The sequence below is a fragment of the Apium graveolens genome, chromosome 6 (assembly GCF_009905375.1).
Source record: "Apium graveolens cultivar Ventura chromosome 6, ASM990537v1, whole genome shotgun sequence".
Taxonomy (NCBI): domain Eukaryota; kingdom Viridiplantae; phylum Streptophyta; class Magnoliopsida; order Apiales; family Apiaceae; genus Apium; species Apium graveolens.
The window spans coordinates 248,606,260-248,661,437 of NC_133652.1; the positions used below are offsets into that span (position 1 = coordinate 248,606,260).

The following is a 55,178-nucleotide window of genomic DNA, read 5'->3' on the forward strand; positions in this document are numbered from 1 at the left end:
TTCTGATTACTAGGAAATCACCTTGTGTTTTACCACCTTTCCTGTACAATAGGATCTGTAGTTACAAACAACAATGGTGTTGTGGTTATATGTTTTACCTTTTTCCACCTGCCTGCTATTTCTCCCCCTTAGTTGAGGAATCCTCCAAACTATTACTTAAGCTTTTATCCCCCCCCCCCCCGAGAGAAGGAATGAATGACGTTGTCTGAAGGAGTTCTCATATTTTACTTTGTTGGAAAAGAAATAACAAGTCATAGTCTGATCAATCATATCCCTTTAAATGCTACAAGTATGACTTCACTGTTGATCATCATGTTCACCAATCTTCCAAACAACTCCTTATACCTCCCAACTGTGAGATCAATAATTGTTACCAATTGTTAGCTCCCAACTGGTTAGGTCCCGAATTATTCTAATTCAATCTGTAAATATTAGGTCCCTAAGAGTTAAGTTTCAATCATAAAAAGATTCGAGACCCGAAGTATCAAGAACCATGTTTAGGGATAGGGAATGGGATATTGTGTTTCTCTTTCTTCCTCACTGTGAGTGTGATTCTGTTTCATGTACCTCACAAGTGTTTCACTCTTCTCTCCACTTGTGTTTACACTCATTCTCACAAGTGTATCACTCATCTCATAGCTCCAAAATCCAGCTGTACCTGCAAGGAAAATCACATTAGCCATCCTTAAGGAAGTCACAGGTGGTGCAATGGGAGTTCGCAAATCCCCATCCTCGTTAGACTCGTCAGATGAATCTGAGTCATAATATAAAAGTTACTATTTTCCCTTTGAGGGTACCAGATTTGAACTCTGGGAAGGTAAACAATGATCCAAAGAATTTAGCATAAAGATCAAAGTTTGCTTCTAATGTCTGTGAAGACATCTCCTTGTGACTCATCAGGTAAATTAAAATTATCGTCAACAAGTTGCCGATTTGCACCTATATCAGATCCACTATTCACATATACATCCAGGAGATTTAAGCCTGGGGAGGTAGACACTGACCACTGACATATGGCTATTGGATCAGTATCCTCTCCTAACACCTGTAAAGGCAATTGGTCCATTAAAGAACCTTGAACAATCGAATCTGACCTTAAAATGGTCGAAACTCTTATTTACGTCAACTCTTCTTTTGTGTGTGTAACATATCCTTGTGCATCAAGAATTGTTTATGTTTGAGGTGGTGACACTACATCGGATACCCTGGCCGACAGGCAAATTTCAATAGACGCACCATGTTGAGAGGATGAATCTAGTAACTGTTTTTGTGCCTTTTCAGCCATTACATCTTTTTGAGAAGATGTATGGGGGATAGCAGTTGTCTCGGTTTAAATACTACTCATCTTTGTAGGAGACAAAGTTGTTGGGTTGACGTCAGAACTTTCCTTATGTGGTACACTAAGGCACTTTCTCCCTCACGCTCATTCATACTTCATTTTAGTGGTAAGAGAGTGTTGGTTGGTTCTGTTTCTGTGTTTGTCTTTACAGTCTGGGATATAAGTTGTGGGTTTTCAACCTCATGACTATCAATGAAAGAAGGCCATTGGAAGTTGAACCTGTATCACATAATATATGGCAATATAGAGATAAAATGCATTTAAGATCTATAATGAATGAAAATTTTGCATTTAATCTTTTGAGAGAAATGATGTACAATAGTGATTTCAAAATATTTTAATGAAATAAGCAATCACCACTGTAGAAAGAAGTTTGATTTTCTCATAAAATTGTTCTAGTGCACAAGTCTGTTTTTATGCTTAAAAAGATAAATGATTTAATAAGACACAGACTGATGACCTAGCAGTATTAAGAAGAGAAAGAAAATTTTTATCTTTCAATATGAATAGTTTTTGTAAAAGAATTGATCACTTAGGGTAAAGTCTAAGCAATTCTCATTCATGTCAAAAGCTCCACAATCTATCTTTATAAGATTATAATCAACAGAATTGTTTATTGATAAATATTCTTAATACGATTGACTATGCTGTTAATTTCAAATTATAGTGAATCTGTCAGATATAGCAACTCATATAAATTCACTAGAACTTAAAATCTCACAATTATCTGTAACAAAATATTAACAATATATCATTGACTGATACTTGTCAAGTACTTTGAATACCAATAATTATATTGCATCTTATTTTAATATTAAAATAAGATATCAATGAATTAAATACCAATTATCTATCAAATAGACATTAGCATTCAATTTCATATATCATACAATTGTTAACTCCTAACAACTGTAATATCTCAAACAATATTGGTTTGATAAATAAATCAACATTAACCAACATTGACTTGTTTGCAATCTTAGAAAACTATTATAAGTTTCATATACTTTGATCCATTGAGTATTGCATCTATTATCAAAGTGTTTAGGAATTTGCAAATAAGTATAAAAATTAGTCTAGGTGGACAACATATGGTTACTTATAATAAAGCCAAATCCTCATTGTCCATAGTTGTACTTCAAGAGATAATCTTACACTTTTCATATTAGTATAAGTGACTGACGATAAACATTGATTACTTAGAGGAGTTCTAAGTAAGGTCACAAATAATAATACTTCACAATTAGTTCATAGTTAAACTCTTCATATTAGTATAAGTGACTGACGATAAACATTGATGTATATATACTTGTTCATCACACACATATATATTATTTTAATTTAATGTAAAGTAAAGTGTGAAATTAATTTATGAAAAACTATAATTTTTTTCATTGTTAACAAAATTTATTAAATACTTATATAATAATTTTAATATATATTTTATATTTTTAAAATTATTAATAAACTAATATAATAATAAAATTAGTTAAATTCATTATAATATATAAACATAATATTTTTAACTAATTCTTCTGATGTTTATATTATTAGAATAATACCTTAAATATGTTTTAATTAATTTAATATTTAAGTTTTACTTGTATTCACTAAAAAAATAATTAGTTTATTATTAATAATTTCTTCTCAACTATATATGTTAAAAATAATTATTTAATATAGTTGTTGATATTTGAAAATAATAATAAAAACTTTTTTGAAATATAACTAATCATTTTAGCTAATACCCTTTAAAGTAAAATTGTTTACGGATTCAACAAATTTTACATAATATCTATTTTATACTATTTTAACTAATGAATATACCTAATAGTCTTGGAAATGCTCTTATATCATAAATACAAGGCTTTTTTTGTATGAAGATAATAATTTGATTATATTTGTTAAATGCTTATTCATAATATTTTGGGAAGGAATAAAAAGATAAATTTTGAAAGATAGAATCCTAGTAAAATATACTCCTCCGTCACGCTGATAGTTTACTGTTTGCACGTATTTCAAGACTTCAATAAAATATAGTTTCATAATGTTTTTTTTTAAAAAAAAAATTTTAATAAAAGTTTAAATGAAACTTTTTTTCAAAATTTTTCTTTTTAAAAAAAATATTATAAAAATATATTTTAAACGATTATTAAAAAAATGCCTAAAATAACTAAACAATTAAGAGAAAGTGTTTCATCGCCTTTTCTAAATAATTAGGCTTATCAAGTATGGTCTGGACGAGAATTGGAACGAGTTCGCTTAATACAGTAATTAAATGACTTTTTCAATTAAAAGGAAGGCCAGCAGTGCCAAAAAAAAAAGTGGTCACATTCCGTCGTGGAACTCACAATTCTTCAACTTATATCAATGTTACACTTTAATGCAACCCCGTTATCGATTAGGTCCTGATAACCTTTGAATTTGTATCAAATCAGTACATCCGAAAGATAATTCAAGATTGGGCAGGGGACAAAATCGTATGGCACTGAAAGAATTTCTTCCACAAAAGTCGTTTTAACATTGTATGATGTTTCAAGTGTTTGTTTGAAATTTGATGTCGCGATCAACCATGGGGGATGCAGAGAATTGGTTAGAAAGATCAATGTACGGGCTAAAGAAAATGAAAGTAACAAAAGGGACAATAATTGAGAATGGATTTGGCTTCGTGTTATCATCTTCATTTGATGTTTTTGCTAGTTTTTCAATTCAGAAATATGATGGTTTATTGGAGGAAAAATTATCTACATTGATTTGGATGTTTCCGTTTGGCTTAGAGAGCCAACTAAACTTGTATCACCTTCATCTTTACGTTGCATGGCATGGTTTTTGTGAAAAATAAATAAATAAAATCTCTCCTCCATGAGAAAAATGTCCCTAAATACGTATTTAGGGAAGTTATATGAATACGTATTATATAAATCTCAACTATCCCTAAGTACGTACTTAACATGAGTACTTAGTGTATTAATCTCAACTATAAAAGACTTGCTTTAGTTCAAAGGTTATCAATTCTCGGCACTACATCAGCCAAGGCTAGTTCTCTTATGGTAATTTATTAAGTAGTATAGTATTACGCTCTCAAAAACAAGTGAAAGTAGAAATTCTAGTAAATTCTGAGAAAAGCCTGTCAGAAGGCTTATGGACAGTATTTGCAGTACACAAGAAGGAAGAGAAAAAATGAACCAACAGTTCCACTGATAATAAAGTGGCGGCAGCTGCAACAGTGTATTCAGGGTTAATTTTGTGGAAATTGCGTGAAAATGAGGGATTGAGATGCTTTACTTGAAGCACTGGGGAGGATTTCAAAAGGTATTTGTTGCTTTGAAAGACTACTGAGTTGTTAAAATGAATGGATCAAAATTCAAAGAAGCTGAATTGTTATTAATCATCAGCTGAGTTGAGGTATCTCAAGAAGTCATATTATGTAATTTAACTACTTTAATAAGTTGTCAAAAGTTGGCAAAAGTACTAGGCAAACTTGCAACTTCGATTAGTTGGCAAGAATCCAGTGCTACATCTACATCTATATACTTCTACAAACAACACAATAAGAAGAAATTTGTGGGTATGAAAAAGGAAAAAACATCAGGTTTTATCTAGTTGGTACTCGAGACTTGCAGCCCTCAGCAGGAGCAACAAACCACACACATTGCGTAGTTTAATTTTAATGTCTCCAGATTACTTGCAGAGAACAAAACAGCAGAATGTAATGTGATCTTAGACAGTTAACATAGACTTAATGAGCAGACGGCTGCAATTATCCTTTAATTATCCTTTAAATTATCCTTTACAGCCACATTATCATGGAAAATAACGAATTACTGGACCAATACAGCTACAGCCTAGCAGGCAATAAACTTTCTCCATTTAAATACCACAGTAGTAATGTAGTATGGAAGTACTAGGCATTAAACCAAAAATTATATACCTCCTATCAAACTTGTATTTTGTTTTGGTTAATTCTAGAAGTTGTAGCGATAATATCACCTCTATCCAATATAGATTCTGGTAAAAAGACTCTGAAAACAGCATAGTGGTGATTTAAGCTTTTCTCTCCTTGCAGTCTGTGCAAACTTTCCAGTGCCCCAGCATAGGGATTAGGAAAAGCGTAAAATATACGCTTAATCCGTTGATGAACAAGTGCCATAGCACACCTATCAGATATAACTACAAAGAATCAGAACTCCGAAGATTATTAAAAGAGAGCTAGGGCGGGAAACACAGCTGCAACAACAAACAGAACTTAAAATACGTCATTGATGATATCATGATGCCAGTATACCACTAAGGTATTCATAATGGCTAAAAAGAAACAGTATGTCAGGTTGCCATGAAAGCATTATGTACTTTGGCTGCTCATAAGACATATTAATCTAGATATACAACTGTATGTTTGGAACATGAAATAATAAAAAAAAAACTCGAGAAGGAAGGCGTGATAGAATTGGGAATGTTAGTGTAACATGCGTCCTACAGCAAAGATAAGCCTTTCTTTCAGTAAAAACTTGATCAAAGTATTAGACACACACTCATACATACCCTGTTTGTAATAAAGAGATAACAAATTATCAAAAAACTTACATTATGCACGGTTCCCAAACAAGGTATATGTCATAACCAGTACATAAGTAGGGTCTTGCTGTTTCACCATTTTCTATTCCAGAATCCTCTACCTGAAAAGTCAACTTCAGCAGGGTGAGCCTTTGCATATTGGATTGGACATTTAACTAGTTAATTATGCAAAATAACTTCGCTCCTATATAGTTGTTTCATGGGACAAACAAATTTGGTCAAATTTATCAAATTTTGACCTTAAAATTTTATAATATTTTCTCACTAGTAGATTATAAAATCATATACACATGGACTATATTCGTCAACTTGAATGAAGACAACTAAACTTTCTTAATCTAACCATAATTACCCCTTTTCCTCAAAACTGATGTGAGAAAAATAATTCATTTCATAATATATACCAGATATAAAATTATTAGGGTCAATGTTAGAGATATGAGTTTTACTTTTCTTACATGGCCTCTTATAGTAACATTGGAAATTTGCTTCACCCGTTATCTTTTTTAATAATAGAGTTTAAATTGATGTTCGTTCAACAAAGACAAAATATGAAACGCCAGATTCATGCATAAGAGTTGGCTCCCTTCATTCTGAGAGGATCCAAATTTGATACTGTCTATACACATCATATAAATTACAATGAGAGAGGACATAATAGAGCTTACATATGTATTGGTTGTTTGCCTTTTTGTTGGAACAATTGTCAAAGGGGAATCCCCAAAATCAGCCTGACACCATTTGTCACCTACATCTTTACTGGCAGGGAAGAGATATCTATCTCTGGAAGCATAATTCTCGATAGCAACCATAGCAGCATGGTGCAAAGGGTGGCGAAAACAACTTGCCTGAGACTGTTGTTCAGTCCACTGCCAAGGATGTAAACAAGAAACATCACTATATGGCCTCTTCTGTTTATTGAAGGAAGAGTTCGAAGTTGAACTTGTGTGGGTTTGCAGTCCACTTATGATGGAAGGAGAAGATGTGGTTTCACATGGTTCTAGGTACCCTGCTCCAATATTTTTCCTTGTTGAAGTATTCTTCTGAGAGAAAACTTGATCACATGATCTTGCCACCACTTGATTAGACGTTGGATTCACAATAACAGCAGCATTTACAATCTGCAAGGCAGAAGCAGATCACATGTGAGAAACAACAAACTGTCCACTGTCAAATGATAATAGTACCTTTTTTTTGCTAAATTTGTTTATAATAGAAAGAAAAGGAGAATATACAAGGGGTGAACCCTAAGATCTATGACAAGCCATAGACGAGACTATGTATAACCAATCTAGAAAAGATTGGAGATAGAAAGCAAAAGCTAAACAGAAACACAAAGAAACCTAAGCAACAAACTAGGCAACAAGACTGTGTAAATCAGGCCTAACTATTTTATCAAACCAAGAAGAACCACTAAGGCGGGCCTTAACATCCAGAAAAATTCCATGCAGAATTTTTTAGGGCCGAAAACCCCTTTCTCATGTGCACGGGCGTTACGCTCTCTCCAAATATGATAACAAAAAACCTGAGCAAAACAGAGAGCAACCACCCTCTCGACCTTGTCTTCGATAGCCATCAAAGAAGAGAGAAATTGAGACCAGGAGCCAGACCTAACAGTGATGTTGAGAGACGAAAAGAGATGCCTAAGAATCCAGCTGCTATAAGTGCAATTCACAAAGATATGGTTATCTGTCTCTCTGCCCTGGATGCATAATTAACACTGTTGATGAGTAATGATCCCAAACCTGTGAAGACGAGCAAGAGTATTCAATCTACCATGGCAAGTCAGCCACTGATGGTGAGCATGCCTGTTTATGCGCAGTTTGTGCCAGACTGCTAGGTACCAGCCAACTGCAGGGGCCCTGTGTCTAATCGAGTCCCAAATGTGCCAAGTCTTGATTTTAGAAGCATCATTACCATCCCAAAGAATCAAATCATGGCTGCCGGAGTTTATAGCAGGAAAATCAAAAGAGGAAATCCAGTGAATAAGCAAAGGGTCCAGGTGGTGATGTCTAGAGTTGATAATAGGAAGCCTCCAAGAGACAGATGTGATGATACTACTCAGTTTAGCATTCTTGTTGTTGTTGGAGCCACATTGGGTGATTATAGGGCTGGACTCTGAACTAGCCAAACAAGAATTTCTCCACCAAGGATCGAACCATAGAGATATACCATCACCATTCGCAACTTGGTATGATATGAATTGAAGAGCCGTAGCACGAAGTCTCAATAATTTCTTCCGTATCCAAGAAGAGTCCGTAGGCAGCTTTAAGGTCCAAAACTGCTGGTTTTTAAGAACCGTACTGTTGACCCATAAAGGCTATGCAAGGGATCTCGGTCGATTTTTTTTCATGCACAATTCAAATTATAAGGACATAAAATTTTTAATATTGTTTGCATGAAAACGGAACTTCTATAATATTGATAAAGCTGACTTGGCGTAAATTGCAACTGTGTAATAAAAGAAATTGCTTGTGTATGTCTAATCATCTTTATATTTCCATTTAGCTAGGTACTCTTCCTTTTTATCCATTGGTTCATAATCAAGAGTACAAAACCCTGTTTATCCATTTTATCATTATTAAGAGTATGAAATTGACAAGGGAGCTTTTTCCTAATAAAGAACAAAAATATATTAAAATTCTGGGTCAAGACAAGAACCACAATTTCCAGCTAAATGCAACATTGGGACCTAAGAATCTTTTAGAGAGGTAAAGTTCGCGATAAATGTAGATATTTACCTGACCATCAACAGATTTTGCCAAATCAACAGCGAATTTCATGAACTCCAAAACCGATAGTAAACTTTCTTCACTAAATCCAGTAATGCCATCTATATTGCTATGTATATAGATAAAAAATTAATATAACAATCAATCAGGCTAAGACTTAGACCACACATGATCCTTTTGAGAATTAAAAGTCAATTCAACTCATGTTCAAGCTTAAATTGATTACAGATCATTAACTTTCTTAGCAAAAGCCGTATTTAGCAAATCTAACTGTATTAGTCAAAGAATGTATAAAACATGCCTGCAAACAAGAAAACTGGGTAGAGTAAAACAAAAGTGAAATAATACACACATGACATGAATGATATGTTCATTACTGATTTATTATGCAACCAGACATCCATTTAATCAACACAAAACATGACTAACAAAGTGCTTGCTATGTCCGTAAGCTATTTAAATCAAAACATGTGCCTGGTTTATTAGATAACAATTTCACGATTAAAGGTTTGAGAGTTAAAGTTGCAGAACCTAACTGGCACTACAGTCCAATTGAAAGGATAAAATTTGATATAATACTGATGCAGGGCAAGGAAGTAAGAAATTGTTAATATTTTGATTTAAGTACATAGTATTATAGTTAATTGTAATTTATTATAATAATTAATTATTAGATAAGTATTGTTTTAGGAAATTCTAAAATATTATTGAGAATAATAGAATAATTTGTTTTCTTCAAGCTACCGGGGTAGAAGACTAATGATGGAAAGCAAATATAAATAGGGATTAGATTCTTACAAATTACAATTAGAAATTTACTTGGCTTCCAAGTGATAGGATTTCAATTAAAACATTGTAAATTGTAATCTTCATTATTAGAAAGAGAATAAGTTCATCAGTAATTGATTTTTATCGGATAAATTAGAGATGTTTTTTGTCCTTCTACTGACTCCCTGCGAAAATAGACTTGTATCCCTTGTTTCAACCCTTTTCTAGACTATGTCCTACATACCCTGTTCAAAACCTAAATTTTTTTATATCTTGAACAGAAATAAAATTTAGGTTACCAACATGAATGATGCGTGGTAAGAATCCTCTTGATAGAAACTATAAAAATCGGTTATCTCTTCAAAGAGATCTGTGGATAAATCCTACAAAAATTCTAGTTTAAATCAACAAGGAGGCCAGAAACTTCACAGAGGAAAATATTTGAATATTTAGCTAAAGTGATACTTGTGATTTATAAGGAAAATTAGCAAGGCAGAAAAAAGTTATAAGAACAACTTAGCTAATATGATAAAACACTTACTAGGTTGGTGGATGATATGAAGTAGGCCACAGCTTGCACTGTTCTTCCCACTCTACTTTTGATGTAGCTGGGTACTTGGATACCTAATAAGTTTTGGCAGAAACAGATATATTACCAGTAATTACCAGAATAAACTGCTAATACAATATAAATGTGGAATAAATACTAAAAAAATTAACAAGTTATGACAGGAAAAAATAAACCACTAATTACCAGAATAAACTGTTGATACAACAGAAATGTGTAATAAATACTAGAAAAATGGAGAGTAAGAAAACCTAATTTTCAAGGTCATGTAGATGCAACATTAATCAGACAACATAAGGAAAAGTCTCCGAGAAGTACATCGGTAACTATTGAAAAATAAAGTATAACTAAGCTAATTCTCGAGCCGTCAACCAAATAAATTCCCACGGATGGTGCAAGATAATTACATGAATCACATATATTAGGTAAAACTATAAGAGACTAGAAAAAAATCGAAAAGATCAGGGTGATCTGACCACAGAAGAATCACAACTCTTGAGGTTATGCAACAGAGAGAGAGGGAGGGGGAGACAGAATGAGAGGGGGGGGGAGAGAGAGAGAGAGAGAGAGAGACTAGGCTGATCATCACAACTCTTGAGGTTGAGAGAGAGTAGAAAAAAAACCTGAAAGAACAGGGTGATCTGATCAAAGAAAAATACGACTCTTAAGGTTATACAACAAAGAGAAAGAGAATTTGAAGTGATAAAGCTAGTCAATAATTGAACTTTTCTAAAACCAATGAATACATTCTATCTGAAAACAAAAACAAAAGAAGGAAAAACGTTGATATCTAAAGGAACAAACTTTACTTGTAATATAATGGATCACAACACTTGAATTTTGAAAAAATTGGACATTTAATTACACTAACAGATACATCTCTAAAAAAAACAATTATGAAGTTAACTCAGTGTAAGATTTGGCCTACTTTAGTGATAAATGTGCTCAATTGGTATGAATCTATAAGCTCAGCTATATCACCGGGCATGGCTTCCAACTGGCCACTATCATGAGAAGCCAGACATAATATCATCAATAACTGAACGTTTCCTGTAGAAAATGTTAATTAATCACTGTGTTCCTATAGATAATAATAAATATTTGCTTGATAACGGGTATATACTATATTAAAGAATAAAAATATTAAGCTCATATATCCTCCTTTTTTAATCTGTTCAGTCATTTTGTAGAATGTCGCAATATTTTATTATTTGACATTCATGAGAAAGCAAGCTTCATCGATACTGAAATAAAAAGTGAAAAGTTCCAAAATCAGCCAGCAAACTGATCTCCTAAAGCATAAACAGATCCTAACTTCAACATTTCACTATTATAAACCCACAACAAACCAGGTATATGATACTACATATTTGTGTATCTGAGTTGAAGCACAGACCTTCAACACACCTTTTTCGTATGCGCTTCACATGACGAAGATCTTCGAGCGGCGAAATCTTATTCAACTTCCTAATATCATTGAATTTGTTTCACATGTAAAGTTATGACAATCCATAATTAAAAAGAATAAGCACATTTTCTAGGTAAATGTAACTTTGACAGTGCTAGTTGGAATCAAATTTCAAATATGGGCATAGACACTAGTTTCTATTCAAATTACATTCACGTACCTTATGAGCGTGTTAGCATGTTTCGGATTAATTACCGAAGCGTGGGCATTTACTGGACCAATACAACAACAAAGAATTATAACAACATACTGGAGAGAGAACTTGATACACATACACGCAAAAGAAAACTACTATACATATTAGAAGTCATAGTGTCAGGCCCAACTTTCAATCTGTATTACTCCAATCATCTCGACCGGAATGGTGAAACTAAAACTTACCCTTGGAATTGTTATGATTATTTACAATGGGGATGGACACACACATGCACAAACTTTAAGATGTATTTTACTTGATAATGTTTACCTGTGGGTTGTAAATGTGGTGGAATAGGTGGCTCATCTGGAACGTGAACAATTTTCCAATACTCATTCTCAATATTGCAATTGGTACTTGGCATTTTCTGTATTCAATACATAATCATGTCTTAGTTATTTGAGGAGAAGTACTCTACACAAACTAAGTTCTGCAAAATGAAAAACAACATACGGCTATAGAAAATAATCTGGTCAAATCCGAATATTAAATAAGTCCGAAGCAACGACCCAAATGCAACCAACTTCCTTTAAATAATAATCACTTCATCTTCATCGAAAAACAGCACCAAAAAGATAAAGAGATTTGGGATTATAGAGCAATTCATACTTTTGGTGATTCCACGCCAATTTTTTTTTGTAAATATAGCTTCGGTTCAAAATACAAGAAGGGTGATAATATTTGACATTATTCTACCTGTTGTCACTTTCTAGGCAACAAATGTGATGGCAAACAAGAAAAATTCACCAAGTATCTGCAGTTAAAACATATGTGATGATCAAGCATATTAGTTAAACATATGATTTCTCCATCTCAAACACACTCCATATCATTTCCAATTTCTAGAATATGAATGGCAGTTAATATAAGAGAAGAGAATGGAGAAACTAACATATTCACTAGCAGAATACACATCTAAACATGGAGAGTGCAACAATATAATCATCAAGAAAATAAAGATTCATCATTCATGTTTGACACAAAACTGAAAATGACAAAATTTGTCCAATAGAGCATAATATACTAGCTTATATCCTTTGCTATGCACGGTTTACTTTTGATATCAGTAATCTTATTATTTATTTTTAATTTATAATTGGTTTTATTTTAGAAATCTGTTTAAATTAGAATAGTTATGTGTATTTAAATTGGAATAAGTTTTTAAAGTAATTAGCCCATTGGAATAAGTTTTTAAAGTAATTAGCCCAGTTAAAATAGGTTTTAAAAATAAGTAGGTCCTTCAAATGTTTTTAATTAGAAACACACATAACTAGAAATATAGTGGAGCTACCGCCATAGTTTCAACAGAACTAGAAATTTCAAGACATAACAAGAATAAAGTAAAATTAATAATCCAGCTCACTAACTTCTGAACTATAATAAATGATGTAATCCCCACATATTATCTTAGACTCGGTTATTAAGATATTATCGAATATTTAATTGGGTCTCCTCTTTGGATGGGTTGCAATTCATCTTAATTTTTCCCTTTTGCATTGATCCACCCAAGCTAATCTTACTCTTGTTTATGTTTCATAAATTGTTAATTTAAAAAGATTTCCTACATCACTTAATCACCGTAATGTTTCAAGATATACTAAATAAATAGCAAAATCTAGTGAAGACATTAAAACATTGGAACATTTACTTAAAAAAAAACTTTTAGAGATATGAAAGACCCCTAAATCAACTGTGGGATTTAGGTCCTGTTTAATTGGACGGAGCCATACTTTTAAAAACTATGTGATAAGTGTGTGGAGACTACAGGACAGTGTCACATCGTCACAATTCACAAATACAACTAAATAAGGACAACTAAATAATTAATCAAGAATGTATGTAGGTTACTGGAGATTCAGCTTACTAAACTGACATATACATATACAAATAGATAAAGATGACATAAACAACACACTTCTTCTTCTTTTTTACGTAATACTAGCACAACATATGGACAACTAAATGATTTGAATAAACAATCATGTAATCAAAAGCTGTAATCAAAATTAGTATCTAATCGGCCCTTAAGAAAGCAAGTTGCTAAATAAGTAACAGCTTAAGCAAATCAACACGCACACAGGGAAATTAATATCACATAGACGAAATGTATCTTCTTATTCTAATCCTATTACAAGGACATACAGCAAATAATTTGAATTTCAAATTCAAATAATAGTGTTCTTACATCCGAAATCAGTCAAGTCTATAGACAAAACATATCATGTTCGTTTCCTACTAGGAAAATAATCAAATTATTTAAATAATCAGTTCATGTTCCTGAAAGTATAATTACTAAGTATAACTAGTACGAGCAACACAAACATTTATACTACACATTTTTATAAACCACCAGAAAATAAATACAGAACATAGTATGCTTACAGCCACAGGTAGGCCTGTTATATCCAAAAGCCCTGGAATGCCAAACACTAACACCAATTAGAGATTACAAACTTAAATAACACAAATCTCATTCTACGCGATCAATTCATGTTCCTGGGCTGAAAGCACAAATATATCATAAGCCGGATGTTTTCGTTTTTAGCAAACCCCGTTCAAGCCAACCCAAACCAACCCAACCCTTAAACGGGCGGATCAAATCGAATCATCCAAACCCATGGTTAGATTTTCGTTGGGCCGATTATATTGAGTTGGTTCGAATTTTAACTTTTTAAAACTCTAACCAACCCAATTCAACCCGGTCTAATTGTTAAGTCCCAACTCATTTCCATTATATTTTACCCACTCCCAACGTATTTTGATTTCGGATACAACCTGATACATTTACTTTTACCCATACTTGACTATGCACCAGGCAGTACACAAATGAACTAATAACAATAATATATTTTAAATTTAATCATAATTTTGGACTAAATTTTTTAAATTGAATTGAACGCGGGTAATATGAAACGGACAATGAGCTACACTACACTAAGGTACTTTCACAAACTATTATATTAAACCAATCTGATTGGTAATAGTATTATGCTTATCATATATTTATGCAGAGTTAAAGTAAATTTTGATAGGTGGTGAAATTAAGAATTTATGTTTTTTGAATCAAGATCGTATCTTTAACTTTCCACTTATTAGTCTGAGAGTTGTGTTTATCTTTAACTTTATATTTGCGGTATAAATATCGTTATACTTATTTTAATATACATATAATAATTTGAACGATCATTTATTTTTTGTATGTAGCATTTTTTTTATTTTCTATTATTATTATTCTTATTCAAGTCATTCAACCCAACCCTACGAGACTCAACTCATCCCTCATTTGGGTTGGTTATAATTTTTTTTTGATATTAATGGATTAAAAAATTTCAAACCCGAACAAAATGGGTTTGGTCAGTAAATTGTCGAAACCGACCCAAACCAGCTCATGTGTAGCCCTAGCTCAAACTATTTTTTTTTAATATTTATCATTAAATTAATTAACAATTTTCTAAATTTTTCTAATCCTAATTTAATTTATATTTAAAAAATTTAAATTTTTCCATGATAGTTCATATTTTTTTACCACAAATTCTTGATGCTTATATTCTTTTTTACGCTAGGGGCTAAACAAAGTACTAAATTTTTCTATTTTTTTATTAATTCTACTAGTATAGTAAAATGCGATGGAAGGTTGTATTTATTATTGTAAATTATAATTTTAACATGTTGGTGGGATTCGAACCTTGCACTGTATAAAATATTTTGGGATTATATTATAAATTTAATCTGTTATTAGATGAGATTCGAATCTTGCATCTCTTTATATAACTTTTTTTATAATTTTGACGATAATCGTAAACTAAATTTTAATGGGCACTAAATTGAATATTTAGATAATTTGATAAATTCGGAGAGTTCAATAAAGTGTTTGTGAATTTTGGTAGATTTCAAGAGAATTGATGAAGGTAGTTAATGCAGGTGATTGATGTAATTGATGGAGATAATACAATTAATAGGGATTAAGTTGTAAAAAATAGGGCAGGAGCATACTCCCTTGGTTCCTTAAAAATTTTCTTATTTTTGCTAGATACGTTTGTTAATGCACGTTTTTGATTGTTAATATCCTTAATTTCGTATTGGATTGTATTAAAATATTTATAAATACGAATTCAACAAGATCACTCGTGACTATATTTGATCTTATAGATTAGAAGTAAATCAGCAGTCAATCGCTTAACATGAATAATGTAAAAAGTCAATATAGGAAATGTAATATGAGACGGAGAGAGTAATATTTTGTAAGAACAAAATATAAATGTACTAAAAAAAGTATCCTAACAACAAAAGTAAAATTTAGCCAATGCAAACACGCCCTTAATCACACACCAATTGACCTCAAACGCTTCTTGTCTCCTTGTCCCAAACCCTTCACAGTTCACTCACATTTTAAACCCGCAAACTAAAACCCACATCAAACTCACAAAAAACGGTTATTGTTGTCTGAAACTATAATACTACACTGATTTAAATTTTTTGATTTTGAGACGGGTTTGAAAAGTTAAAGCCCCTTTATCTCTCACTGTATAGATACTTACATGTATGTATATTATGTTTACGTCTGTTTATAAGATTTGCTGATTTTACATGTATGATTTCTGTTATAGCAAGTCCAATACAATGCTATAAGTGGTGCAATTTCTATAATTTGAAACCAAATCCTTAATATTTCAAATCCAAAAGGGTTCTATACTGGAATGCAAATATGCATAAATGCATACTTAGTTCTAAATTTGAAATCAAAGATGCATTTATGCATCCATGACACAACATCAAGTACCCATAAAAAGCATGCATAGTGGTAAACTTTAAATAAAATTTAGGAGAGGGGGACAAAAATTAGTTAAATTTGGAATTATTTGGTGCAACTAGTATTGGAGTTGAAGTTCTATTTTAGCAACAAAAAACACTTTTTGGTGCCAAATTATAGAAATAGTTATAGCTATTTTGCATCTTGCATTGGACTTGCTCTAAATGAGCTAAATTAGCATATGTAGGTCTCGTTTATTTTTGGTATGATTTATTGGTTTTTATATCAATATGTATGTATGTATGTATTAAACAGTTGTGCAGTGAGCTTAGGTTATGTCTAACAGGAAATTTAAGGCATTACTAAAATATAAAAGTAGGATACGGGGAGATTGAGTTAAACAATGGACTTTTAGTTCAGAGAAAACAACTTCGGTTTGTCATATCTTCTTCGAATTTATACAAAACATATCAATACTACTATACTAGTAAAAAATTGGAGCAAAGTTCTCGAAATATATTCTCTACCTTAACAAGTAAATTGATTCAGAAAGGAACATGACTACTTTCATTTGATGAAAGGTCATCGGTGAAGACAGTGGGTTCTTTGGATTAGTTCAACTCACTTAATTTCCAGAAGAGAATATCGGGAATGGCTTTTTACTGCTTAACTGTGCCAAGGGGAAGATGTAAAGAATTTTTTTTCTCTTCTTGACAGCCTTGAGAGAGCAAGGCCCAAGAAAGAAACACTTTATATATGCAAGCCTGAAGTGACTCATCAGAAACTTACGAAATCGGTCTAAAATACTCACCAAACATAGTCTACATATTTTTGAAGACGTAATTTTAATATTATCGTAAACTTGTTATTTGCATCTCATATGGATATTCATACTCTATTCAAATGAATATTCGTATGTGTCTTGGATTTAAACTCCAAGGGATGTTTAATTGTTGCATGCTTCGGCTGCAAAGTTAAGAGAGGTTCAACCCCATAAGTTTCACGCACATAACGTATCTCTCAAACTAGTTACTTTCTTTTCTCTTTCAGCTTTGTGGTTCTCATTCATAAATTTGAGACAATATTGCTTGTTTATATGAATAACTAGTTGAACATTGTTTACTTTTATTGATCTGGTAGAGGTCATGGAACAACTGATTTTGATGGTGAATTGGTTGCAACTGTTTGTGGAGTGGTCGAGCGTGTAAATAAGCTTGTTTATGTGCGCTCTCTCAGGGCCAGGTATCATGCACTGTTTGATAATGATTTTTTTCATAAAATATGTTTTTTTCATTTACATAATAGGTTCCATCACATTGCAGGTACAAGCCTGAGATTGGCGACATAATTGTTGGCAGAGTATTAGAGGTAAATATATTATACTTCCTGGTTTTATCATAATGTGCTTTTCCTTCTTGATTGTATGTCTTATTTATCTTTACACATACTGTGTTGGTGGACATCCTATAGACAACTTTTGCAAACCAACCACTTTCATTGTAGGAAATAGTGTCTTAAGAGTTCAAAAAACTTTTAGGGGAAGCTAATTGGTAAAATTATTTGTGCACGCATTTTGAGTTGTGTTATTGAGTTTAGTTGTATACTGTTATATGATAGCTTCTTTCTATGTGTACTAAAGGTTGCCCCTAAACGTTGGAGATTGGAGATAAACTTTACTCAAGATGCAGTTTTGATGCTTTCTTCCATGACACTGCGGGACGGTATCCAGGTAATAACTATGGGTCTAATAATATCACGTGTATATATGCTCCTTTGTTAATGAGATGACCCTACATTATGAGTTATTTCTGAAGTCATTACCTTGAAGTTCCACAACATAATTGCCAGGCCACATCCTTTACTAAAACACCAATATAACTTCTTGGCTCTTTGGGAAACCCTTAAAGCCTCCTACCTATTGTTCCTTCTATCCCTAGTATTTTAGAAGGTTCATTAATTATTATCTCAAGACCTCATGCTATGACTACAAATCACATCTCAAAAAAAAAGGAGATTTCTTCCTGAATGCAGGTCACCCACATCAATAACACTAGAAGAGATAGCGATCTCACGTTTATTTATTCAAACAAGCTTCCTCAGATATGAATTATGAAGAACCTACAAGTCTGTTAAACTTGCACAACCCTCACATCTGACTACCCAGTCTCGGTGATATTTTACAACACTCAAGGGATGCCTTTTACATCATTCCTGAGTCATGACACATATATCACTCAAATTAAATAAAAGTGGAATAATCGCTGATCTTTGTCATATAAGTATTTGTTTTCTTTCCAATTAGTAATGGCAGAAAGTCGGAGGCTTGCGCAACTCCAGGAGTATCTGACTGTATCAGGATTTCCCTGATATTCCAGTGGGATATTGAAATATTTTGGGAATGTATTGTTTAAGAATCTGTAGTCTAGGAAAACCCATAAAAGCAAATATAGTAATATTAGAAAATATCAGATTAAATTTCTAGTGTTTATATTAGGTTATTAGCTGATATCTGTGTGTTGTTTCATCCTTATTCCTTGGTCTAGTTTATCGTTCCATCCTTATTCCTTGGTCTAATTTATCGTTCTTCTGATTGTCAGAGGAGGCAAACAGCAGATGATGAGCTCAACATGCGCAGCATATTTGTGGAGAACGATGTGATCTGTGTAAGTTTATTAGATCTATATAGGTGGTAGTTTATTGTCGGAATATTTGACAATTCATAAAATAAGGGCACTGCTTTGTGCCCTGACACGGTTGCGCAAATTGATTGTGCAAATCAACGGTTGTTTTTGGTTAACTAACCGTGATAAATTATGTGCATCTTTTCATTTATACTGGTATTGCAAGTATAAATGTTCGTATATTCTGCAGAAGACGAGTCAATATAAACTATTTACATAAGAATTCTGATCCGTAATTATAAATTTATTGTCATTAGGCTGAAGTTCGTGGTTTCCAGCATGATGGAAGTCTACACCTACAAGCGCGAAGTCAGAAGTATGGCAAGGTTTGTTTTTGTTTTCTTTAGTTGGGCCTATCGACCCTATTGTTGCCACTGTTTTGGAATCATTCAACTTCTGTAAGAGACTTGACTAAATAAATCTGCATGTCTACAGACTGTGGTATACCTATCTGGTGCCATATTAGTTTTATACCACGAATAAATTTAAAGCTACATTTTTTTCCTGTTCATATTATCTTCATTTAAGTTGATTTTGTTTATTGCAGCTCGAGAAAGGCCAACTACTTACTGTTCCTCCATACTTGGTGAAGAGGCGAAAACAGCATTTCCACTATCTGAAGAAATACGATATTGACTTGATAGTGGGTTGTAATGGTTTTATATGGGTTGGTGAACATGTTGAAACCAAGGATGATATGGTGGAGGATCAGGTAACCTATTCTGAGAAGCAGAATGCAAGTGAAGACACTTACACTCCTGTGGAGATCAGGGAGAACATTTGTAGAGCTGCAAATGCTGTCAGAGTTCTTTGTACTTTAGGCTTCAACATCACTGCAGATGTGATCATTGAGACGGTCAAGCTTAGCAACTCCATAGATATTCATGATATGCTTGGTGCTGAATTCTGTGTGTTGGTGGCTGAGAGTGAGGTGGACCGCAGAAGATCGTCATCCAAAAAGAAGGGATGATTGTTTTGTTCTCTTATAGTAGATACTTATTGTGCGTAATCAATGTGTTCCAATTTTCTTTGATTGTGTAGTATGCTGTTAAACATCACTTCCAGGTTTATTACATTCATGACAATAGAAAATCTTTGCATATTCTAGTAGCTTGCTGGTGGCCTACATATTTCCTGCATTATGATAAGTAGATACACAAGTCTTGCAGATTTTTGAGTTCAGTCATTCAGAACCAGGGTTGGCCTGGTGTCATATATTAGTCTTTCTGTTGTTGTTAGTGCTTCCGGCCCAGTTATTATTTGATACGATTAGATGGCAAAAAAAATGTCTGCTGCAGTTACTTGATGTGCCTCCAACAGCTGAAAGATGAATACTATCTTGTAAAGAACAAGCTTCAAAATTGTTCAAGGTGAGTATGCATAAGATTGAAAATTGTTTGTTTCTTCTTTCCCTTCCGGTTCATTATTTCACATTTGCAATTCTTTCCCTTCTATTTTGGCATCGTGTTTCGTGCTGTGCACGAAAACTTTATTTTTCATTTTCAGAGGCAAATGAATCAGTAATATTTAAACTATATTATCGGTTTGTTTATGGAACGGAGCTCCGATTCGATCCGAACCGAAACTAAATGTGACATGGGATTGTACTAATTTAATGTGTACACCTACCCTACTTCGTCCCCAATCATATGAACAACTGTTTTATCCTTTTCTTGATCTTCATTCTTACATTTGCACTAGCCTTATATTAGTCACCCATCTTTGTCATGTCATCAGTAACACCTGCTCTTTTCCATTTGAGCCTCCTCTGATATCTGCTCCTGCTTTACGTCTGGTGGTTTATGAGGACATGATGCCAGTGTTTCCATGAGAGGCTGCCGAGTGGCTGTGGCATAAAACAGGGGCTGAAATGGACTATTGCTAATTTTTGGAGGATACCCGAGTCTTTTAGTACAATTTCTATTGATTTTTAGTGGTTTTGTAAAAAAATACTCCCTCAGTCTCTTAATACTTTTTCCGTTTGTCTTTATTACGTTTGTCAACGCACACTTTTGATAGTTAATATCTTTAATTTCGTATTATTATAAAATATAAAAACTTCACCGTATTAAAGTATTCATAAATATGAATCATTTATGAATCAAACAAGATCACTCGTGACTATATTTACTTTTACTATATTTACTTTTACAGATTAGGCATAAATTAATAATTTGTCTCATGTTATGAACACTGCCGACATATGAAACGAGTACGGAGGGAGTATCTACTAAAATTTTCACTTTAGTTGGAAGTTTCAATCTAGATTGGCCTTCAGGAGGTTCCGCCTAGGGTTGTAAACGAGCCAAATTATTCGTGAGTTATACGAGCTCGCCTCATAAAAAATTCGAATTCGCCTAGAAAATAATCGAGTCGAGCTCGAACACGAGTTTTTCGAATTTTTAACCGAGCCGGGCTTGAACTTCAAATTATTCGGCTCGTAAGGTTCACGAGCCTTATCGAGACTCTATTATTTTTAATATTTTTTATTATAAATATATTTTTATATAAATATTTAATATTTTTTATATATTATTCATTTTATATCGAGTCGAACTCAAGCCGAACTGATCGTATTTCAAATTTTTGTTAATATTTTGTGAATTGATTCGAGTTTTCGAGCCGAACTCGAGCCTACCTAACATTTTACAAGCCGAGATTCGAATTTAAAATTAAAGGCTCAATCGAATGCGGGCTCGACCGAACGTGAGTTTGAACTCGAACCCGAACTATTTAATCGAGCTCGAACCCGAGGTACGAGGCTCGGCTCCATTATACACCAGGTTAGGAGGCTTCCCCTTGTTACATCTGTGATGTCATCAAACTGAACTCCTTTAGCAGTGATGACTTCTAGAAAGAAATCAGCAAAAAAAAATTACAAGAAATATGTATCGTCTTCTTATTATGGACTGTAATTATAAATCTGTAATCCCTGCCGATCATATTAGACAAGTTCACAACCATCAGTCTGAATTGACATTTCATGTTTTATTATAGCACTAACTTTATACGTGCGTGACGTTTGTAAATGGTTAATATAAGTATTTTAATTCTTATTTTATTTATCTTTGAATAATTGTAATATGTGATATATTAATTAAATGATGTAACTTATTTTTACATATTTTATGCTTTTTTTATTTATATATTTGTTCTTTTTATTTGTTCTTTTGCTTCTATAACTTTTTTATATTTATCTCGAGTCTTTATTTAAAGTAATTGCATATCATAAATGATTAGAATGAGTTTTATTAAACAAACTACATCTTAATTTCTTAAGTTTATTAGACAAACTACTCTTTTTAAAAAAAAATTAGTTTTTTGTTGTATTTTGATGTATTAATTAATTGATGTAATTTATTTGTACGTTTTTTTTATATTTTTTTATGTATTTGTTCTTTATATTTGTTTGTTTGTTTCCATAGATTCTTGATACTTATTTAGGATTTTTATTTAAAATAATTACATATAAATGATTAGAATGAGTTTTATTGCATAAACTATATCTTTATTTCACGAGTTTTTAGGCAAGTTATTTTTTTAAAAAAATAGATTTTTTCATTGTACTTTGAACTTGTACTTCAACTTCCATCTTTATTTCAAGAGTATATATATTGGGCAAGCTATTTTATAAAAAATTGAATTAGTTTTTTCATTATACTTTGAACTTCAGTGTTACTGTTTTAGTTATGAAATGAGGCTGTGGTTTCAAAATGATATTTTTTATTTATATTTTTAAATTATTTTGTTTGTATCTCGTACTTTTATTTATCTTTTAATTATTTATTTTTTTCCTAAAATATTATTTAGTTTTGTTGTACTTTGACCTTCTATCATTTATGATGTATTAATTAATTGATATAACTTATTTTTATATTTTTTATTTATATATTTGTTCTTTATATATGGTTGTTTGTTTATATAGTTTTTTTTCTATTTGTTTAGGGGTTCTTTATATTTGTTTGTTTCTATAATTTTTTTATATTTGTTTAGGATTTTTTATTTAAATATATATATATATATTATATTATAAATAATTAGAATTAGTTTTATTGAATATATTACATCTTTATTTCATGAGTCTATTAGGCAAACTACTTTTTTTTAAAAAAAATGAATTAAATTTTTTGTCTATAATTGTATCTGTTGCTTTTATTTATCTTTTAATTATTTCATTTTTCTTAAAATTTTATTGTTTTGTTGTACTTGAACTTCTGTATTTTCAGATTTATTAATTAATTGATGTAACATTTTTTTATATTTTTTTATTTATGTATTTGTTCTTTATATATGTTTGTTTGTTTTTATAACTTTTTTATATTTGTTTATGGTTTTTGTTTAAAATAATTATATATTATAAATGATTAGAATAAGTTTTTGGACAAACTACATCTTCATTTGATGAGTTTAAATAATAAAATAAATAATTGATTTTTTTTGTTGTAAGGTTGTGAAGATGATAGCTTATGAAATAAATTTGGACCAAACCTACCTTAACATTTTAAGTAACTTACACCGATTATATAGTAGTGGCTTACACTAATTATATATAGGATAGTTGTCTTAATTATCATTTAATCATATTATTTTAAGTGGCTCACACTAATTATATATAGGATATAATTATATTTCAAAATCTAATTGATTATCTATGAAAATACTTTTTGTAACTAAAAGCAAGCAATTTCTCTTATGTTTTGTAAAAATAACTAAAAATATTTATTTTGCATTCGAGATTGCAGGTGAATGCATTCAGGATTAAATATCGTTATATCGAATTGCAAAATCGTATTTTTACAAAAATATTTAGAATATGTATTTTTACAAATAAAACCTAAGAAACATATTTTTGTAAAAATAACTTATAAAAACTATATTTTTCATAGGATTGGCTTAATAATTACGGGGTTGTATTTAGTAGTTTCTTTGTCAAAAAAATTTACATAGACTTTGTATAGTCTCTACCCTTTTATTTATGGGCTAACTAAATTTTGGAGGGCGGCAAATATAATATGTTAAAATTTTAAGAAAGGAATCCAATACATAAGTACTTTGGATCAACAAAGGGCTTATAAAAAGTAAACATTTTTACTTTTTAGCAGTTTCATGTTTTACTTGGCGTTCATCATCACCACACAAATTTGCATCTCTTTTATATTAAATTTTTCGATATGTTTCTTAATTAATTATCAACCATAGAAGAATTTACTATTTACCAGAGTTTGCATAAACTTAAGGTGTATGATTACAGAGAATCCAGTGCTACATCACATGTAGCTACATGTATTAAAAACAACACATTAGTAGAAGAATTTTGTGGTTAATCTGGGAACGAAATGGAAAAAACAGCAGGATTGATCTTGTTAGCGTCTCCAGATTACTTGCTGAGAATCTGTAGTCAGATTTTACGGATTGAGGATATCTAGTAAGAAATATATGGTTACAACATCATATACAATATACAGTAAGAAGAATTCGATCTCATCTCGGATCCTACCTGAGAACAAGAACAGCAGAATGTCATGTAATCAAAGACAGTTAACATGTATAGTTAGTGAGAAGACAGCTGCAATTATCCTTAGTTAGCACTCCCTGGATCACCTCTCTGCAGGTATTGCCCCTCCATACAAGTAAATGCCGTTCTCACAATATGGAGGCTCAGTCACAAGTGTGAGATAATTTGAACAGTATTTCTGCCAAGGACGCAGACATTAATGTTAGACCATCATATATATATATAGCCAAATTATCGTGAAAAGTAACAAATTACTGGACCAATACAGGCAATAAACTTTTTCCAAGTAAATACCACAGTAGTATGAAAGTATTCCCTAGGTACTAAACTAAAAATTACATACCTCCTATCAAGCTTGTGTTTTGTTTTGATTAGTTCTAGAAGTTGCAGTGATAACATCACCTCTATCCAGTATAGATTCTGGTACAAACCCTGAAAACAGCACAGTGGTGATTTAAGCTTTTCTCTCCTTGCAATCTGTGCAAACTTCCCAGTGCCCCAGCATTTGCATTGGGATTAGGGAAAGCATAAAAGATACGCTTAATCCGTTGATGGACAAGTGTCATAGCACACCTATCATATTTAACTACAAAGAATCAGAATTCTGAAGATTATTAAAAGAGAGCTAGGGAGGGAAACACAGCTGCAGCAAACAGAACTAAAAAAACCGTCATTGATGACATCATGATGCCAGTATACCGCTAAGGTATTCATAATGGCTACAAAGATACAGTATGTCAGGCTGCCAAGAAAGCATTATATAATTTGGCCCCACATAAGATATATTTATCTAGATATACAACTGTACGCTTGGGAAATGAAATTATTAAAAAACACTCAAGAAGGAAGGTGTGTATTAGAACCGGAATTTTAGTATAACATGCATCTTACCGCAAAGATAAGACTTCCTTTCAGTACAAACTTGATCAAAGTATTAGACACACACTCAAACACACCCTGTCTATAATGAAGAAGTAGATAACAGATTATCAGAAAACGTACATTATGCATGGTTCCCAAACAAGGTATATGTCATAACCAGTATATAAGTAGGGTCTTGCTGTTCACAATTTTGTATTCCAGAATCCTCTACCTAAAAAGTCAACTTCAGCAGGGTGAGACTCTGCTTATTGGATTGTACATTCAACTAGATAATTACAAAAATTAACCTCAAGTGGTCCTAGTGACTGCACATAAATCTTTTATAAAGTGCATAAAGTTAGAAGCAAGAATACTAGTTACTTTCTTCGCTCCTATATAATTGTCCCATGGGATAAAATAATTGTAGAGAATTACCAAATCTTGACCTTAAAATTTTATTATATTTTCTCAATATTAGATTATAAAATTATATACATATGAACTATATTCCTCAAAGCAAATAAGACAACTAAACTTTATTAATCTAACCAAAATTACCCCTTTTCCCTCAAAACTGATGTGAGAAAAATGATTTATTACATAACATATACCAGATAAAATTATTAGGGTCATTATTAGAGATATCGATATGAACTCTACTTTTCTTAAATTGCCTCTTATAGCAAGATAGGAAATTTGCTTCACCCATTCTATTTTAAAAAATAGAGTTTAAATTGATGTTGTTTAACAAAGACAAAATATGAAACGCCAGATTGATGCATAAGAGTTGGCTCCCCACATTCTGAGAGGATCCAAATTCTATACTGTCCATACACATCAATTAATTACGATTAGAGAGGACATAATAGATCTTACACATGGATTGGTCTTTTGACTTTTTGATGGAAAAACTGTCAAAGGGGAATCCTCAAAATCAGTCTGACACCATTTATCACCTATGTGTTCACTGGCAGGGAGGAGATATCTATCTTTGGCAGCAGAGTTCTCGATAGCAATCATAGCAGCATGGTGAAAAGGGTGGCAAAAACAACTTGCTTGGGACTGTTGTTCAGCCCACTTCCAAGGATGTAACAAGAAACATCACTATATGTCCTCTTCTGTTTATTGAAGGAAGAGTTTGGACTTGAACTCGTATGAGTTTGCAGTCCACTTAAGATGGAAGGAGAAGATGTGGTTTCACATGGTTCTAGGTACCCTGCTCCAATATTGTTCCTTGTTGAAGTATTATTCTGAGGGAGAACCTGATCACATGATCTTGGCACCACTTGGTTAGACGTTGGATTCACAATGATAGCAGCATTTACGATCTGCAAGGCAGAAGCAGATCATTTTGTGAGAAAGAACAAGCTGTCTCCTGTCAAATGATGATAACTTAAACATGGTAAAGCTGTGAATTGCTAAAACTGACGTTATCAAGGGTCTACCTCTTAGTTTGAACATAAACTGAATTTTGGATAGCTATGCAAGGAACCTCAGTCGATTTTTTTCATGCACAATTCAAATTATATGGATATAAAAAATTTAATATAGTTCGCAGGAACAAGGAAATTCCTACAATATTGATTACGCTGACTTGTGTGTAAATTGCAACTCAGTAATAACAGAAATTGCTTGTTTATGTCTAATCATCTCTGACTCTTAACAGATTCATTTCTTAAAAAACAAATATGAAGTTAATTGAATGTAAGAGTGACCTACTTTAGTAATAAATGTACGCAATAGGTATGACTCTATAAGCTTGGCTTATATCACTGGGCATGTCTTCCAACTGGCCACTATCATGTGAAACCAGACATAATATCATCAATAATTGAACGTTCCCTGTAGAAAATGCTAATTATTATCACTGTGTTCCTGTGGATAAAAAAATATGCATGATAAGGACTTTAACTATATTAAAGAATAAAAGAATTAAGCTCCCATGTCCTCCTTTTTTAATCTGTCTAGTCATTTTTTAAATTGTCACAATATTTTATTATTTGACATTCACAAAAAAGCAAGCTCCATCAGAACTTAAATAAAAAGTGATAAGTTCCAAAATCAGCCAGCTTTCAGCCATCACACTGATCTCCTAAAGCATAAACAGATCCTAACTTCAACATTTCATTATTATAAACCCATAAAAAACCAGGTATATATTACTAAATATGTTTGTATCTGAGTTGAAGCACAGACCTTCAACACACCTTTAGCGAATGCGCTTCAAATGACGAAGATCTTCGAGAGGAGAATCTTATTCAACTTTCCTAATAACATTCAATTTATATCACATGTAAAGTTCTACAATCCAAATTTAAAAAGAATAAGCACATTTTTTAAGAAAATGTAACTAGGACACTGCTAGTTGGCATCAATTTTCAAATATGAGCATAGACAATAGTTTCTATTCAAATTACACTGACGTACCTTATGAGCGTGTTAGCATATTTCCGACTAATTGTTGAAGCATAGCCATTCACTGGACCAATACAACAACAAAGAATTATAACAACATACCAGAAGATAACTTGATAGTTGAAACACAGACACGCAAAAGAAAACTAATATACGTATAAGAAGCCATGGTGTCATGCCCAACTTCAATCTGTACTACTCCAATCATCTCAACAGGAATGGTGAAACTAAAATAGACCCTTGGAATTGTAATGATTATTTACAATGGGGACAGACACACAAGCACGCGAACTTTATAATACATTTTTCTTAAATATGTTTAACTGTGCGTTGCAAATGTGGTGGAATAGGCGGCTTCTCCGGAATGTGAACAATTTTCCAATGCTCCTCATTCTCAATATGGCGATTGGTACTTGGCATTCGCTGTATTCAGTATGTACTGATGTATTAGTTTTCTAAGGAAAAGTACTCTACACAAAATAAGTTCTGCAAAATTAAAAACAACATACGACTTAACCTAACTAATAACTGGTCAAATCTAAATATTAAATAAGTCCGAAGCAACGACCCAAATGCAACTAACTTCGTTTAAATAGTTCAGATAATAATCACTTCAGCTTCATCAGAAAACTGCACCAAAGAAATTAAGAGATTTGGATTATAGAATAATTTCTACTTTGGTGACTCCACATCGAATTTATAGGTAAATATAGCTCTGATACAAGATACAAAAAGGGTGATAATATGAAACATTAATCTAAATGTGGTGCTTTCTAGGCAACAAATATGATGGCGAACAAGAATATTTCACCAAGTATCTGTATTAAAAACATATGTTGTGATGAACAACCATATTAATTAAAGTCAGCGAGCTTCTTATCAAAATTTAAATACTACATTATTTCGGGATAAGTATCAAAATCATCACTTGTTGCATCCAAATATATCAAGTGAGTCACTAATTGCAAAAATGACTCAATTTGTAACCAATTTGTATCAAGAAAGTCGTTGAAAGTGTAGTAACTTTGTTTGGATTATTTTCGATTTCTAGAATATGAATGAAATTTAAATATAAGAAGAGAGAATGGAGAAACTAACATATTCAGTTGCAGAATACACATCATAACATGGAGAATACATCAATAATCATCCAGAAAATAAACATTCATGTTTAGCACGAAAGTAAAAATGAAAAAACTAGTCCAATCAAGTAATAATATAATAGCTTATATCCCTTGCGATGCATGGGTTACTTTCACTATCAGTAATCTTAGTATTTATATTTGATTTATAATTGCTTTAATTTTGGAGATTTGATTAAATTAGAATAGTCACATGTGCTTTAATTGGAATAAGTTTTTAACATAATTAACCTAGTTAAAATAGGTTATAAAGTAAGTAGGCCCTACAGATGTTTTTGAATTAGAAACACACACGACTAGAAATATAGCTAGCTACCTCCATAGTTTCAACAAAACTAAAAAATGTCAACACATAACAAGAATAAAGTAAATCTGTAATCCAGCAGCACACTGACTTCTGAACTTCAATTGTTTATATAAATAATTTAATCTCCCACAGTCCCACATATCATCTTAGACTTGGTTATTAAGATATTATCGAATACTAAATTCAGTATCCTCTTTTTGTGGGTTGCAATCCATCTCAATTTCTCCCTTTTCGGTTGGGAAACCCTTTGGTAGTGGGTTTTTTTCCGGTAATCCACCCAAGGTTATCTTTTGTTGTTTTTGTTTCATAAATTGTTGATTTAAAAAAATGTAATACATCACTTCGTCACTGTAATGTTTGATAATATACTAAATTAATAGCCAAAATCTAGTGAAGACATTAAATGTAGGAACATATACTTAAAAAAAACTTTTAGAGATATCAAAGACCTGCCACTTAACTGTGAAATTTAGGTCCTGTTCAGTGGGACAGAGCCATACTTTAAAAACTATGTGGGAAATGTGTGGGAAATGCAGGACAGTGTCACCTCGTCACAAATACAACTATAGAAGACAAATAAATAAATAATCAAGAATGTTATTTCAGACATCAAAGAATGTCATTTAGGGCATCAATCCTTAAGAAGGAAAGGCGTGAAAAGTTACTGGTTATTCAACTTACTAAACTCACATATACATATAGATATATATGACATAGACAACACATTTCTTCTTTTATTTTTCCTAATACTAGCACAGCATATGGACAGCTAAATGATTTGAATAAATAATCATGTAATCAAAAGCTGTAGTCAAAATTACTATCTAATCAATCCTTCGGAAAGCAAGTCCTTAAATAACTAACAGCTTAAGCAAATAAACACGCAAAGAGAGATTAATATCACATAGACGAAACATAACTTCTTATTCTTATCCTATTACTGAGAAAACTTAAGTATAGCAAATAATTTGAATAATTAATCACGTAATCATGAGCCGGAATTTCAAATACTATTTACATCCGAAATCAGTCCTTCAGATAGCAAGTCAATATAGACAAAACATATCTTCTTCTTTTTTTCCTAATACGAAAACATAATCAGAAGCCAAAAATTCAAAAATTACTTGAATCCAAAATATAGTCCCTCAAAAACAATTCGGCATAGACAAAACATTTCTTCTTCTTTTCCTATTAATACGACAACTCCGGCAGCTAAACAATGTAAATTATTAATCACGTAATCAGAAGTCAGAACTTCAAATACTATCTCACATCCGAAATCAGTCCTTCCGAAAGCAAGCCATTATAGACAAAACATATCATCTTCTTTTCCTATTAATATAACTACTCAGATTTCTAAAATATGTAAAGTATTAATCACGTATTTTGAAGCCAGATCTTTAACTAACATACGAAATCATTCCTTCACAAAGTAAGTCGTTTTTGACAAAAACTATCTCCTTCTTTTTATCCTATTACTAGGACAACATACATCCGAATTATTTAAATAACAAATCATATAATCAGAAGCCGAAATTTCAAATACTATTTACATCCGAAATCAGTCCTTGACAAAGCAAGTCAGCCGTATACAAAACAAATCTTCTTGTTGTTTTACTGGTGGAGCATAATGACGGCCAAATTATTCAAACAATTAATCACGTAATTAGAATCCAGAATGTTAAATATTCATACATCTTTAATGAGTCATTCTGAAAGCAAGTAATAGGGAACCAACTAACTACTACAAGAAACACAAACAATTATATAAACCACCAGAAAATATATACAGTACAAACAAAACATATACTTAAATGTAGTCCTGTTATATCCAAAAGCCTTGGAATGCCAAAGACTAACAAGGCACACAAGATTAAAAATTAAAAACTAACACAAGCGTTGAAAAAACAAGACGCCAATTCGGAGTATGAAAGAACAGAAATCTGATACTACGAGATCAATTCAGAGTAATTAAGTCGGATATTAGTGTTTTTCAAAACTAATTTTTTCCCTAATATTTATCACTAAATTAATTTGCGAATTTTTTAAATTTTTCTAAAGTTTTTTTAATTTTTATTTTGATAACATAAAACTAATTTTTAAAATTCTCGTACCAAAATAAGTGTTCACTATAATCAAGAGAATAATAAAATAGAAGTTATACGATTATAATTAATCTTTAATTTTTTTTTAAAAAAATTTATCACCATAGTGATAGTTCATAATTCTTTACTACAAATTCTTGATGTCCATATTTTTGAACTTGAGATTATCTTGTTGAGCTTAGGATAGTTCTTATTCTCTGCATGGACCTAACATATGAACTATTCTGAATCTACAAGATTATTCAAAGAGTCTGAGTAAACAAGAGTATTACAAGTAGATAAAGATCCTAAGCTAGTAGGAATATAATGTAAATTGCCTTGAGCTAACAAGATTGTTTTATAGCTCTGATCTTTACAGTTGCTCTTAATCTGTTAATTTCGAATTACACCACATTGAGATCCATACCTGGTATTTATAATATTTACAAAACTTATTAATAATTAACTGATATATAAATTACATAGTTGTCTTTACATGAAGTTTGAGTCAGTCTTGAATCGTGCTGCCAGAAAATGCATCAGACTCCATGGGAGTAGCAAATCTAGTCTGGTCAGAAAGCAACTAGGCTTCTATACAGCTTCGAGTTTTCAGGATTCTTCACACGATTATTTGCTCCTCTTTTTGGGCACTGGTCTTACAATTTTTTATACGTACGTTGCTACAGTTCTAGTATGATTAGTCATTGCAAAGTCATTTAAGCGGGATTGACACTGGGTACTAGCCACCAAGATCAAGTATTATACTGGGGCTTCACAAACCCCTTAACAACTAATGCCATTAGATTTGCAGTAGTATGTATTCACTGTTCACTCTAAAATATTTAGTAAGAAAATATATTAAAAAGATACAATAATTATCTGTTATCTACACTATCCTATTACAAGAAAATACCCCACAAGGAAACTGAACCAGTTGTCATCAGCATTAGAAGCAGTTGTCTGTAAAATAGATTCTGTACTTGATAGTATCTTACAAGTAATGTACATACGCTGTGCAAAAACTACTTGCCTGGTACTGATCTGTGAAAAAATTATCTACTATGGGAATTCGTATACCTAGTGTTTGCACTAAAAAACTATAGTTTATGGTTATCTATACTAACTGCTCTTTGTACCATAAGAATTACTTTGCTAAATTATCTCTCGGATTAAGCTTCTAAACTTCTCAGACTCCACTCATTTCAGGGTCATTTATAAACTGTAACTTGGTGTACAAATCTGGGAATTGACAAGAAAATAGTCCACATGTAAAATAGAACTATTTTTCCTTTGCTTTCTAATGCAGTTCTCTATAACATAAATAAGACATTTGATAGTACTTCATCTGCAGTGCATTTATACAAAATGCAAAAACACTTTTATTGGTACTAAATATATGAAATCTAAGTCTACTTTGAGTCTGTTACCACTATTCATTGCTAGCAATTGAAATGTGGTTTCTTGACCAATAGCGCTTAGATACTCTAACCACTCTTTACGCCAAATGCGGAGCACTATTTCATTGCAATTGGTATGATGAAAAGCTGAAACCTGTGTCTTTTGCCTGAGCTGATCGCAATTCAAGTTTCTGAAATGGGCTGGAAAAGTGTTTCAAATGGAAAATGTAACATCATTTACTGGGAGTTATTTTAGGTATATGCAAATAAAACAATACACGCAAATCAAACAGTGTCCGATGCCAACCTCAACTGAGTAATTTCTACTTTAACAAAAACAGTATCATGAAAAGTTGCAGATTACAGGTACAGAACGGAAAGCATAATCGCGAACTTAGAACGGAGCAAATACCTGCTGTTTGGATCATAATAAAATCCATTAACTGATCCATCATAGCATGAGAAGCACACATAATAAAAACCAGCTATAGTCAATCCACAGTCAGTTCCAACATTTACAAAGTACTGCTCTTTCCATCTCTGCACATAAAGTAAAAAACAGCTTCTAAAAATTTGATTTTGAAGGCCCTCTTTGACAATATATTAAATTTAGTTGCTGTAGATCACCATAAATATGTATGGATAATTGCTCAAATTCAATGATTTCCCACCATCGACTTCCACTTGGTCCTGGAAAGAGCATAAGAAGTTTGAGAGAGAAGTCCAATGGAGTTTATAAAATCTTTTAAGTACATACCAGAAGGGGTGAGAAAGATGGGAACTTGGTCCAGTGTTGGATGTCAACTTCAGATCTGGAAATTGGCAAAAACAATTATATGGTAACCAGAAGAAACAGAAAATTATTCAGCATAACAAAAATAAATCGTACGTTGCTTTCCATTTATTAGTGAAGAAGGTATAGTTCTTGGTATCGACAATCTCTCCCTCCCAGAATGTGACCACCTATTATTAGAAGACAATCAGTTAATGTACTATTTCAAATTACAGAGGTGATCATTTCACAAGCATATAAGCATCAATGCTAGTTCTCTGTTCTATATTCTGTAATGATGAATGAATTAGTAATCAAGTAACAGTTTTGGGTTGGACACGTAAATAGAATTAACACAATACACAAAATAAAGAAACTAATTTCTCGAAAAATTTGTGATCCCCGCCAGTTCAATCCAAGAGTTACAGTTTTTAATTCTACAAATAATAAGATAGTTTAGGCAACAAATAACAGTAGATCATCACAAGCTAAGCCATAGTTCTACCAGATTGTTAAAACGGAAGGGAATTACCAATGAGAAACCTAGTATCACCTGCATACTTTATTTGGCTTTCAAAAAATTCAAGCTTACATGTACACAAAATAGTTGGTATATGTTACTGAGTTACTTGAGCGTGCGACTGAAACACATTACTGAGCAATGTGAGAGGTCATATTGTATCTTCTTCATGTTTTTTTACTAAATATCACACTTTGTCTTTCACTTTCATTTTTAAGAGGCTGCTTACTGATTTCATTATTTATTCAAGTAAATTTTGCCTAGTCAAAAGCTTGCTATACACCTATTCCACAATCATAATAATCATATACATGCTGAAATCTATGCTAATAGCAACTGAAGCTTCTTACTGGAGTGTCTGCCATTGGAACATTAAGTGCCTCCATGGTGCCACAAAGATATCCGTGCTCTCGATCAAAACCTTGGATTTTTACATTCACTTTCCATTCTTCATTCTTTTGTGGACCAGAAACGTTCTGGGACCCAGAGAAAGCCTATAAAAATGACGTCTTGAACAAATTAAAGGGTTTTGGAGCATATATTTATTAAATTTTATTGTCATTCCTTACAAAAGAGAAAGAAAAAACAACAAAAAAGAAGCATAAACATGACTACATTAGAAATGTCTTTTAAATTAATCCCAACTAATAAACCCCTCATTTTGTAATTTCGATGATTAGTTTTAAAAATTAAAACTACTTGATGAACATAAAACTGAAAGCAAGGAAAAGTGTTCAAGAGTCACCTGTCCAACGCTTAGAAGTGTACAGGCTGGAGGTAATTTGTCCTCAACATCCTCATCTTCAAATTTATCTGGGCAAAGAGACTGATTTACTATTTCATAACCAAGTTAAAAATAAAAACATCTCGAAAATAAGCTTTGGTGTCAGCTTAACCCTTCTTAGAACATACAGATAAGATAAGAACTCCAAATTGCATAATCAAAATTATAACATAACTTACATAGCTAAAAACATGCAAACCTATAACAAACTTTCTCCAACTACCCATAATTCTCCAACAATTCACATTTATTTTTTCCTATTTACAACAAACACAGAACATTAAAGTATTGAGGCAAAAATACCCTTAGTCCCGAATAAAAAGAATACCCATCCGATTAGATAATTTTATCCATTCATCAACAGTAAAAATATATTGTCCCGAACAATATTACTTTATCGAGTTTATTAATTTATCGAGATTGTAATGTATCGTTTCCATCCCATCAACACATGTGTAAGAACATTAAATTAAATTAAAAAAGAGATGTGAGTATAAATTAATACCAGAAGAAGCAGAAGGCTGAGAAGGAAGTGAGGTATCCACCACTCTAACCGGCATTTCTTTCCCTTTAGTTTTCTTGATTTACAGGTTTATACTACTACTATTCCCTTCGTAATTATAAGAGTTCACACCCGACCCGACCCGACCCGATGGGTTTTAGAGAAATGATGAACTTTCTGAATGCTCGGTCAAATTTGTTTTTCTTTGACATTTTACATTTGGTTTTAGTTTTATTAATCAATAACATAGTTATTTTTTAAGATATTAAATTCTATTTTATTTAAGTAAAAAACTAGATTTGAACGATGTTTCTTGATTTAACAATGAATTAGGAGGTGTGTATTTATTCACAATTTCTTTTGGGTTTTATTTGTAATTTTTTTTTAATATTCTTTAAATTTTGAAATGATTCATATTAATTCATTTGTATTTCTTAAATTATAACCTAATTTCTGCCGACCCGTTTTTCGCCCCGTATGTTGACTTCGGCCTGCAAAGAAAAGAATGCGTGGGATGATCCCCGATTTACCTCCGGTGTGAGAATGAGTTAACAGATTTTGGTATGGATAATTCGGAATACGAGATAGTGCACTAATCTGTTTCCTTATTTTTGTGTGTATATAACTTGCATGTTAACGTTCATCCTCCCCGTTTTCGGTCAGTTCCACAAAAAGGGGGAGTGTACGTTGTGACTTAAAAGACCACGTCGTCGTTTTTACTGGACCGGTCCACCTCCAGCTTCATGTCTTGACACTGATCGGCCCATAGACATTTTAAGTCCTCTTCATCTCAGACGGACCGGATGGGCCTAATGAGATGGACCTCCAACATGTCCTTGGGTTTCGGACTGGGGAATACCTGGCTGAAGCCCATTTCTTCAGCCCAGTCGAACAAATACTAGATGGAACCAAACTTTCGAAATTCGCAGAGATCTTCGGACGGTATTAAAGTCGCTTAGGGAGGCGCTATTGTCTTAATTACGACAGCTGTATGCCTCGAGATTAAAACCTCCATCCTACCGTTGAATTCCAAACGTCTCTAATCACTACCGTTGGTTTCAAATCCAACGTTTAACGTACGCTTTTGGGACTGTATATATATACCTCCCTTCCACTTCCATTTCACTCTTTATTTGTCCCTATTCTTCACATTCGCAGAGCAAAAACTCCAATCACGGGTCATTCCTTCTCCAAGTTGTCATAATCACTATAACGACTCGTGTTTTTTAATATTATTTAAATGCGTAATTATGGAATTATTGAATGAATAATATATGTGTATAGCTTCTGTCGGCTATGGGATGTTTTATTTTTATTTATGTAGGTGATTATGGTGTACAGGATTGTTCGTGTAATTAATTATTAAGTATACTGAATTGTTTCGCTTTTAAAAGTAGATTTAATACAAGTTTATTTGTGTAAATAAGTGAATTATCTCTAAAATGATTTTTATGACTTTATAATTTCAATAAGTATTTTTAGGACTTTCTAAAATTGAGAAATCAATATTTTATCAATTATTTAACCCTGTATGATTTTCTGATTGCATTTATCTGTAAAATCTGTATTTAATTCCCGAATTCTTCAAAAATTATGAAACTCATATTTATTTAAGTTTGGAGTATTCCGAAAATTTTAAAATTATTTTGGGAATTTTCAGGATTAATTTTACCCGCGCGTTGATTCGTTTAACTGATAAAAGCGGGTATAAATTGTATTTCGGAAATTATTTTAAAATTACGAAATTTATGTTTTTATAAACTTCGGGATATTTATAACATTTTAAGACTATTTTCGTGATTTTCTGAATTTGTTTTAAGTGCAGCTCGGTTCGTTAATGGTGAAATTGCGGGTATTAGTTGCAATTCAAAAATGGTTTAAAAATTACGAAGAATCTATTTTTAATAACTTTGAATTATTTATGATATTTTAATGTTAATTTGGTAATTTTCGGGTAAATTTTCAACCGTAAGTTGCTCTTTTCAGTCATAAAAGCGGGACGAAAGTGGACTGCAGGGGATTTATTTTTATTTAGAGAGCAACGTGGCAGAATATTAATCAGTGTGGCAGAATTCTGGACACGTGCTGATTGATTACTGGTTTAGAAAAATAAAATAAAATAAAATAACAAAAACCCACCCATGTTCACGTTTCTTCCCCACCTCCTTATCTCATTTTTTTTTCTCCCGATTTGGTTTCTCTCTCTTCGATCATCTCCCTCACTCTCTACTCTCTTCCATTATGTTCTCTCTTCTCTTTCTCTCCCCTTTCTCTCCCTCTTTCTTTCTTTATTGTTTCCCCTGTCTCTTCCCTGTTTTTCCTGCTCTCTCCGTCGCTGTATTTCCCGGCCGCCTCCCTCCTTATTCCTGTGTATTCTCCGGTTCTAGTCGAAGAACTCAGGAATTGGTATTGAACTAAGGATAACCCAGTAATCGATCGACAAGCGCAGCGAGGTTTCGAGCGAAGGACCTGAGCGTGGAAGTCGGATCCAGGATAGTTTGTTAGTAAGGCGGTAAAGCCGAGTGTCCAAGTCAATCCAACGTCGATCGGTATTAGTTGTAAAGCTCTGCAAGGCAAGTACCCCTGACCATTCTTTTATGGTTCAGTATATATGAATAGCTGTTGTTTTATTCTCGTAATGGAACAGAAATGTTTTAAGTTACGTATCCCCTGTAGTTATAATTCACTGTTTTCAAATTGCTTTGGGGGAAAAGTAACTTTAAAAGGTACCTATCTCGAATGAAATGATTGCGAACTGGATTTTATGTGTGCTGGTTAAATAAATGATTTTGAAAATGAGATAGTTACAAGTATTTTGAAAAATGGATAAATGTGATTTAAATGAAAAGAGGTTTTGAATAGTGTGTTGTGACAGAATTGATTTTAACAAGAGATAGGTAAAAGTGATTTTGAAACTAGATAAAACGAATCAGATATTGGATAACGTTGCGTAAGTGGCTAATTCGGTTGCGCGCATTACATAACCGATTAGTCCAGCATAGATAATCAGAGACCTAACTAGTCTCTGCGGATCCGGTGATTTTGTGTGAAAGCCCGATCAGCTTTCCTAGACATTTTGTGTGATAGCCCGGCCAACTATCCTAGATAATTTGTGTGGAGGCCTGATCAGCCGTCCCTAGATAACATCCAATATATATCTGATTGTGCTTTAGTGGTTCCCGTAACGGAACAGATGATTTTGTGGTTCCAGTAATGGAACAAGTGATTTTGAGGTTCCCGGAGAGGAACAAGTTTTTATAGGTCCTGTGATGGGACAAGTTTTATGGTTCCCGTAACGGAACAAATGGTTTTGGGTCCCCATAACGGGACAAATGGTTTTATGGTTCCTGTAATGGAACAGAAGGTTTGAAAATAGAAATAACATGCTAAAATTGAACTCCGGTATTTATACACAGCACACGACTGTTGATCTTGTTTTACAGAGCATGCTAGTTTTGATATCCAGTTTATACCTGTTTTACATGTTTCTAACGAGTTATGAATTATGTTCCTATAACTGCTTTACTTTAAACTGTTTTACTTGTTATTCATATAGTGGTGCTGCTGAGCAAGCAATTGCTCACCCTTGCAGAATATTTTATATGTATTGCAGATGCCTAGAAGATTCTTGTGTGGTAGTCAGGGCAAAGTTTCAGCTCCTTTTGTGTCAGGCTCCTCTGGGATGGTTGCGCTCAGACCAGATGAGGTCTGTTGAGTTGCTGCGTTAAATTAGTGGTCAGGATTGTGTAAGGTGATTTGAGTTGTGTTAGTTGAGTAACCTAAGTCATACTTAAACCTGGAAAAGGTCTTGGTAAAGGGGTCGTAGTTAGGTATTATTAATGAGTTGGTCTGAATTATGATTGTTATTATTGTTGTTGGTGACATCAACTCCTGACCCCGGGGTTGAGGCCGTCACAGTTGGTATCAGAGCTACAGGTTTGAGTCCCTGATTTAGGTTAAGAAGGAAGTCAAAAGAGTGAAGAAAGGTTTGTAGATAGATGTAAGTCAACAACTCAATCAGAGGAGTGAGTCTGTGAGTTAGTCAAGGGTTTCGGAGACGTAACCCTGATGTTTATTAAGGATTGACTGGAACTACCCTAACCTAGAGTACGTTTCCTTCGTATATGTATTATTAGTAATGTTAGATAGAGATGTCCAGATTCCCTCTCAAGAATTCGAGTCTGATTGGGCGAATTCAGTTTCTGAGCAGACCTTTGATGTGTCAGCTAAAGAGACGCCAACGTTATTTCTAAATATCGCATTTTCTGTGTCGAGGAATGTTATTGGATTGATTGTGTGACCTTGGTGAGTTCAGATAGCGTGATAATAGTTAGGGGCTATTATGACGACTAAGTTTGGTAGTGAATGTGGATTAGAACGGGAGGTGCTATCTTTGAACTCTTTTATTTCTTCCTTGAAATGTATTTTATCTCCAGAGTAATTGTTTCCTATTCCATAAGTTGTTTATCTTTCTTGTGAGGAAGTTGTGAACCCGAGGTAAGCTACTTAGGGTCTTGTTGATCTCCTTATAATTCAGATTCTTTCTTTTCTATTTGTGAATTTCTTACCTGAATATTGTTCCTTTCCTTGGTGACTTTTCGGTTGATGGGGGCAAACAATGCATATGAATTGACCATTTGTCTTTGTGACAAAAGGGTCTGGTGGGACGCCACCGAGTTATGTATTGTGACCGTATGGTACTAAGACTGGTCATCTTATGTACTTGTATGGTTGCTCTCAGTCATACCTATATTTTCTTTTTCATTGTTTCTTCTTATTCGCTCTCCTTGAGCCGGAAATTTCATTAGATATTTTATGGAAATGAATTTTGCGATTAGATGGTTCTCGTTATGGGAAGCAAGTAAGAGCGACTGTTGAAAAGAACGAGAGTCTTATAGTAAGATATTACTTTGGAGTAGTGGGAATCGTGAGAGTTTAGGACCTAATGATGGAATTATAACTTCAGGAAAAGTAAATCATTGGTTGATGGGTTACTTTCGGTTGACAAGAAATCATCCTTAGAAGAAGGATTGGTTGAAACATGGACGATGACGCTTAGTGGAGTTAGTGTCCCTTAAGCTTGACTCGATTTATTGGCTTGTTCTATATAGTGTGCGACTAATATATTCAGCCGATTTTTGTGGTATGTTGGAGAAATTTAGATGTTGTACTTGAGTAGTGATGGGAAGTTGGTTAGTTGTTGTTATATTGAGGAACTGTGCTACGGCATTTAGTTTATTTGTATTTTAGAGTTCTTGAACTGTTGTTGATTCTGTTACTGCTATTGTTGCTAATGCTGCTAATCTAAATTTCTTTTGTAAATGGACCCTGATATTAAAGACATGGGTACTGTGATTGGGCAGCATTTTCCTGATACAGGTGCACCGTTTAAACGGTGATACCTTTTTGTCAAATATTTTTGTTATTGAATAAACTCATTTATATATTTCAGGAAAATGCCACCCAAGAAAGCTACCCAGTCTAAAGAAAACAGTAGTAGTTTTGCGGAGGGTCTAGTTATAAATAAAATTCTAGATTTGTTGCGCCAACAACAGCAACAACAGCTGCAGTTAATCCAACAGGTTCAGCAGCAACAATATCAACAAGGAGAGCTAAACCAAACTACCCGATTTAAATCCTTTCAGTCTGTTAAACCCCCAGAATTCAAGGGTGAAGTGGATCCTGTTGTTGCCAGGAATTGGCTAAAGGAAATGGAAAAGGCATTTACCCTCACGCAAGTAAATGATGATTTTAAGACCGATTATGCGAGTATTTTCTCAAGAATGAAACAAATTATTGGTGGGAGTCAGCTCGAGTGTTAGAAGGAGAAAGCCCTGTTTCTTGGGCAAGATTTACAGAATTATTCTTAGAGAAGTATTTTCCCGATGGGTTAAGAAATCAGTTATAAGTCGAGTTTTTGGAACTAAAACAAGGTGAAAGAAGTGTGTTGGAGTATGAGGCCAAGTTTACAGAATTGGCCCGATTAGTTCCTGAGTATGTAAGTACGAAGATTCAAAAGGCAAGGAGGTTTCAACAAGGATTGAAGCCTGAAATTCGCAGAAGAGTTGTGGTATTGCAACTTAAAACATACTCCTCTGTGGTTCAGGCTGCCCTGGTAGTGGAAAGTGACCAGAAGCTGGTTGTTAAGGAAGAAAGTGATAAGGAAAGAAAGTCGGAAGGCATTATGAAAAAGGCAGACCAAGGAGGATCCAGTCAGGAATTTGATAATCGGTTTGGCCGAAACAGGAGCAAGGGATTTCGGAGACAGGGTTTATTTCAGGCTAGGTCAAGTGCTACTTCAATTACTTCCACTCCAGCTCAGTCAGCCAAGTCAGCAGTGGATTGTAAGTCCTGTGACAGGGGACACAGTGGCTCGTGCAAAAAGAATGTGCAATGTTTTAAATGTGGACATAAGGGTCATTACGCATCGGAATGTAATCCAGAAAATCCAGGAGTTACGTGTTATAATTGTGGAAAAGTGGGCATATTGCAAGGAGTTGTAGAACTGTTACTCAAGATACTACATTTTAAGGGCCAACCTCCAGCATAGCTAGAGGCAGAAATTTCAAAAGGACTAAAAGATCGAGCATTTAGAATTCTGATGTAGTTGCACCTGAGTTAACACCCTTCGAACTAGCAAAGTTTGATGCGATTTTAGGGTCGGGCTGGTTGTCTTGGGGTAAGGTAATGAGTGGTTTTTAGAAAAAGCGAATTATAAGTGTACATAAGCAATATAAGAAGTTATTTCAATCATGCGAGAAAAGAAGAAATAAGTTAGGGATATTGTTGGAAAAAAAGGGACGAAATTACGAGATTGTGTACCGATTATCGGAAGTTTAACAAAGCGACGAATAAGAATAAATAACTTCTATTAGGAATTGATTACTTATGTAACTTAGTTAAAAAAAATTGATATCATGTAAACGAGTTATGAGCGTTGCAAATTTGATGATATCATGTGAAGTAATAGGTGTAAGAGTCGTCTCTAAGAATTTAAAGAACATGGTGTATGAAGAGTACTTGGACAAGCAAATTGTATCTATTGATAACATCCTCAGCTATCTACAAAAATAAGAAAGTCGGTATAGAGCGCATAAGGACTTCCCTATGAAGATTAAAAAGACGGATCTGCATTGAAAGAGTATGGGTATAAAAGTAGGATCGTGGGTGTTGATGAAATTTCACCTTGAAAGAAATTGGTTAGGTTCAGTTAGAAGGGGCGAGTTGAGCCCTAAATATATGTACCGTGGGGTATCGAGGAAGATAGATGAAGTACTTATGAGTTAGCATTGCCATTACAGTTGTAGATATTATAATGTGTTCTGCATGTCATTGTTAAAGCGATATGTTCTTGATTCGAATCAAATCGTTGAGTAGGAGCCAATGGGCTTTTGTCCCAAATTGTTCTGCGAGGAATGATCGATACAAATCCTAGATCATTAAAAGCGAGCCCTTAGTAATGAATTTATATCTATGGTAAGTTTTCCTTGAATAAATTCCTGAGTCGAAGAGTCTACCTGGAAGTTAGAGTCGGAATTGCTTGACAAATATCCTCACTTAGTTAGTTAAGTCAGATTCTGGGGACATAATCTTTTTAAGGGGTGAAGGATATAACGACTCGTGTATTTTTATATTATTTAAATGCGTAATTATGGAATTATTGAATGAATAATATATGTGTATAGCTTCTGTCAGCTATGGGTTGTTTTATTTTTATCTGCGTAGGTGATTAAGGTGTACATGATTGTTCGTGTAATTAATTATTAAGTATACTGAATTGTTTCGCTTTTAAAAGTAGATTTAATACAAGTTTATTTGTGTAAATAAGTGGATTATCTCTAAAATGATTTTTATGACTTTATAAGTTCAATAAGTATTTTTAGGACTTTATAAAATTGAGAAATCAATATTTTATCAATTATTTAACCCTGTATGATTTTCTGATTGCATTTATCTGTAAAATCTGTATTTAATTTCCGAATTCTTCAAAAATTATGAAACTCATATTTATTTAAGTTTGGAGTATTCCGAAAATTTTAAAATTATTTTGGGAATTTTCAGGATTAATTTTACCCGCGCGTTGATTCGTTTAACTGATAAAAGCGGGTATAAATTGTATTTCGTAAATTATTTTAAAATTACGAAATTTATGTTTTTATAAACTTCGGGATATTTATAACATTTTAAGACTATTTTCGTGATTTTCTGAATTTGTTTTAAGTGCAGCTCAGTTCGTTAATGGTGAAATTGCGGGTATTAGTTGCAATTCAAAAATGGTTTAAAAATTACGAAGAATTTATTTTTAATAACTTTGAATTATTTATGATATTTTAATGTTAATTTGGTAATTTTTTGGTAAATTTTCAACCGTAAGTTGCTCGTTTCAGTCATAAAAGCAGGACGAAAGTGGACTGCAGGGGATTTATTCTTATTTAGAGAGCAACGTGGCAGAATATTAATCAGTGTGGCAGAATTCTGGACACGTGCTGATTGATTACTGGTTTAGAGAGATTGATTACTGGTTTTCAACCGTAAGTTGCTCGTTTCAGTCATAAAAGCAGGACGAAAGTGGACTGCAGGGGATTTATTCTTATTTAGAGAGCAACGTGGCAGAATATTAATCAGTGTGGCAGAATTCTGGACACGTGCTGATTGATTATTGGTTTAGAAAAAAAAATAACAAAAACCCACCCCTGTTCACGTTTCTTCCCCACCTCCTAATCTCATTTTTTTTCTCCCGATTTGGTTTCTCTCTCTTCGATCATCTCCCTCACTCTCTACTCTCTTCCACTCTATTCTCTCTTCTCTTTCTCTCCCTTTCTCTCCCTCTTTCTTTCTTTATTGTTTCCCCCGTCTCTTCCCTATTTTTCCTGCTCTCGCCGTCGCTGTATTTCCCGGCCGCCTCCCTCCTTATTCCTGTGTATTCTTCGGTTCTAGTCGAAGAACTCAGGAATTGGTATTGAACTAAGGATAACCCAGTAATCGGTCGACAAGCGCAGCGAGGTTCCGAGCGAAGGACCTGAGCGTGGAAGTCGGATCCAGGATAGTCTGTTAGTAAGGCGGTAAAGCCGAGTGTCCAAGTCAGTCCAAGGTCGATCGGTATTAGTTGTAAAGCTCTACAAGGCAAGTACCCCTGACCATTCTTTTATTGTTCAGTATATATGAATAGCTGTTGTTTTATTCTCGTAATGGAACATAAATGTTTTAAGTTACGTATCCCCTGTAGTTATAATTCACTGTTTTCAAATTGCTTTGGGGGAAAAGTAACTTTAAAAGGTACCTATCTCGAATGAAATGATTGCGAACTGGATTTTATATGTGTGCTGGTTAAATATATGATTTTGAAAATAAGATAGGTACAAGTGTTTTGAAAACTGGATAAATGTGATTTAAATGAAAAGAGGTTTTGAATAGTGTGTTGTGACAGAATTGATTTTAACAAGAGATAGGTAAAAGTGATTTTGAAACTGGATAAAACGAATCAGATATTGGATAACGTTGCGTAAGTGGCTAATTCGGTTGCGCGCATTACATAACCGATTAGTCGAGCATAGATAATCAGATACCTAGCTAGTCTCTGCGGATCCGGTGATTTTGTGTGAAAGCCCGATCAGCTTTCCTAGACATTTTATGTGATAGCCCGACCAACTATCCTAGATAATTTGTGTGGAGGCCTGATCAGCCATCCCTAGATAACATCCAATATATATTTGATTGTGATTTAATGGTTCCCGTAACGGAACAGATGATTTTGTGGTTCCAGTAATGGAACAAGTGGTTTTGAGGTTCCCGGAGAGGAACAAGTTTTTATAGGTCCTGTGATGGGACAAGTTTTATGGTTCCCGTAACGGAACAAATGGTTTTGGGTCCCCGTAACGGGACAAATGGTTTTATGGTTCCTGTAATGGAACAGAAGGTTTGAAAATAGAAATAGCATGCTAAAATTGAACTCCGGTATTTATACACAGCACATGACTGTTGATCTTGTTTTACAGAGCATGCTAGTTTTGATATCCAGTTTATACCTGTTTTACATATTTCTAACGAATTATGAATTTTGTTCCTATAACTGCTTTACTTTAAACTGTTTTACTTGTTATTCATATAGTGGTGCTGCTGAGCAAGCAATTACTCACCCTTGCAGAATATTTTATATGTATTGCAGATGCTTAGAAGATTCTTGTGTGGTAGTCAGGGCAGAGTTCCAGCTTCTTTTGTGTCAGGCTCCTTTGGGATAGTTGCGCTCAGACCAGATGAGGTCTGTTGAGTTGCTGCATTAAATTAGTGGTCAGGATTGTGTAAGGTGATTTGAGTTGTGTTAGTTGAGTAACCTAAGTCATACTTAAACCTGGAAAAGGTCTTGGTAAAGGGGTCGTAGTTAGGTATTATTAATGAGTTGGTCTGAATTATGATTGTTATTATTGTTGTTAGTGACGTCAACTCCTGACCCCGGGGTTGAGGCCGTCACAATCACCGTACCCGGCTTCACGTTTTTTGGACACAAGTAAGCAAATCACTGTTACTTTATTGTTCTTGTTTCTTGATTTTCAATGCATGTCGAGTTTTGCATGCTTTCTCTCTATCTTTTTCTGCATGTATATTTGTTGTGGTAGTTTAGGATAATAAGAAGGATGAGATTGACCCTCTTTCTGTTTCCCTTTCCTTCTTTTTTTTTCTTATCCCTTTAAATTTTAGTTCATGGGGTTTTAGTGAAAGCAAAATAGGTTGTTCCCGGGCTTGAACATTCTTCGGCATCTTCAAGCCTTGGAACGTTTGTTAGGTCCCGAATTATCGTAGAAGGGGGGGTTGAATACGATAATCACTAAATTAAAAATTCTTTCGAATCTTTAAATCCTCGAGGGTGTTGCTACACTCTGGTAAATAAATTAACCGGCTACAATCTAAGAACAACAATATTCCTAGCTACTATAAAGATTTACAAATCAAATCATATACAATAATCTAGCTTTTATTTGTACTAGGATTTAATTACCGGGTAACGATTATAATGCCCCTAAGAATATACAAGAGTTAAATCGGGCATTATAACGTTACTCCGGTGAGAAGTTAAACGGATATTCAAGTAGCTTGAACTCCTCTGTAAATCTCCGCTGCCATTTTCATTACTCTATTGGGAGAGAAGATGAACAGAAAATATTTCAGAATGAATAGCTGATATTTTCTTCTGCTGCAATTGTGTAGACTTTATCAATAAAATGTGTGGCTGAGAATTAGAGCTTCTATGGCGACAGGAATATTCTTTTCTATGGCGACAAGCTGTGTGGTGACAAGGAGTGCAAGAGGATCTTGCCTTAGTACATTTTACTGCATTCCTCTGTGGCGACAAGGGGGAAGTTTTCTCTGTGGCGACAAGTAGGTTCTGTGGCGACAGGGAGTAGTACTAGTACATAGTACTTATGCAATAAAATCAATCACCTGTACGGAGACTCCATTGAACCTCTGTGGCGACAATCTATTAACTACATATGTACTTGACCAAACCAAAACGTAAACCATTACATGGTTTACTTGTTTGTTTAACTTTTATTTATTCTCTTTTTTTTATTTTCTTTCTTTTTGATTTTCTTTTTCTTTTGTTTTCTATTTCCTTTTTTTTGTTTTTCCTTTTCTTTTTTTGTATTTTCTTTTTCTTTTTCTTTTTTCTTTTTTTTTCTTTTTAAGTTTAAATTGTAATTTAATTAATTTATAAAATAAACTTAAATATAACTTATATAAATAAATTAATTTAGATTTATAAAATAAACCAATTTAAAGTTTATAAAATAAATCATTTTAAGTTTATTAAATAAATTATATTAAAGTCCATTAAATAAATTTATTTAATTTACCAATTAAACTTTGAGCATCGCCAGTCCCCTGAGTTGTTTAGCTGTATACCCCGCGCACCTCTTCTCGTACTTTAACATATAAACGTTCAATCCAAGTACGTTCCTCAACTTAACAATTCTTCTATAAATAATATTCAGATTCCTTTCACGAGCTGTTGACGCCTAGTGCAACTGGTCTGGTTCACAAATGACTAACCCCGATTCAGGTCTTCGTATTATAGCCTTGATTATATTGTTAAGCTTGCCTCAACTTTATTGCTTCGAACACTGACTGTCAATAAACAATTGTACTTTCACTGGAATCCTTTCTGGTACTCTAGACAACGTCTTCATTAACCTCTGTCTATATCAATTCTTCAAATTCCTATGCTTCGAACACTGTATATCTTCAATCAATGCCAATACACTGAAATCTTCCGGTAGCACTTGTATACTGAATCTTCAACATTTTTGAAACCCTGAAAGTCTTTATCCTTTGTTCTTCCTTGAGGCATGATCATATTAATGAACTTCTTTCAGTGACCTGTAGACAGACTTCAGGTTTTCTTCTAATCTTTTGATTCTTCGTATTTGCCTTGTCTTCATTCTTCCTGATTTCTTGTGTAGACGTAGAATTATTAACCTGTCATGTTCTAGTGTTGTTATCGTGTTGAGTTATTACGTAACTGTTCATACAGCTACGTAGTCTCACCAACAACAGTCTACGGCCTTTATTAGAACAACCTTCAGCCTTTGGATACACCCATTGTTTCTTCTTTTATCTTTTTTACTTGGGGTCTTGTCGGGATTTAAAGATGGCATGCAGGTGTGTTGTGCACCTTGGGCATCCTTCGGGATGCCTAAGCTACGGAACATACTTTGGGGACCAATCCCTCGAGTCCCCGAACCGATCCTGGGGTACTCGGCTTTCTTCCTTTAATTTTTTCTTTGTCTTCGATCATGTGGTCCGAGTACACGGCTAACCTTCCCCATCTTCGAATGCAGGATTATGGATCATTTATATGCTGGAGGGCCTTCGTTCGTAATAAAACACACGCAAAAATACATGCAAGCGTACGCGATCACAAACAGTATAAGATTTAAGTCAAGTTTGTTCCCACAGAGGCTGGTTTAGGTTAAGTTTAGATTTTGCACTTATGTAACAATGTATGATTATCGTTCATAGCTAAGACAAGTAACAAATTTGAGTTGATTAACTACTTAAGAGATTATACTAGCATGCATTAACTAAGAGATTAAAAGTGAATTATTTATATGAGAATAAACTTCATTCAAAGTTTATGTCTTTATCAATAATATGTTATGGTGATGCTAACTAATTAGACAATACGAAATTAGCATACGTTATCTTTCGATATACGTATACCCTATTACTAAGCATCCACAATCAAGATAGAAGCCAAATAGACACCAATTATGCTTAGACCCTATATGTCTATAAGATTTGAAAATATAACGGTTGAAGAACAAGTTATCTATTATGTTTAGATAGGGTGTGTAAGATGGTTAAAATTACTCCACGAATTATGCATGTCAATTCATACATAAACCTATGCCGGCATGGCAAGTTCTAAACCTCTATATTCACTGTCGCTTCAATAGAGATTAACAAACAATCTTAGATGTTAGCTACGCATCAAAGACGAATAAGCACAACCAAACTAGGAAATCATAAATCACCACACACCAAAGATTTAAACAATCAACTATTAAAATCCATAAATAAATCCGCTAGATCTCCATGACAACGATTAGTTCATGATCGAACGCATCATCACCATGGGTTCCAATGAAAATATGATACTAAATAAGTTTAGAATACTACGTAAGAATATATAGAGTACTAGGGTTTAGAATAAATAAAAAACAAGCATCCAAAAGTATCGCCTAATTCGAAGAATACAAAAGTGATACTAAATATTCTTCTCCTTAATCGTCTCATGTGCTCTATGTCTTCTTAATGTCCTCCCTTGCTTCCTTTTTTTATTAAAAACGTCTTCTTATCTTTATATATAGGCCCCTGGATGATCTAGACTCTCAGAATATCAGAATCATACTAGAAACAGGATTCTGCAACAATTGACTGGCGCGGGCGTGCAGCTTCCTAGCGCGGATGCGCTCCTTCTCTGGACATACTGGTGCGGCCACCCTGCTTCAGGCGCGGGCGCGCTTGAGTTCTGTTCTTTTTTCTGCATTTTCTTCCTTTGTGCACCATTCTTCGTGCAATCTTCCTCGACTCCATTCCTGACCTCTTATTAGCATAAAATCATTGTAAAGCTCCTTTCTACCTCCTGACTAGTGCCCTGAAACGACTCAACCAAAAAACACATCAAAAATACCAAATACTTTAGTCCAAAACACCAACTTAAGCCGATATGAAGCGTTCCAAGTGGATATAAAATCCACTTATCACACCCCCAAATTTAAATCGATGTTTGTCCTTAAGCATAAACAGACTCAACACTACAAAACACAACGAATGCATGAATGCAACTAATATGAATATGCAGCGATCCCCTCAGAATAACCATAACCAATCAATAAGCAATGTCTCTAAGAATGCAAATACTCGAAACAGAGTTCAACTAAATCCCATAAACCAACTTACAAACCAGAAACATGCGTGTGTGTGATGCTTAACAAATATACTCTCGTTACTAAATCTATAACCATATCTTATACTTCACCAAAACAATCACAAGTTTATAAATAGAATAGACGTTAGACATATAACAACTCACAACACCTTATTTTTACTAGAGTTATACAAGGATTCATGTTATAATACTGAAACATAACACAAAAATGCTTTTTTGACCGTGCAATGAATGAGGTCCCAAAAGACTTATACAATAATACCCATGTAGCGAGCGTTAGGTTAACGGATTCCAGACTATACAAGCCTTAGGTCACTAGGCGCAAAGTCCCCTAGAACTTAATTGCTCGAGTATTAAAGAGCCCACTCTTGGTCAATTCTGCATAAACTCATAACAACACATATTTTCTCTTTTTTTTCTTTTTCTTTTTTTTTCTTTTTTTCAATGAGTCTGAATGAGTGCGTTTCGCTCCATCTCATTCAACCCTAGATTACTCATAAAAATATGAGTCGATTACTAGCCATTTGACGCCTAGCTTTATTCATAATAAGCAATGAAATCCAAGATTTCCCCTAGTTTAAAATTCAATGTTCCTACGTCATTACGAGAATAGAAAAAAATCTAAATATAACCAAATGATTCAATTTCGACAACAAACAAGTATGATCATGATCTAGTTCAAAAGAAACCTATAAGACTTGTGAAAAAACTTTATTTCGGGCATGCAAATCAATGTATTAGGACTTAATCATCCCTCTATTCGACATCACTACACTCAAATCAACACCAACCTACCAATCAGAAACAGCTCATCCTACGGGATCATGTTATATGCATGTGAATGTAACTAAATGGACTCACATACAAACACTAACAAATATGCAAAACAAGAATGCAAACAACTATATGAGCAATCATGAAAAATTATGAATGAACTACACTAAACATGCAATATGAATTTATATGAACGCAACACACACTACCAATCCTTAAATTATCACCCCCAAACTTAAAATTTTCAATGTCCTCATTGAAGGTAATAATAAGGATACAAGGCATACCTAGTCGGTAGGATCACCCTCCTCGGGTGGAGTATCAGGTGGCGGGTACACAGATTTAGCTCCAAATATAGGTCAATCGATCTCGATACCAGTGGCTCTAAAAGCAGTACTCAAAGCCTGTGTCAAATCCTGGAAAAAAAATCAGTTTTTGATTTATTTATTTTTTTCATTTTTTTCGAAAGTAAAAGTATAACAAAGCATGGTTTGCCTCCCACGAAGCGCTTGGTTTATGTCGCTAGCTTGACTTGAAACTTCAAAATCAAGTTGTCGCAAGAACGGCGCTCACCACCTCACAGTTCGCCGTATCACCACAATAATGCTTCAACCTCTGACCATTTACTTTGAACGCTTGGTCCAGATGCTTATCAAAAATTTCCACAGCTCCATGTGGAAACACAGTTTTGACAATAATGGACCTGACCACCTCGACTTAAGTTTTCCTGGAAAAAGTCAGAGACGAGAGTTGAACAATAGAACTTGCTGACCAGGCATAAATGATTTGCGCACCAACCTCCTATCATGCCACCTATTGACCTTCTCCTTGTATACTTTATTGTTCTCATAAGCCTGTAGTCAGAACTCATCGAGTTCATTAAGTTGAAGCATTCTCTTCTCTCCAGCAGCTGCCATGTCCAGATTCAGCTTCTTCAAAGCCCAATACGCTTTATGCTCTAACTCCGCAGGTAAATGACATGACTTCTCATACACCAACTGGAATGAAGACATTCCTAAATGAGTCTTGAATGTTGTTCTATAGGTCCAAACAGCTTCATCTAGCTTCATCGACCAATCTTTCCTTGATGGACTCATAACCTTCTCCGAGATTCGCTTGATCTCTCGATTCGACACTTCAGCTTGCCCATTAGTTTGAGGATGGTAGGTTGTGGTAACACGATGATTCACATGATATCTTTCCATTAATGCAGTGAACTTGCGATTATAAAAATGTGATCCCTCATCACTGATTATAACCCTTATTTTATCGAAACGTATGAATATCCGCTTATGAAGAAAATTGATCACCACCTTCGCATCGTTGGTTGGAAAAGCTTAAACCTCAACCCATTTAGACACATAATCCATCGCCAAAAGAATATACTGATCATTTTAGGACGAGACAAATGGTCCTATGAAGTCGATTCCCTAAACATCGAAAATCTCAACTTCAAGAAGAACATTGAGAGGCAACTCGTCTCTCTTGGACATATTTCCAACTCGTTGGCAGCGATCACATCTTAACATGAACTGATGAGCATCTTTAAACAAATTTAGATAGAAAAATCCCGCTTGAAGAATACGAGAAGCAATCTTCTCTCCACCATAATGACCACCATACACAGTGGCGTGACAACCTCGCAGAATACCCTCCGTCTCACTATACGGAATGCATCTCCTGATAATCTGATTTGCTCCCTGTCTGAACAAGAATGACTCATCCCATCGATACCACTTCGCCTCATGTAGAAACTTCTTCCTTTGAGTATAAGAGAGTTATGGGTGAATAACATTACTCACAAGATAGTTCACAATGTCTGCAAACCATGGTTCTTCTTCTTGCACCCCAAGAAGTTGCTCATCGGGAAAAGATTCATTGATTAACGTCTTATCGTGTGAAGCCTTACTTTGATCTTCCAAGCGTGAGAGATGATCCGCTACTTGGTTTTCTGTACCTTTCCTATCTTTGATTTCCAGCTCGAATTCTTGTAACAAGAGAATCCATCAAATCAAACGAGGTTTTAAATCTTTCTTCGAGACCAGATATCGAATAGCAGCATGATTAGTGAAAACTGTCACTTTTGTCCCAAGCAAAAAAGATCGAAATTTCTCAAAACCATAGACAATTGCCAAGAGCTCCTTATCTGTAGTAGTGTAATTCAGCTGAGCATCATTAAGGGTTTTACTAGCATAGTAAACCACATAAAAAATATTCTTCTTTCTCTGGACAAGAACTGCTCCAACTGCAAAATCATTAGCATCACACATCATCTCAAAGGGCTTATTCCAATCAGGTGCAGTAGTAACAGGTGTTGTAGTCAAACTATTTTTCAAACTCTCGAAAGCAGCCAAACATTCTTCATCAAATTTGAAGGGCATATCCTTCTCCAACAGATTGTACAAGTGATTAGAGATTTTGGAGAAGTCTTTGATGAATCGCCGATAAAAACTCGCATGGCCAAGAAAACTGCGGATTCCTTTAACTGAGATTGGTGGAGGAAGATTTTCAATAATCCCCACCTTGGTCTTATCCACTTCAAGACCCTTGATAGACATCTTGTGCCCAAGAATGATACCCTTTTGCACCATAAAGTGACATTTTTCCCATTTGGGCACCAGATTGGTCTCAACACATCTTTTCAGCACCAACCCAAGATTATGTAAGCACTCGTCATATGAAGTTCCGAACACAGAGAAGTCATCCATGAACACCTCCATATTAGTGCCAATCATATCAGAGAATATGGCCATCATGCATCTCTGAAAAGTAGCAGGTGCACCACATAGTCCGAAAGAAATTCGATAGAAAGCGAAAGTGCCAAAAGGACAAGTAAAAGTGGTCTTCTTTTGATCTTCTGGGGCAATGCAAATCTGATTACAACCCAAGTACCCATCCAGAAGACAATAATACTCATGGCTAGCCAACATGTCAAGCATTTGATCAATGAATGGAAGCGGGAAGTGATCCTTCTTGGTGGTTTTATTCAGCTTTTGATAGTCCATGCATTCTCTCCACCCTGTGTATGGCGCCCTCAATCTCGGGGTTAGGAAATGAGGACCCGCACAACTTTGAATTAACAATAAATAAACATAAACCCCGATTAACTAATAACAGGATCAAACATGATTAAGTTTGAGACAAGATTATAACCATCAACTAGATAATATATATTATAACCCAAAATAATATTTAATTTACACAATCGATTCCGACTTGGAACCGACAGATAACCCATTGTATCTTTACAAAATTTCTGACTAAGTGTTTGCTCACACACAACCTATACTACCTACTCTGACATCTGGAAGCCTACAACACGGTAGGGGCAACAGGTACACTCTTACGAGCAGTGCGAGTCTGGCCATCTTCTTGCTTAACTGCCATGGTTAGAACAAAGCATAATATATGAGTATAAAACTCATCAAGTAACTAAATGACAGTTCTATGATGCATAATCAATATATAATCACAATTACTTTTAAGGCATTCTATTGAAAATCTCTAGGTGGTAGATTTTTATCTTTGGGCTAGGGAAAGTTTATGAAGAGATAATTGGGCTTTCAAAAATCAAGGTTCAAATAAGGCGAAAGCCGACATTCATCACAAATCATTAACAGGATCTCAAAGATCTTTCAAATGGAAAGCGAGAATCTTTTCAACTCTGGGAATCAATTATATGATTGATAACAATACCAGAATCAGAATCAGGGTTCTCAAAGCTGTATGCTAAACAATAAAATAATCAACTCATTTTGAATCATTATAAACCATTTTATTTTCAAAGAATCAATTTGCTAAAGCGATGTATTCAATATCCTTTATAAAGTGATAGGGAACCCTTGATTGGACTACTTCATCTTTCAATTAATAATAATAATACGGGTGATCAGCCCGTACCGACCTCCATCTGGTCGTTAAGGTACCTATGACATAATTTCAGCCTTAAATTGGACTAACCCCGCTAGTTTCTTATATGACTGGACTAGTCCCACTAGTCTCTTACGTCTCAATCCAATCCATCAGGAATTCATTTGGAAAACCTTGTGTTGGAAAAGAAAGGTTTACTAAGTTCATTTTAACATTACTAAGTATATGAAATCATTCAGACTCTTTCAAGTCGAAACTCATTCTTAAGTTCAATTTCAAGAATTCAAAGAAAGTGAATGATACAAAGTTAAGCAAAGTTCAATGCTAAGGATCTTGATCAAATGATAACAAGGTATACAAGTTAGGGAATCAAAACAGTTCCAAGGATCATTACGGAATAAGGTAAACAAAGGAATGAAGGATCATTACGCAAGGGAGTTCATAAAGATTCTTATAGGGTTTACAAGAATTCACGGTATCAACAGGTGATCAGGATATGAATAAAAAGGTTACTATAAAAGTTCAGAATAATAATCATATCGAGTCATTACAAGAATCAATAACAGGTTCACAAGGAACAATAACAGGGTTTCTCAAGAATCAATAACAGGTTATCACAAGTGTTATAAAAGATCATTACTCTATCATGGCATCATCAATATCCTTTCAATACACAACTTTTACAAGTAGGCAGAGTTACTTTCCTGAATTC

The 55,178-nt window shown here is 33.7% G+C and overlaps 3 protein-coding genes across 24 annotated transcripts; 1 reads left to right on the forward strand and 2 right to left on the reverse strand.

Moving 5' to 3' along the window:
• Nucleotides 1-5,049: 5,049 nt before the first annotated feature.
• LOC141667043 (tRNA-specific adenosine deaminase TAD3-like) lies at nucleotides 5,050-14,345 on the reverse strand. 5 transcript variants are annotated; one of them, XM_074473361.1, is made up of 12 exons: nucleotides 14,029-14,345; nucleotides 12,343-12,400; nucleotides 12,100-12,195; nucleotides 11,917-12,013; nucleotides 11,611-11,662; nucleotides 11,379-11,449; nucleotides 10,911-11,032; nucleotides 9,956-10,038; nucleotides 8,656-8,755; nucleotides 6,583-7,035; nucleotides 5,924-6,015; nucleotides 5,050-5,496 (listed from the first exon to the last, which is right to left on the reverse strand). In XM_074473361.1, the coding sequence occupies exons 4-12, from the start codon at nucleotides 12,008-12,010 to the stop codon at nucleotides 5,277-5,279; spliced, it is 1,287 nt and encodes a 428-aa protein (XP_074329462.1). In that variant the 5' UTR covers nucleotides 12,011-12,013; nucleotides 12,100-12,195; nucleotides 12,343-12,400; nucleotides 14,029-14,345; the 3' UTR covers nucleotides 5,050-5,276. The 5 variants fall into 5 exon arrangements, with proteins under 5 accessions (XP_074329462.1, XP_074329460.1, XP_074329461.1 ...); XM_074473359.1 differs by lacking the exon at nucleotides 12,100-12,195; XM_074473360.1 differs by lacking the exons at nucleotides 12,100-12,195; nucleotides 12,343-12,400.
• Nucleotides 14,346-14,565: 220 nt separating this feature from the next.
• LOC141665881 (exosome complex component RRP4 homolog) lies at nucleotides 14,566-20,187 on the forward strand. The gene is made up of 7 exons (XM_074471865.1): nucleotides 14,566-14,585; nucleotides 17,537-17,638; nucleotides 17,719-17,764; nucleotides 18,036-18,125; nucleotides 18,994-19,059; nucleotides 19,335-19,403; nucleotides 19,625-20,187. The coding sequence occupies exons 1-7, from the start codon at nucleotides 14,566-14,568 to the stop codon at nucleotides 20,045-20,047; spliced, it is 816 nt and encodes a 271-aa protein (XP_074327966.1). The 3' UTR covers nucleotides 20,048-20,187.
• A 4,094-nt stretch (nucleotides 20,188-24,281) lies between these two features.
• Nucleotides 24,282-35,498, reverse strand: LOC141667047 (uncharacterized). 18 transcript variants are annotated; one of them, XM_074473378.1, is made up of 15 exons: nucleotides 35,380-35,498; nucleotides 34,836-34,903; nucleotides 34,441-34,584; nucleotides 33,688-33,761; nucleotides 33,556-33,610; nucleotides 33,426-33,488; nucleotides 33,211-33,338; nucleotides 28,024-32,999; nucleotides 27,881-27,932; nucleotides 27,650-27,720; nucleotides 27,173-27,328; nucleotides 26,330-26,781; nucleotides 24,936-25,024; nucleotides 24,575-24,770; nucleotides 24,282-24,469 (listed from the first exon to the last, which is right to left on the reverse strand). In XM_074473378.1, exons 1-8 carry the CDS (start codon nucleotides 35,432-35,434, stop codon nucleotides 32,921-32,923), a joined length of 666 nt encoding a protein of 221 aa, XP_074329479.1. In that variant the 5' UTR covers nucleotides 35,435-35,498; the 3' UTR covers nucleotides 24,282-24,469; nucleotides 24,575-24,770; nucleotides 24,936-25,024; nucleotides 26,330-26,781; nucleotides 27,173-27,328; nucleotides 27,650-27,720; nucleotides 27,881-27,932; nucleotides 28,024-32,920. The 18 variants fall into 18 exon arrangements, with proteins under 18 accessions (XP_074329479.1, XP_074329480.1, XP_074329470.1 ...); XM_074473379.1 differs by having other exon boundaries at nucleotides 24,282-24,499; XM_074473369.1 differs by adding an exon at nucleotides 25,595-25,685 and having other exon boundaries at nucleotides 24,282-24,770.
• Nucleotides 35,499-55,178: the final 19,680 nt, after the last annotated feature.

Coding starts and splice junctions, on each gene's coding strand:
- LOC141667043 (XM_074473360.1), bottom strand. CDS start 12,010: ATGCCAAGTACCAATTGCAATATTGAGAATGAGTATTGGAAAATTGTT. Junction 8,756..9,955: donor TCATATCATCCACCAACCTA/GTAAGTGTTTTA, acceptor CTATATACATAG/CAATATAGATGGCATTACTG. Junction 5,497..5,923: donor GTTTGGGAACCGTGCATAAT/GTAAGTTTTTTG, acceptor TATATCTGATAG/GTGTGCTATGGCACTTGTTC.
- LOC141665881 (XM_074471865.1), top strand. CDS start 14,566: ATGAGCTACACTACACTAAG. Junction 18,126..18,993: donor CACTGCGGGACGGTATCCAG/GTAATAACTATG, acceptor TCTGATTGTCAG/AGGAGGCAAACAGCAGATGA. Junction 19,060..19,334: donor TGGAGAACGATGTGATCTGT/GTAAGTTTATTA, acceptor TATTGTCATTAG/GCTGAAGTTCGTGGTTTCCA.
- LOC141667047 (XM_074473374.1), bottom strand. CDS start 35,434: ATGCCGGTTAGAGTGGTGGATACCTCACTTCCTTCTCAGCCTTCTGCT. Junction 34,904..35,379: donor TCAGCCTTCTGCTTCTTCTG/GTATTAATTTAT, acceptor CTCTTTGCCCAG/ATAAATTTGAAGATGAGGAT. Junction 34,585..34,835: donor CACTTCTAAGCGTTGGACAG/GTGACTCTTGAA, acceptor TCATTTTTATAG/GCTTTCTCTGGGTCCCAGAA.